We start from the raw sequence: 72,089 nt of genomic DNA on the forward strand, positions 1-72,089 counted from the left end.
TAGTGAGAGCATAGGACAGTGCGCCAGTATATATACGAGTAGAGGAGGTACTAGTGAGAGCATAGGACAGTGCGCCACTATATATGCGAGTAGAGGAGGTACTAGTGAGAGCATAGGACAGTGCACCAGTATATATACGAGTAGAGGAGGTAGTAGTGAGAACATAGGACAGTGCACCAGTATATATACGAGTAGAGGAGGTAGTAGTGAGAACATAGGACAGTGCACCAGTATATATACGAGGAGGGGGGAGCAGGAAGGGGAGGCGGGAGTAGCTTTATTGTAGCAGTTGTAGTAGTAATAGTTTTGGTAGTAGGATTAGTAATAGTTGTAATAATAGTAGTTATAATAACAGTAGTATTGCTAGGGCTAGTAGTGGTGGTAGCAGTAGTAGTAACAGTAGTGGTAGTAGTAGTAACAGTAGTGGTAGTAGTAGTAGCAGTAATAGTAGTAGTAGCAGTAATAGTAGTAGTAGCAGTAATAGTAGTAGTAGCAGTAATAGTAGTAGTAGCAGTAATAGTAGTAGTAGCAGTAATAGTAGTAGTAGCAGTAACAGTAGTAGTGTAAAACTGAATCCATGTCATAGCTGAAAAATGCGTTTTCTGATCGACTTCAAATTTCACAGCTGGTGTGGTATCCTGAACGTAAATTTTGCTGTTTTTTCACGAAGTCGTAATAAAAAGACTGCACGCAAACCAGGGTACAGGTGGGGTTTGAACTTCTGGCGAATGAGTCATAAAACACTAGGCCATTTGCGTAAGCCACTGGGCCACGCTGACCTGAAGTTTCTAACCTCACTCGTCACTTGTTCAAACTCCACCCGATCCGTGGTTAATTTTGTTGTTGGGTGATGTAAATTCTAATTTGTCAATTTTATTCGTTAATTAGATATATTCATGGTCTGAATAATACTTCTTCTGGTCAGTTTCAATATATTAATGATCTTTCCATATATAAGTATTATGCCCAGGAAGTCTAGTCTGAGTAGCCGAAAATTGGGAAAGTGCCGAAATTATTGAAAAACTTGGGATCATTGAAATTAAATCATTTACTGGAAAATGCATTTTCTGGTCGGCTTCAAACTTTCACCGTTAATAGGCTTTATTAACGGAAGACCTGGGCGTGTTCTTCGAACTGTGCAAATTTCCATTTGCAAATTACATTTGGTTGGTTGCCTTGTAATGTTAGAGCTGAAACAATCCCCGGAGGTAGCGCAGATGAAAGGTCACACACACATGAGCTACTAAGTCTCTGCGAAAAACACACCTTAAGCCAGCAGATAGTGGAGCCAACAAGACTAGAAAACACACTTGACCTTATCTTCACAAATAATGAGGACCTGATAAGAGACATAAGAATATCAAAAACAACTAATTCCGATCACAATCTAATCGAAGTCCAGACGTACATGCATAGGGGTCCTGAACAGCAGAATGCATGTACCTGTGAAGGTGTCTTCACAAAATACAATTTCAACAACAAGAACATCAACTGGGACCAGGTAAACCATGTCCTAAACGAAACATGTTGGGAAGATGTCCTAAATGACATGGATCCAAACCAGTGCCTTGAAAGGATCAACTTCCTGGTAGCCGAAGCATGTTCTAGGCATATTCCCCTAAGAAAGAAGAAGAGCAGGAGTAAACTGGAGAGAAAAAGACGCTCCCTCTACAGAAGACGACGAAGAGTCACTGAGCTCCTCAGGAGTGCTAGAATATCTGATACACGAAAGGAGGCGCTGACCAGGGAAGTGGAAACTATCGAACTTAAGCTAAATGACTCTTACAGGAACCAGGAGAGGCAGGAGGAGCTTAAAGCTATTAGTGAAATTGAAAGAAATTCAAAATATTTCTTTTCATATGCCAAAAACAAGGCAAATACCACATCTAGTATCGGGCCCTTACTCAGACAGGATGGGACTTACACAGACGACAACAAGGAAATGAGTGAAATATTGAAATCCCAGTACGACTCTGTGTTTAGTGAACCACTAATCGGTCTGAGGATCGACGACCCAAATGATTTCTTCATGAATGAGCCTCAAAACTCCATAAATGTATGCCAGATTACCGACATTACCCTAACTCCGATAGATTTCGAAAAAGCCATTGACAACATGCCTATGCACTCAGCCCCGGGCCCAGACTCGTGGAACTCTGTTTTCATTAAGAACTGCAAGAAACCCCTCTCGCGTGCTCTAAGTACACTATGGAGGAGGAGCTTGGACATGGGTGAAATTCCACAGTCACTTAAAACAACGGATATAGCCCCACTCCATAAAGGTGGCAGCAAAGCATTAGCTAAGAACTATAGACCAATAGCTCTGACATCCCACATCATAAAAATCTTTGAAAGAGTGCTAAGAAGCAGGATTGCAAATCACCTGGATTCCCAAAATCTGCACAATCCAGGGCAACATGGGTTCAGGGCAGGTCGCTCCTGCCTCTCACAACTACTGGATCACTATGACATGGCCTTGGATGCACTGGAAGAAAATCAGAATGCAGATGTAATATACACAGACTTTGCAAAAGCATTTGACAAATGCGATCATGGCGTAATAGCCCATAAAATACGTGCTAAAGGAATAACTGGGAAAGTGGGGAGATGGATCTTCAACTTCCTAACAAATCGAACACAAAGAGTAGTGGTCAACAGAGTTAAATCGGAGGCTGCCATAGTGAAGAGCTCTGTTCCACAAGGCACAGTACTCGCCCCCATCTTATTCCTTATCCTCATATCAGACATAAACAGAGATATACACCACAGCACCGTATCATCCTTTGCGGATGATACTAGGATCTGCATGAGGCTGTCATCTGCTGAGGACGCGGTTAACCTCCAAGAAGATATAAACAAAGTTTTCCAGTGGGCAACGGTAAACAATATGATGTTCAATGAGGACAAATTCCAACTACTCCGTTATGGAAAACTGGAGGAGATAATAACTAGAACAGAGTATACTACTGACTCCGGCCATACAATAGAGCGGAAAAATAATGTCTGAGGATCTCACTTTCAAGGACCACAACAGTGCCACGATCGCACGTGCAAAGAAAATGATAGGATGGATAATGAGAACTTTCAAAACGAGAGCTGCCAAGCCCATGATGATCCTTTACAAATCACTTGTTCTCTCTAGGCTGGAATACTGCTGTACATTAACATCTCCATACAAAGCAGGTGAAATCGCAGATCTAGAGAGTGTACAGAGATCCTTTACTGCACGTATAAGTTCTGTCAAGCACCTTAACTACTGGGAACGCTTGGAAGCACTTGACTTGTACTCGTTGGAACGCAGGAGGGAGAGATATATCATAATCTACACTTGGAAAATCCTGAAAGGAATGGTCCCAAATCTGCATACAGAAATCACTCCCTACGAAAGTAAAAGACTGGGCAGGCGATGCAAAATGCCGCCAATAAAAAGTAGGGGCGCCATTGGTACACTAAGAGAAAACACCATAAGTGTCCGGGGCCCAAAACTGTTCAACAGCCTCCCATCAAGCATTAGGGGAATTGCCAATAAACCCCTGGCTGCCTTCAAGAGAGAGCTGGACAGATACCTAAAGTCAGTGCCGGATCAGCCGGGCTGTGGCTCGTACGTCGGACTGCGTGCGGCCAGCAGTAACAGCCTAGTTGATCAGGCCCTGATCCATCGGGAGGCCTGGTCATGGACCGGGCCGCGGGGGCGTTGATCCCCGGAATAACCTCCAGGTAACCTCCAGGTAACAAGTAGAGAAGCTCCTTGTGTTGAGTTACAGTACCAGCTCCTTGATCTACCTTAAATAAAACAATATTTGTATTAGTTTTGTACTCAGGGTGTTACATGTACTTCATAGTCCACTAGCAGTAGAGAAAGAAGCTTTAACCAGCCTGAAGGCCTGGTCATGGACCGGGCAGTAGGGGCGTTGATCCCCGGAATGTCCTCCAGGTAGACTCCAGGTAGCGAAGTAAGTTGCAGTTAGCAGTAGTTCCTGTACCTGTGACATGTAGGTTATACTACTAGTAGCTGCAGTTATGTTGTTAATTGCAGCATAATTGCTGCAATTAATTGCTTTTAGCTATAGTTTATTTTACTGTTAGTTGAAGTTTATATTGCTGACAGCTGTAGTTACGATGCTGTCAGCTCTAGCTTTTGACGCGTTCAGCTGTTAGCAATACTTTATGATGCTATTAGCTGCAGTTTAAACTGCTGTTAGCTGTTGATTTGGTTACTGTTAGCAGTAATTTTTATCGTTGTTAGATGCAGATTATGAAAATCTTATAACAGCGTTTTTACTGAAAGTTGAACCATGGCAAAACTTGTAGGGAAAGTTGTCAGTACCTGTCTCCTGGGGAAACTCAACCCGGGTGTTGTCAGTTGCCAGTACCTGTCTCCTGGGGGGACTCAAACCCGGGTGTTGTCAGTTGCCAGTACCTGTCTCCTGGGGGGACTCAACCCGGGTGTTGTCAGTTGCCAGTACCTGTCTCCTGGGGGGACTCAACCCGGGTGTTGTCAGTTGCCAGTACCTGTCTCCTGGGGGGACTCAACCCGGGTGTTGTCAGTTGCCAGTACCTGTCTCCTGGGGGGGACTCAACACGGGTGTTGTGAGTTGCCAGTACCTGTCTCCTGGGGGGGACTCAACCCGGGTGTTGTCAGTTGCCAGTACTTGTCTCCTGGGGGGACTCAACCCGGGTGTTGTCAGTTGCCAGTACCTGTCTCCTGGGTAGACTCAACCCGGGTGTTGTCAGTTTCCATTTCCTCTCTCCTGGCGGGGGACTCAACCCAGGTGTTTTCAGTTGCCATTACCTGTCTCCTGGAGGGAGACTCAACCTGGGTGTTGTCAGTTACCAGTACCTGCCTCCTGGCAGTGGGACTCATCACAGGTGTTGTCAGTTGCCAGTACATGTCTCCTGGCAGGGGACTCAACCCAGTTGTTGTTAGTTTCCAGTACCTGTCTCCTGGGGGGGACTCAACCCGGGTGTTGTCAGTTGCCAGTACTTGTCTCCTGGGGGGACTCAACCCGGGTGTTGTCAGTTGCCAGTACCTGTCTCCTGGGTAGACTCAACCCGGGTGTTGTCAGTTGCCAGTACCTGTCTCATGGCGGGGGACTCAACCCGAGTGTTGTCAGTTGCCAGTACCTTTCTCCTGGCTGGGGATTCAACCCAAGTGTTGTCAGTTGCCAGTACCTGTCTCCTGGCAGGGGACTCAACCCTGGTGTTCTCAGTTGACAGTACCTGTCTCCTGGCGTGAGACTCATCCCGGGTGTTGTCAGTTGCCAGTACATGTCTCCTGGCAGGGGACTCATCCCGGGTGCTGTCAGTTGCCAGTACCCCTCTCCTGTCGGGGAACTCAACCCAAGTGTTGTCAGTTGCCAGTACCTGTATCCTTGCAGGGGACTCAGCCCTGGTGTTGTCAGTTGCCAGTACCTGTCTCCTGGCAGGGGACTCAACCCTGGTGTTGTCAGTTGCCAGTACCTGTCTCCGGGCGGGGGACTCAACCCGGGTGTTGTCAGTTGCCAGTACCTGTCTCCTGGCAGGGGACTCAACCCTGGTGTTGTCAGTTAGCCGTACCTGTCTCCTGGCGGTGGACTCGTCCCGGGTGTTGTCAGTTGCCAGTACCTGTCTCCTGGCGGGGGACTCAACCCGGGTGTTGTCAGTTGCCAGTTGTGGAAAATACTGTGTATATTTTCCAGAAATTCAGTATTTATATGTATATAGATGGCTTTACTGTATTTAATAACATTTATGTCTTAGAAAATGGGAAACTGAGCTTGGGGAGAAGAGACTCGCCATCTTGGTTTTGAATTTTGTACAAACGTTGGTGTAGTGGGAAGAATTTTTCGTGCTCTAGAGGTTAAAATTGTGTTGACACCTCACAAATAGGAGGCGAAATTGATGGATGTGCATTCCTGCATAACTTGAGATATCAGACGACTGGACAAGACAGCTCCAGGAACCTCAGATAAGCTCTCTAGATTTGTGTGTAATCATTCGCTGCCTGACCACGGTGGAGTGCGGTTGTGCTCTGCACCCCTCTGCTGTTTTCAGGCGAGCTACCTCAGTTCATCAACAACCATTGAGTAGTGAGGACGTGCGCTGCTCATTTTGGGATATCAAAATGGCGGAACATACAGTACGGAGAGTAAATACTATCTGCATAGAGCTGGTTCGTGGTACGTTAAGTGGAGATACGATGAACGTCCTTCTCCCTAACATCATCAGGGATACATATGGTATTCCCAATGAGGAATTGTATGGCGTCGCTCTTAATGGTTTAACAAGAATCTTTGTGAAATTTCTACGAGCCGGCTTCTACACAAGAATTGTCGAGCATTACCAGGAACAACGCGTGAGTGTGAATTCAGCGATGGATGTTGTGTTACATGACGTCTCTAAGTACTTCACATGGGTGAAGGTACGGAATGTACCCTTCGAGGCCACGGCTTATGGCATACAGGAGTTTTTACGCAGTTATGGGACAGTGCATTCTGCAACCATGGGGGTGTGGAGGGATGGTCCGTATGAAGGAATGCCGGAAGGTTCTTACACCCTTGAAATGTCTTTAACAAGGCCTATACCATCCTATGTTACGATGACCGGTTGTAGAACACAGGTCTATGTGTACTATGCTGGGCAACGGAAAACATGTCGTCTGTGTAGCTCTTATGAGCACATGGCAGCCCAGTGTCCTAGGAGACGGGCTTCTCGAATTCTGGAAACTCCAATTGTAATTCAACAGTCGTGTGATTTTGTGCCTTGCTCTGATGCCTCGGGTGGCCGGAGGCCTGACCTCTGGAGCGAGGAGGTCGACCGGGAGGTGGCGGCGGCGGAGACGTGTGTCACTCTCCCAGGGGCGTCGGGGGAGTCGAAGGGGACATCTGAGGAGTCTTTCGTTCAGGAAGCTTCAACCCAGGATGGTTTATTGGCAGATGTGATCAAGGATTTTTTGGATGGGGAGGAGCCCTGTGCAAAAGGTGTCCTCAGTTTATGTGAAGCTGGAGCGCTGGAGGGACAACAAATTGTGGAGGAAGACTTGAGTAAGAAAGGGCTGGAGCGTGTGGTGGCCGTGGAGGTACACCAGGAGGATTCGTCTGAGGGTGATAAGTGTGTAAGTGGGAGTTCTAGGAAACGAACTGCGGCATCAGAGATAGACGAGGTCATTACCCCGGGGCAGAGGCCGGGGAAGAAGTCATGGGCAGTGGTTGTGGAGCCGATGCCACATAGTGGTAGAGGTGCGCCTGAGTTGCAAAGTGGGAAAGGGAGGGGGGAGGTGACTGCACAGGAAAACTCGAGTGGCAAGGGAACACGTAATGTTAAAAGTGCAGTGAGTAAATCCCAGAGGCATTGGGGAAAGATGTGTCACGCTTAATGTTAATGGCCTTAAGACTGAGGTCAAGAAAGTTTGGTTGGAGTGGTTTTTAAGGCGGTTTCATGTCGACATATGCTTTTTGCAAGAGCATAATCACAGGGCTGGTTGTGAGTTGAGGGTGAAAGGATATCAGATGTATGTTACCAGTGGTTTGCAATTGAAAGGTGGGGTAGCAGTGGCGGTAAAGGAGACCAGCCCCTTGCATGTCATCGGTTGGGAAGAGGGAGGGGGTGGGAGGGTCGTGAGGGTGGATGGTGTCTGGGGTGAGAGTCGAGCTAGTTTTGTTGGAGTTTACATGCCAGCAACTAGCAATACCAGGGTAAAAGTAGATTTTGTCAGAGAGGTATTGCTGTATCACTTGAGAGGTTTGCCTGCTATAACAGTAATAGGTGGTGATTGGAATTGTGTGATTAGGAGTGGTGATGTCGAACCGAGAGGGGCGGGTTGTGTGCTGAGTGTGCTGAGGGATGTATTGCGAGATATTGGGGTACTGGGTACTGGAAATTAAATGTAAGGCTTCTTAAGGAGGAGGGGGAGGGGCCTTTTTACAGTGATTGGTGGTTGCCTTTTTGGGAGGCTAGGGACAGGGAGATAGATCTGTTAGATTGGTGGGAAATGCAGGCAAAACCTGGAATAGCGAATTTTTTTAAGGTTAGGGGACGAGAAGAGGCGAAGTGGCGTTTTGGGTTGCAAAATTATCTGGAGGGACAGTTGCAAGATTGTTACGTTGGGGGAGGTGGTAGGAGGGATGACATGGACAGTCTGCGGAGTAGAATCCCTGAATTACACAATGATAGGTTTGATGCAATTAGGGTTAGGGCGGGGTTAGAGGATGTATTGTGGGGTGATAAGCCGTCTGGATTTGTTTTACGTAAATTTAGGGACCGACAGAGTGTAACCACCATTCTACAATTGGAGACAAGCCCTGGGGTGGGAGGGTATCCAGAGGGTCGGGTCCTATCCAATACGGAAAGTATGAGTCTCTATGCAGATAGTTGGTTTAGGGAGAAATGGAGTTGGAGGGAGGGGGGTTCCTGGGAGGGTATTTTTGAAGGGGGGTTCCATAGCATTTTAAGTGAGCAGGATAGAGTGGGGTTGGAGGTTGGTATAAGTGAGGTTGAGGTGGAAGAGGCAATTTTCGGGATGAGTACCGGGAAAACACCAGGGATAGACGGTATACCAAATGATTTTTATAGAGCACATTGGGGGTGTATTAGGCAGTGCTTTGTTAGGCTATTGGATCATATGTTAACTAGTGGGAAGTTGGGCACATCGCAAAGTACGGGTGTCATAATTTTGGTGCCAAAGAAGAGGGGGGGAAGAGAGTTGAGTGCTTACCGAGCAATATCTTTGATGTGCGCAGATTACAAGGTTTTTGCGAAAATTTTGGGTAATAGACTGAAGAAGGTCATGGGGTCGGTGATACATGGGGAGGGGTGGTTGGGTTAGAAACATTTAGAGCTATAGGGGTTCATCAGGGTTTGGGGCAGGGGGATCGGGAAATGTTGGAGGGAGGCATTGCGGGGGCAGAGGTGGGGGAGGTGGTGAATGGGTTGAGTCAGGGGAAGGCACCGGGAATAGATGGGTTATCTAATGATTTTTACAGAGCACATTGGGAGGATCTGAGGGAGTGCCTAGTGGCGGTTCTGAATTATATGTTGAAACGTGGTAGGATGGCGCAAACACAGAAAACTGGGGTTGTTGTTTTGGTGCCAAAGAAGGGGGGGGAGGAGAAGGGTTTGGGAGATTATCGTCCTTTGGCGTTAATGTGTATGGATTACAAAATTTTTGCGAAGGTATTGGGTAACAGGTTAAAGAAGGTAATTGGGAATAGCGTACATGAGGGGCAGTATGGGATACCGGGACGGACTATGAAGAATGGGCACAGTGGGATAAGGGATTTTATAGAGAACTGCCAGGGAGGGGGCGTCCTTGGCTTGGATTGGGCTCAGGCCTATGACTGCATGAAGAGGGACTTTTTGTGGGGCTGTTTGGATAAATTGGGTTTTGGAGGGGGGGTAGTGAGGTGGGTGCGCACTCTATATGAGGGGGCTGTCATGAGGGTGCAGGTTAATGGAAAGCTGGGGGGGACGGTGATGATGGAACAGGGATTAAGGCAGGGTTGCCCGCTGTCGCAGTTGCTCTTTGCATGTGTGCAACATCCTTTCTTTGAGGCTGTGGAGGAGGAATTGCGGGGGGTAGAGGGGGAAGCATGGAGGGAATAGTAGGTTATGTGGATGACACAACTGTGTTAGTTACGAGTGGGGAGGCTTTAAGAAGGGTGGGAGAGGTGATAAGGAGTTTTGGGAATGTTTCAGGAATGGTAGTTAATTTAGCAAAGTCTAGGTTATTGGAGGTAGGAACATGGGTTGGGGGGAGATTGGGGAAGGAGATGGGATGGACGGTTTGTGACAGAATTAGGGTGTGTGGGATATGGTATATGAAGCAGTTGCAGGAATGTAGGAGGATTAACTCAGAAACAGTCACGAGTAGGGTTATAGGCAAGTTAAAAGGTTTGAGGGTTAGTGAAGTGGCGTTACAGCAGAGGGCGTTGGTAATTAACTCGGTGGTGTATAGTAAGGTCTGGGGTGTGGCGGAGGTGTTCCCTTTGAGGGTGCAGGATATACAGGAAATACAGAGGAGGGTGTTGAGGTTTGTGTGGGGGTTTGGGAGGGCCTGGTTGTCCAAGGATGTGGTCATGACGGAGGTGAAACGGGGGGGACTAGGTTTGTTGGCCTTAGGGCCTAGGGTAATGGCATTATATATTAAGCAGAGGTATCTAAGGGTGGGGGGGGGAGAGGGGTGTTAGGGTGGATAGGGTGATGAGGGATGCTAGAAACTGGTGGTGTGGCAGGGATTTGAGAAACTGTGAAGATGTAATAAGATTCATGTTGACAGTGGGGCAGGTTAAAAGTTTGAAGGTAAACACAGTGGTGGGTGTGGTGTGGGGAAGGGGTGTATTGCAGGGGGTCGCAGTATACCCCATGTATAACTGGAGGGTCATATGGGGGGAGTTCAGTAAGCTTAGGATACCAGCAAGGGTCAGGGAGATCGTATACCGTTTTCTCATGGGTGTGGTGGCATCTAAGCACATGTTGCATAAAATGGGGTTGGTTAGAGAGGCAACATGTTTATTCTGTGGGGAGGAGGAAACTGCCTATCATGTGGTATATTTTTGTTCATCTTTGGGCGTGGTGAGAGTCTGGATGGCGGGGGTTATTAGGTTGTTGGGGGAGGAGTTGGTCTTTTCTTAGATCTTTGTCGATGGATGTTAGTGGGGTAGCAAGTGAAGTGGGGAGGGCTTTGATGTATGTTATGGCAGATTATTTGCATGTTTCTTGGGGAATGAGGCAGATTAAAGGGCAGTTGAGGATAAAAGCGTTAGCAGCAAGGTTTTTTAGGACAAGGTGTAGGAATAGATTAATATATGGGGGGAGCTGGGAATCAAGTTTTTCGGTAGGTTATCGTAATCTCACTGTAGCACAACTTCTCAGGGAACAGGGGGGGGGCAAGGGACGGGTCTCCTTTAATGTGAGGGGGGGGGTGTAAGGTTGTGCTAGTAGTGTGGAAGGTGATGAGAGTGAGCTAGTGAGAGCATACATTCGCGAACTGGTTATGTTCCTGGAGGGTTATTTTATATTTGCGTTCAGTACCATGGTCTCATTCAGTAACACCTGGAACGTCATACATTTACATATTTTGGTTGGGGTATATTATTACACTCACTGTCAAGGATAGGTGGCTTACGCAGCTGTTATGGTGTTTTATGTCATGCAGGACTGAACATGTACAAAAATGATACTGCCAGTGAATTCTAGTAATCCTCTTTATTGATATGAGATGTGTTAAAAAATTAAAATAAAACAAGGAAACACTGTAGGTCAAGAGTACGTTAGTATGGGATGATGCTTGTATTTTTGTAGTTTTAAACACGTAGCTGCAAGTACTTTCCTTATAGCCCTTGTGGCTTAGCGCTTCTTTTTGATTATAATAATAATAAAAAAGTACTTTCCTTTAAATCTGTACTCCTATATAGAAGAAGGATTGTAATACTTTTGCACACATTCATGTAGTGAATATTACTATGTCAAGGATGTTTAATTTGTGTTTCAGATAGGGAGATTATGATCTTATGTCCAGTCATTATCTTAAGCTAGGATTTAGTTAGTTGTAGGTGAGTACCTGTATAGTCTTCATTGAGGGGGTTTCTTGCCCCGTCCTTGTGTGGGGAGAACCAATTTGACATGTTTCAATGTGATAATTCTAGTCTTGGATTATATTAAATATTTACATAACCTAGTTGTAAAGATGAGGTAGCATGTAATGTATTCTCTTATATTTTACATGTAAACTCCATGTTATACAATGTTGTTAGGACAGTTTGAATTTCAAGGTTGATGCATTATTATTATTGATATTAAATATTGTGGTTGTATATTCTTCCGCTTACACAGGTGTGTGTGTATAGCAATGTAATGTTCATATCTGTTGTCGTATGTACTTTTATATTTTTGTGTTTTGTTTTGTTCATGCATCACCAACTTCTGGTAAATTCCCATTAAGGTTTAATGAGGTAGGGGTATAACCCTAATTGTTAGGTTACTTAAATCACGGTGAAACATTTGGATAATCTTATTCCTGTCCTAGTCTTGGATTCTTGTAAAATATTTACAAATCCTAGTATTTTACCGATAATGTATCATGTGGTGTATTTTCTTGCATTTTAAAGCTTGAACTTCACGTTATGCAATGTTGTTATGAAAGCTTGAATTTCATGGTTGTTACATTAATATTGATATTATATATTGTTAGTGTATATTCTTCTACTTATAAAGTTGTATGGGTGTATAGGCATGTAATGTTTATATCTGTTTTAGTCTGTAATTTTATATTTTTGTTTGTTGTTCATTCACCACCAACTATTGGTAAATACTCATTAAGTTTTTGATGAGGTCAGTGTATGACCCTAAATTTTAGGTATGTATCTTAGAACGGTGAATGTAAATATTTTAAGGGAGGGGGAGAGTGTCAGCTGTGTGGCTACACTGGCAATAGTAATTATTGTAAAAGGAGGAGTTTGTAGGATATGTTGTGGGTTGTGTATCTGATTGTAATATGGTCATTATCTATAGTGTTTATTTTCTGTACTGGGATTGTGTAATAGAGGTTACTGAAAATTTCCAGTATAGGTTTTTAATTTTATTATACTCTTATACATCCTTGTATTTGTTCTGTGTTTTTAAATAAAAATATTAAAAAAAAAAAATTTCGTTATATCAATATGTTAAAATGTTTTTTTTTGTTTATTGTGTGTGTACTGACATTGTCTGTCACGGTTTTTGATTTGCTAATTGTCGGCTTGTATCATGTGTATGTTGTTTTTAAATAAAATAAAAAAAAATACTAATGAGTGTGCAACGAATTGGATTATATGAGAATGTCTTTGTATATAAAGTTTCATATATAATGTAAATAAGTGTGACATTCTTAGGATAATATTGCCTTTTGTGTTATAAGATACTGGCTGTATGTTCAGGTGTGGGCTGGTTTTAGTTACATGTATGTTGCGTGTGCTGGTTGGGGATTTTGGAGGGGGAAACAAGCATTTACAGTTGAAGGTGTTTTTCTTAAGTATAAGTTTAGTGTTGGGATAAGGAATGTGGAGTTTTGTTTTTATTATTTAATGGATCACGTTTCTTTGTTTATGTAACCTAAGTATAGCATACATGTATGATGTGTATTGTGTTTTTTAAATAAAATATAAAAAAAATTCTGGCCAGCATTATTTTCATAGATTTAGTTAGAGTGAGGTTTTCTAATTATGATACACATTAATCTCCAGTCAAATTGGTAAGTGATATTAAGATATATTTTCCTTCTGTTATGTAATTGTGTATATATATATAACCATTTATTTTTAATATACAGTCCACAAATTTATATATTTACCAGTATTCCTGGTGTATGAATATTTCATTTAATTAAAAGGTCCAGAGCAACTTGTGGTTATGACAGTGGTAGGTATTGAAGGCGGACATTTTTTGCGACCTAGGTGTCCCAAATTCCTACTTGTCTATGTAACATTGATAAATAATAATTATCTTTGTTATCATTTACTGTTATGTACATAATTAGTTTCATTCAGATAAATGCAATTTTCCACATTTAATTTGCCCGTTGGTCCTTCTTGAACCGGAGGTAATTAGTGAAGTCATTAATTAGTTAATTACTTAATAATTATATGTGAAATGACAGAAGGAGGTGGATGTTAAGTTCACAAATTTACTTAATGTGTAGTGGATTATAATTATTACAATATTAATTTTGATAAGTCAAGTGTGGCTAAAGATTATATTAATGTGTATAAGTGTATGTGTAATTCATAAGCCAAGTGTAGCTAATTATATTAATGTGTATATTAATTTTGCAAGGCCAAAGTGGCTAGGATTTATATTAATGTATTTGTATAATATTAATTTGATAAGATAATTCTGGCCAAGATTTATATCAGTGTATGTGTAATTGATAAGAAAAGTGTGGCTAAAGATTATAATGTGTATAATATTAATTTTGCTATGCCAAATTCTGGCAAGGATTTAATTTGTATAATATTAATTTTGATAAGCCAAGTTTGGCTAAAGGTTTGTATTAATGCACATTTAAAATTATATTATATTTTTTTATATGTAATTGCTAAGCTCAAGTAGCTGGGATTTATTCAGAGGTAAGTTGTATCAGTGTTGTAAGTTGTAATCAGTGTTATTAATTAAGTTGAATTTAATACATTGCATCATGGCTGAAAATGAGGAAATTAATGAAGAAGAGAAACATATGGAATAAAGAGCAAAGAAAGCATCACTGCAAGCTAGAAAAGGGCATGTAACAAAAACATAAAATAAATGTTTGGAATTAATGAATCAAGAAACTGTGAATACTGATGATTTAAAATTGTATTTAGATGCTTTAGGTAATAGATATGATTCATGCAAATTATATTACAATAAATATGAAGGAGATTTGTTAGTAAACTGTGTAGATGAGACTGAAGTAGATCTTATGATTAATCAGTATTATGAATTAGAGGAAAAGATTCTTTCTTGTAAAAGTCAGGCCTTGAATAAATTAAAATGTGTAAACCAGGCAGTTGGTCAGTCTGCTCCAACAAATAATATGTCTTTGCCAAAACTCCCAGAATTGTGTTTGCCTGTATTTAATCCTGGTGAAAATTGGGAGGAATTTTGGTCAATTTTTAAAGCAGGTGTGCATGACAGGAGTGACCTAGCCTGTGTAACTAAATTATTTTACCTCAAAGGACAGGTAAGAGGAGATGCTCACATACTGATACAAGCCTTTCCCAATGTAGATGACTCTTACAAGGAAGCAGTTGACTTGTTGAAGGTCACTTATGGTAATATAGAACAAAGTAGGTTGGATCTAGTGAATATCATTGTTAATTTAAAATCTCTAGATCACACTTACAAAGGTTTACAGCAGTTTAGAGTTAAACTGGAGAGCACTCTCAAAACTTTAAGTAATAAATAAAATCTGAAGGAATCAGACTGGTTATTGAGTGCCATGGTACAGAATAAATTAAGCTGTAAAACACTTGAATGATTCTCAAACAAATATCACAAGGGTTATTTTGGACTGCAGGAAATAAGACTAGGTCTACAAGAATTAATTGTGCAGTTGCAGACCAGCCAACAAACTCATTTTAAAGATGCAACACATTATAACTCTGAGGTATCTGTCAAGTTTCACAAAGGGAAAAATTATCCCAATGGTAATAATCAAAATTCATTTCCTAAAAATAGTTGCATAGGTGCATATCAAGTAGCAAGAATCAGAAATAATGATTCTCCACAAGGTAAGGAGAATAAGTACCCTCCTAAGAGTAGCCCAGTTAATAAGAAACCAGTCAGAGAAAAGAGTGATTGTCTCTTCTGCAAGGGTACTCATTTTTCTAAGAATTGCAATGCATACAATTCATGGAATGATAAAGTTGAAAGATTGGAGGAACTTGACAGATGTATCAGGTGTTTAGGTAATCACAATGTAAAGGATTGTCATGCCAAATTAAACAACTGTTATCAATGTCACAAAGGAAGACACCATATAGTCATGTGTAAGGGTCTATATGATAATGTTGATAATAATGATAATGTTGACAATCCTGACACAACAGTAGCTAATGTAAAAATTGCTGCTAATGTTAATAATGATGGTTTTACTGAAGTAGCCTTACCTGTGTTACAGGTAAAAATTGATGATAAAAAGCATAAATAAAAAAATGTAACTGCATTATTAGACCAAGGATCCCAGCGTACTTTCATAAAACGTAAATGTCTTGATGGTATGAAAGTACAGATCGGAGATCCTACAACTCTAAATTATCTGGTTTTCTCTCAGATAAAAGGGCTCAATTGTATGACACTGTTTATGTAACTGTCAGGTTGGGCAATGAGAAAAAACGTGTTAATGCAGTAACTGTAGATAGACTTCCAGAGAAATTATCTACAGTAGGGCTTAGTAAAGCTACAGAAAGACTTTCACATGATGTAAATTTAGCACCTTCTGGGGTAAGTGATGATTCTGTAGGCCCAATAAATATTTTGATAGGTAGTGACTATTATGCCTCCTTTGTAAAGGGTATGGTGAAGAAATGTGGTGTCACCCTTTTGAAGACTGCAGGAGGCCATGTAATGTATGGTAGGATTCCTCGTAATAATAATTCATGACTAGAGGAAACTATAAATACCATAACTGTGTGTCTTACTCATGAAATCGTACCCCAGTATAATTCTTCCATAGAGGATGGTGTTGAGCCAGTGCATAAATTGTGGGAATTAGACAGCATTGGAATAAATGTAAATGAAGAAAGTCCAGATGATTCTTTTACTCAGGAGTAATACCTGAGAGATGTAAAATTTGAATCTGGACAATACTGGGTACGACTTCCGTGGAGACTGAACCATCCAGAATTTCCCACTAATTACAGAATGGCATATGGACAATTAAAGGCTCAGCTCCGCGAACTGAGTAAGACACCAGAATTGTTAACTGCCTATAATGATATAATTGCTGAACAATTAATTAATAAATTTATAGAAGACGTACCTCCTGAGCAAGCCAAAATTTATGGTCACTATTTGCCTCATCACGGAGTGAAGAAGGATTCTAAGACCACTCCTCTGAGGATTCTGTTTAATTGTAGTGCCAGGAGTAACAAAAATGTACCTAGTTTAAATGACTGTTTGATGACAGGTCCGTCGTTGACGGAAAAATTAGGAGATATCTTATTGAATTTCAGGGTGAAGCATTATGCCTTTACGGCTGACATAAGTAAAGCTTTCCTAAGAGTGGGTTTACAAGAGGCTGACCGGGATTGTACCCGCTTCTTATGGCCTGAGAATCCTAGTGACCAACTTAGCCCTCTGAAAACCTTTCGCTTTAGGAGCGTATTATTTGGTGCTACATCCAGTCCATTCCTACTTCAAGCAACGATAATGCACACCTTAAACGTATGGAAAGTCCATTGAGTAAAGTAATGAGCAAACAATTTTATGTGGACAATTTCCTGGAAGAGGAACTGTTAATGACTTATGGAGAGGCTAATTAAATAATGCAAAGTGCAAATATGCCTCTGAGGGAATGGAATAGTAATTCGTCCAAATTAAAGGACAAAATAAGTAAAGATTACCCGGAGATGAAGTGCCAAAATGTAGTAATGTATTGGGTTTAACTTGGGATACTGAGAGAGATTTGTTAATGTTAAAACCTAATAATTACAGTATGCCCAACAAATTAACTAAGAGAGTTTTGCTTGCTGAAGTTTTCAAATGTTTTGATCCACTAGGTTTAGTGTCACCCCTTTCTATAAGAGGGAAATTATTAATTCAGGAAGCATGGAAACTTAAATGTGCTTGGGATGAAATTCTACCTGAGGAATTCATTAACAGGTGGGATGAATTAACTGGTGATTATGAGAAAGTTCCAATGTTGGAGTTCCCACGCCAGGTGGCCAATCCAAATGGGAAAAATGTACTCCACATTTTTTGTGATGCTTCAAAATTGGCATATGGAGCAGTTGCTTACCTTCAATGTAATAGTGTTATTTCTCTTGTTATGTCTAAGACTAAAGTGTCTCCAATTAAATCACATACCTTACCTCAGTTGGAATTAACAGCCATTTATGTAGGTGTCAAATTAGCTAATTATATAAAAAATAAGTTACAGGAGATAAATATTAGCGACACTGTAATTTGGTCTGATAATGAGGTATCCTTACAATGGATTCGTAATGGAAACAGTAAAATTGTGTACGTACAAAACAGAGTCGCTGAAATTAATCAGATGCAAGAGAAGTATAATAGCTTGGGTCAGCATATGTTAACATTTAATCATATACCTGGTGAGGAGAATCCAGCTGATTTCTTGTCTCGAGGTTTACCTTATACTAAATTTGTAAATGCTGTATCATGGTTTAAAGGACCGAGCTGGTTGGTAAATAAAGCTAATTGGCCTGTACAAAAGGCGTATATTGCTCCTGTTGAAATTACTGTGACCACCGCTCCAATAGTTTGTCCTTCCTTAGCCATTAATATAAATAGGTATTCTTCTTTTCCCAAACTAATCAATGTAACTAAGTTGGTGTTTAAATTTTTAAACAAGATGAATATATCATATAAGTTTTCACATCCTCTTGAATATTGGATAAAGAGGGTACAGGAAGAAATCTATGGAAATGAGATTAAATTGATGATGGAAAGAAAAATTGTGAAAGGTTCTATAATAGAGAAATTGAGGCTGTATTTAGAGAACAATGTAATTAGGTGCAGAGGTAGGTTACAAAATGCTGAATTGGGTGATTATGCTAAACACTATCTTACTGCCCAAAACTCATCATCTAACAAATTTAATTGTGCTAAATGCCCATAAAAATGTAATGCATGGTGGGGTACAAGATACCTTAAATTGTATTAGGGAAACTTTCTGGATTCCACAAGGATGGCAAAGTGTAAAAAGGGTGATTAAATCTTGTGTAATATGTCGCCGTGTGGATGCCAGATCCTATATGTACCCAGGTCCTCCACCATTGCTAAAGGAGCTTTTACAATTAGTGAAACCATTTGATGTAACAGGTGTAGACTATAGTGGTCCAATAATTTTAACAGGTACTTCAGATGGTGTTCCACTGAAAGTGTATGTTTGTTTGTTCACCTGTACTGCTACTAGGGCAGTTCATTTAGAAGTGGCACAGGACTTGTCTGCAGAACAGTTTATACAGCTGTTTCGAAAATTTGCAGCTAGGAGATCCTGTCCGAGGTTGATGATTTCGGATAATGCCACAAATTTTGTAGCAGGTGCTCAACACTTGATAGAATTAAATAATAGTAACGATGTTCAGTCTCTGTTAACCCAGAGAGGGTGTACCTGGAAATTTATTACTCCTAGAGCCCTTTGGCAGGGGAGGCTGTACGAAAGACTGATAGGCACAGTGAAGAGGTGTCTCCGTAAAGTACTACACCGGAAGAGAATTAATTTGGAAGAATTCCGTGCAGTATTAGTGGAGGCGGAAAATCGTATAAATAATAGGCCTCTCTCGTACATGAGTGATACACCTGATGCAGATGTATTAACACCTTCTCACCTAATATGTGGAAGGAAATTGGAAGCTGCCCCTGTCTATAGAGATAATCTGGAAGAAAGTGATGAAGATTACAATGATGCGGCAGTGTTGTGTAATAAATTTAAAATGTTAAATAAAGTAATTGGTCTAATGAGTGGCATAAGGAATATCTTCTTACACTACGTGAACACTTTTATGGTGCGACAGAGGCAGTAAATCGACAGGCCATTCAACCAGGTGACATTGTGTTAATTGACACTGAACAACATCGAACATTGTGGCCTCTGGGCAAAGTATTGACATTGTACCCAGATGCACAAGGTGTTGTCAGGAATGTCAAAGTGTTGTGTCGTGGCCAGGAAAGTTTACGCACAATTAATAAATTGATTCCCTTGGAATTAGGTGCTCAATCAAATGTAAATGAAAATCTGAGGGAAAGTGACATGAGTGATATGGAAGATAACGCTGACAAAATGATGCCGGAAGATGAAATCGTAGTAAGACCTACTAGGAGAACAGCCACTCAAGCCAGAACTGGCTGGAATAATCTCCTAAAGGAAGGAGTAATTTGAGTCGTTTAGCAACGAACTCCGGCCGGCTGCAGTGTGGAAAATACTGTATATATTTTCCAGAAATTCAGTATTTATATGTTTATAGATTGCCATACTGTATTTAATAACATTTATGTCATAGAAAATGGGAAACTGAGCTTGGGGAGAAGAGACTCGCCATCTTGGTTTTCAATTTTGTACAAACGTTGGTGTAGTGGGAAGAATTTTTCGTGCTCTAGAGGTTAAAATTGTGTTGACACCTCACAAATAGGAGGCGAAATTGGTGGATGTGCATTCCTGCATAACTTGAGATATCAGACGACTGGACAAGACAGCTCCAGGAACCTCAGATATGCTCTCTAGATTTGTGTGTAATTCTGGCCAGCATTATTTTCATAGATTTAGATAGAGTGAGGTTTTCTGGGTATGATACACATTAATCTACAGTCAAATTGGTGAGTGATATTAAGATATATTTTCCTTCTGTTATGTAATTGTGTATATATATAACCATTTATTATTTTTAATATAGAGTCCACAAATTTATATATTTACCAGTATTCCTGGTGTATGTATATTTCATTTAATTAAAAGGTCGAGAGCAACTTGTGGTTATGACAGTGGTAGGTATTGAAGGCGGACATTTTTTGCGACCTAGGTGTTCCAAATTCCTACTTGTCTATGTAACATTGATAAATAATTATCTTTGTTATCATTTACTGTTATGTACATAATTAGTTACATTCAGATAAATGCAATTTTCCACACCAGTACCTGTCTCCTGGCGGGGGGGACAACCCGGGTGTTGTCAGCTGCCAGTACCTGTCTCCTAGCGGGGGATTCAACCCGGGTGTTGTCAGTTGCCAGTACCTGTTTCCTGGTGGGGGACTCAACCCGGGTGTTGTCAGTTGCCAGTACCTGTCACCTGGCAGGGGACTCAACCCGGGTGTTGTCAGTTTCCAGTACCTGTCTCCTGGCGGGGGATTCAACACGGGTGTCGTCAGTTGCCAGTGCCTGTCTCCTGGCGGGGGATTCAACCCGGGTGTTGACAGTTGCCAGTACCTGACTCCTGGTAAGGGACTCAACCCGGGTGTTGTCAGTTGCCAGTACCTGTCTCGTGGCGAGTGACAAAACCCAGGTGTTGTCAGTTGCCAGTACCTATCTCCTGGCAGGGGAATCGACCCGGGTGTTGACAGTTGCCAGTACCTGTCTCCTGGCGGGGGACTCAACCCGGGTGTTGTCAGTTGCCAGTACCTGTCTAGTGGCGGGGGACTCGACCCGAGTGTTGTCAGTTGCCAGTACCTGTCTCATGGCGGAGGATTCAATCCGGGTGTTGTCATTTGTAAGGCAGACAAGCAACCACTCTGGTACAATTCACCTCCCTTCACTCCAGAGACCTACCTTCACTCCAGACATCTACCTTCACTCCAGACACCTCCATTCACTCCAGACATCTACCTACGTTCCAGACACCTACATTCATTCCAGACACCTACCTTCATTCCAGACACCTACCTTCACGCCAGACATCTACCTTCACTCCAGACATCTACCTTCACTCCAGACACCTCTCTTCATTCCAGACACCTCCCTTCTCTCTAGACACCTACCTTCACTCGACACCTACCTTCACTCCAGACACCTACTTTAACTCCAGACACCTCCCTTGACTCCAGACACTTACCATCAATCGACCCACCTACCTTCATTAGAGACACCTACCTTCACTCCAGACACCTACCTTCATTCCAGACACCTACCTTCATGCCAGACATCTACCTTAACTCCAGACATCTACATTCACTCCAGACATCTACCTTCACTCCAGACACCTCCCTTCATTCCAGACACCTACCTTCATTCAGACACCTACCTTCACTCCAGACATCTACTTTAACTTCAGGGGGCTCTGGTGGCCTGGTGGTTAACGCTCTCGCTTCACACGGTGAGGGCCTGGGTTCGATTCCCAGCCAGAGTAGAAACATTGGACGTGTTTCTTTCCACCTGTTGTCTAAGTTCCCCATCAGTAAAATGGGTACTTGGGTGTTATTCGAATGGTGTGGGTCGCATCCTGGGACATTGACCAAAGGAGGCCTGGTCACAGACCGGGCCGCGGGGGCGTTGACCCCCGGAACTCTCTCCAGGTAAACCTCCCTTCATTCCAGACACCTCCCTTCACTCCAGACACTTACCATCACTCCAGCCACCTACCTTCATTACAGACACCTACCTTTACGACAGACATCTACCTTCACTCCAGACATCTACCTTTACTCCAGACACCACCCTTCACTCCAGACACCTACCTTCATTCAGACACCTACCTTCACTCCAGACATCTACTTTAACTCCAGACACCTCTCTTCATTCCAGACACCTCCTTTCACTCTAGACACCTACCTACACTCGACACCTACCTTCACTCCAAATATATACCTTAACTCCAGACATGTACCTTCACTCCAGACATCTACCTTCATTTCAGACAATTACCCTCACCCCAGACACCTACCTTCATTACAGACACCTACCTTCACTCCAGACACCTCCCTTCACTCCAGACACCTACCTTCACTCCAGACACCTCCCTTCACTCCAGACACCTACCTTCACTCCAGACACCTCCCTTCACTCCAGACACCTACCTTCACTCCAGACACCTCCCTTCACTCCAGACACCTCCCTTCACTCCAGACACCACCCTTCACTCCAGACACCTCCCTTCACTCCTGACACCAATCTTCACTCAAGATTCCTACCTTCACTCCAGACACCTTCCTTCACTCCAGATACCTACCTTCACTCAAGACACCTCCCTTCACTCCAGACACTTCCCTTCACTACAGACACCTCCCTTCACTATAGGCTCCTCCCTTCACTACAGGCTCCTTCCTTCACTCCAGACACCCCCCTTCATTCCAGACACCTACCTCCACTCTAGACACCTACCTCCACTCTAGACACCTCCCTTCACTCCAGACACCTCCCTTCGCTCCAGATACATACCTTCACTCAAGATACCTACCTTCACTCCAGACAAGTACCTTCATTCCAGACAACTCCCTTCACTCCAGATACCTACCTTCACTCAAGACACCTCCCTTCACTCCAGACACCTACCTTCACTCCAGACACCTACCTTCACTCCAGACACCTACCTTCACTCCAGACACCTACCTTCACTCCAGACACCTCCCTTCACTCCAGATACCTACCTTCACTCAAGACACCTCCCTTCACTCCAGAAAACTCCCTTCACTTCCGACATCTCCCTTCACTACAAGCTCCTCCCTTCACCCCAGACACCTCCCTTCATTCCAGACACCTACCTCCACTCTAGACACCTACCTTCACTCCAGACACCTCCCTTCACTCCAGACACCTACCTTCACTCCTGACTCCTCACTTCACTCCAAACACTTCCCTTCACTCCAGACACCTCCCTTCATTCCAGACACCTTCCTTCACTCCAGACACCTACCTTCACTCCAGACATCTACCTTCACTCCAGACACCTACCTCTACTTCAGACACCTACCTCCACTCCAGACACCTACCTCCACTTCAGACACCTCCCTTCACTCCAGACGCCTACTTTCACTCCGGACACCTACCTTCACTCCAGACATCTGCCTTCACTCCAGACACCTTCCTTCACTCCAGACACCTACGTTCACTCCAGACACCTACCTTCATTCAGACACCTACCTTCACTCCAGACATCTACTTCAACTCCAGACACCTCCCTTCATTCCAGACACCTCCCTTCACTCCAGACACTTACCATCACTCCAGGCACCTGCCTTCATTACAGACACCTACCTTCAGGCCAGACATCTACCTTCACTCCAGACATCTACCTTCTCTCCAGACACCTCCCTTCACTCTAGACACCTCCCTTCACTCTAGACACCTACCTTCACTCGACACCTACCTTCACTCGACACCTACCTTCACTCGACACCTACCTTCATTACAGACACCTACCTTCACTCCAGACATCGACCTTCACTCCTGACATCTGCCTTAACTTCAGACATTTACCTTCACCCCAGACACCTACCTTCATTACAGACACCTACCTTCACTCCAGACACCTACTTTCACTCCAGACACCTCCCTTCACTCCAGACACCTCCCTTCACTCCAGATACCTACCTTCACTCAAGATACCTACCTTCACTCCAGACACCTACCTTAACTCCAGACACCTACCTTCACTCCAGACACGTACCTTCACTCCAGATACCTACCTTCACTCCAGTCACCTACCTCCACTCCAGAAACCTACATTCACTTCAGACAACTACCTTCACTCCAGATACCTACCTTCACTCCAGATACCTTCCTTCACTCCAGACTCGTACCTTCACTCCAGATACCTACCTTCACTCCAGACACCTTCCTTCACTCCAGATACCTCCCTTCACTCCAAACACCTCCCCTCACTCCAGACTCCTCCCTTCACTCCAGACACCTTCCTTCACTCCAGACACCTACCTTCACTCCAGACACATCCCTTCACTCCAGACACCTACCTTCACTCCAGACACCTACCTTCACTCCAGACACCTACCTTCACTCCAGACACCTACCTCTACTCCAGACACCTACCTCCACTCCAGACACCTACCTCCACTTCAGACACCTCTCTTCACTCCAGACACCTACTTTCACTCCGGACACCTGCCATGACTCCAAACATCTGCCTTCACTCCAGACACCTTCCTTCACTCTAGACACCTACGTTCACTCCAGACACCTACCTTCATTACAGACACCTCCCTTCACCCCAGACACTTACCATCACTCCAGCCACCTACCTTCATTACAGACACCTACCTTCAGGCCAGACATCTACCTTCACTCCAGACATCTATCTTCTCTCCAGACACCTCTCTTCATTCCAGACACCTCCCTTCACTCTAGACACCTACCTTCACTCGAGACCTACCTTCACTCCAGACACCTACCTTCACTCCAGGCACCTACCTTCACTCCAGACATCTACCTACACTCCAGACATCGACCTTCACTCCAGACATCTACCTTCACTTCAGACAATTACCTTCACCCCAGACACCTACCTTCACTCCGGACACCTACCTTCTCTCCAGACACCTCCCTTCACTCCAGACACCTCCCTTCGCTCCAGATACCTACCTTCACTCCAGACACCTACCTTCATTCCAGACAATTCCCTTCACTCCAGATACCTACCTTCACTCCAGACACCTACCTTCACTCCAGACACCTACTTTCACTCCAGACACCTCCCTTCGCTCCAGATACCTACCTTCACTCAAGTTACCTACCTTCACTCCAGACACCTACCTTCATTCCAGACAACTCCCTTCACTCCAGATACCTACTTTCACTCAAGACACCTCCCTTCACTCCAGACACCTACCTTCACTCCAGACACTTTCCTTCACTCCAGACACCTACTTTCACTCCAGACACCTACCTTCACTCCAGACACCTACCTTCACTCCAGACACCTACCTTCACTCCAGACACCTACCTTCACTCCAGACACCTACCTTCACTCCAAACACCTATCTTCACTCAAGATACCTACCTTCACTCCTGGCACCTACCTTCACTCCAGACACTCCCTTCACTCCAGATACCTACCTTCACTCCAGACACCTCCCTTCACTCCAGACAACTCCCTTCACTCCAGACACCTCCCTTCATGTTGATAAATTAGGCACATGTGCAACTCTTGGGTATCTTTATTGAGGAAACGTTTCGCCACTCAGTGGCTTCATCAGTCCATATGTAGGAGAAACTTGAAGAACAGGAGGAGAATGAGGTAATCAGTCCCTCAACCTTGAGTCGATGTGTTCAGTCCATCAATGATTAGAATACGGCATATGAGCGGAGAAGCAGCTTATAAACCGTATGGCTGGAGAGGTGCAGCAGTCATAGGTGGTGTCACATTTGTTCAATGTGGAAGTAGGTCGTGCCCAAGAATTAGGCACCTACCTCTACTCCAGACACCTACCTCCACTCCAGACACCTACCTCCACTTCAGACACCTCCCTTCACTCTAGACGCCTACTTTCACTCCGGACACCTACGTTCACTCCAGACACCTACCTTCATTCAGACACCTAACTTCACTCCAGACACCTACCTTCACTCCAGACACCTACCTTCACTCCAGACACCTACCTTCACTCCAGACACTTACCTTCACTCCAGACACCTACCTTCACTCCAGACACCTACCTTCACTCCAGACACCTACCTTCACTCCAGACACCTACCTTCACTCCAGACACCTACCTTCATTCAGACACCTACCTTCACTCCAGACACCTACCTTCACTCCAGACACCTACCTTCACTCCAGACACCTACCTTCACTCCAGACACCTACCTTCACTCCAGACATCTCTCTCTTCGTCTTGTGACCTCTCCAATTACTTTTAAGCCAAGTTCATTCTTCCCAGCGTTAATTATCCTCCTCCTCCCCCTGTCCATCACTCCCTCTCCTCGCCCACCACCATCACTCCCTCTCCTCCCCCACCACAATCACTCCCTCTCCTCCCCCACCACAATCACTCCCTCTCCTCCCCCACCACCATCACTCCCTCTCCTCCCCCACCACCATCACTAAGTGTCCTCCCCACCACAATCACTTCCTCCTCCCCATCACCACCATCACTTCCTCCTCCCCATCACCACCATCACTTCCTCCCCATCACCACCATCACTTCCTCCTCCCCATCACCACCATCACTTCCTCCTCCCCATCACCACCATCACTTCCTCCTCCCCATCACCACCATCACTTCCTCCTCCCCATCACCACCATCACTTCCTCCTCCCCATCACCACCATCACTTCCTCCACCCCATCACCACCATCACTTCCTCCACCATCCCTCCCTCTCCTCCCCCCCCACCAGCCTCCCTCTCCTCACCCTCCACCATCACCACCTCTCCTACCCCCCACCACCACCATCACTTTCCTCACCCGCCACCAACACTCCCTCTCCTCCCCCACCACCATCATCACTCTCCTCACCCTCCACCATCACCACCTCTCCTACCCCCCACCACCACCATCACTTTCCTCACCCGCCACCAACACTCCCTCTCCTCCCCCACGACCACCATCACTCTCCTCACCCTCCACCATCACCACCTCTCCTACCCCGCACCACCACCATCACTCTCCTCACCCGCCATCATCACTCACTCTCCTCACCCAGTGCTAACACTCACTCTCCTCCTCACCACCACTATCACTCACTCTCGTCACCCACCACCACCATCATTCCCTCTCCTCACGCTCCACCATCATTCACTCTCCCCCCACCACTGTCAGTCCCTGTCCTCCCCACCATCATTCATTCTCCTCACTCACCACCATCACTCACTCTCCCCCCACCACTGTCACTCCCTCTCCTCCCCACCACCATCATTCATTCTCCTCACTCACCACCATCACTTACTCTCCTCACCCTCCACCATCACTCACTCTCCCCCCACCACTATCACTCCATCTCCTCTCCACCATGATTCATTCTCACCACCATCACTCACTCTCCTCACCCTCCACCATCATTCACTCTCCCCCCACCACTGTCAGTCCCTGTCCTCCCCACCATCATTCATTCTCCTCACTCACCACCATCACTCACTCTCCTCCCCTACTATTTTCACTCACTCCCCTCCCCCACCATCACTCACTCTCTTCACCTTACACCATCACTTGCTCTCCTCACCCTCCATCATTCATTCTCCTCACCCTCCACCACAATTCACTATCTTCACCCTCCACCATCATTCTCCTCAATCACCACTATCACGCACTCTCCTCACTCACTATCACTCACTCTCCTCACCCACCACTATCACTCTCCTCACCCTCCACCATCACTCACTCTCCTCATCCTCCACCATCACTCACTCTCCTCACCCTCCACCATCACTCACTCTCCTCACCCTCCACCATCACTCTCTTCACCCTCCACCATCACTCTCCTCAATCACCACTATCACGCATTCTCCTCACTCACTATCACTCACTCTCTTTACCCGCCACTATCACTCTCCTCACCCTCCACCATCACTCACTCTCTTCACCCTCCACCATCACTCACTCTCTTCACCCTCCACCATCACTCACTTTCTTCACCCACCATCACTCCCTCTCCTCAGCCGCCACCATCACTCCCTCTCCTCAGCCGCCACCATCACTCCCTCTCCTCAGCCGCCACCATCACTCCCTCTCCTCAGCCGCCACCATCACTCCCTCTCCTCAGCCGCCACCATCACTCCCTCTCCTCAGCCGCCACCATCACTCCCTCTCCTCAGCCGCCACCATCACTCCCTCTCCTCAGCCGCCACCATCACTCCCTCTCCTCCCCCACCACCATCATCACTCTATTCACCCACCACCATCACCACCTCTCCTACCCCCCACCACCACCATCACTTTCCTCACCCGCCACCAACACTCCCTCTCCTCCCCCACGACCACCATCACTCTCCTCACCCTCCACCATCACCACCTCTCCTACCCCCCACCACCACCATCACTTTCCTCACCCGCCACCAACACTCCCTCTCCTCCCCCACGACCACCATCACTCTCCTCACCCTCCACCATCACCACCTCTCCTACCCCGCACCACCACCATCACTCTCCTCACCCGCCATCATCACTCACTCTCCTCACCCAGTGCTAACACTCACTCTCCTCCTCACCACCACTATCACTCACTCTCGTCACCCACCACCACCATCATTCGCTCTCCTCACGCTCCACCATCATTCACTCTCCTCCCCCACCACTGTCACTCCCTCTCCTCCCCAACCACCATCACTCACTCTCCTCACCCTCCATCATCATTCACTCTCCCCCCACCACTGTCACTCCCTCTCCTCCCCACCACCATCATTCATTCTCCTCACTCACCACCATCACTTACTCTCCTCACCCTCCACCATCACTCACTCTCCCCCCACCACTATCACTCCATCTCCTCTCCACCATGATTCATTCTCACCACCATCACTCACTCTCCTCACCCTCCACCATCATTAACTCTCCCCTCCCCACTATCAGTCCCTCTCCTCCCCACCATCATTCATTCTCCTCACCACCATCACTCACTCTCCTCCCTACTATTATCACTCACTCCCCTCCCCCACCATCACTCACTCTCTTCACCTTACACCATCACTCACTCTCCTCACCCTCCATCATTCATTCTCCTCACCCTCCACCACAATTCACTATCTTCACCCTCCACCATCACTCTCCTCAATCACCACTATCACGCATTCTCCTCACTCACTATCACTCACTCTCTTTACCCGCCACTATCACTCTCCTCACCCTCCACCATCACTCACTCTCCTCACCCACCACCATCACTCACTCTCCTCACCCACCACCATCACTCACTCTCTTCACCCTCCACCATCACTCTCTTCACCCTTCACCATCACTCTCCTCAATCACCACTATCACGCATTCTCCTCACTCACTATCACTCACTCTCTTTACCCGCCACTATCACTCTCCTCACCCTCCACCATCACTCACTCTCTTCACCCTCCACCATCACTCACTCTCTTCACCCTCCACCATCACTCACTTTCTTCACCCACCATCACTCCCTCTCCTCAGCCGCCACCATCACTCCCTCTCCTCAGCCGCCACCATCACTCCCTCTCCTCAGCCGCCACCATCACTCCCTCTCCTCAGCCGCCACCATCACTCCCTCTCCTCAGCCGCCACCATCACTCCCTCTCCTCAGCCGCCACCATCACTCCCTCTCCTCAGCCGCCACCATCACTCCCTCTCCTCAGCCTCCACCATCACTCTCCTCACTCACTACCATCACTCCCTCTCCTCACTCACTACCATCACTCCCTCTCCTCACTCACTACCATCACTCCCTCTCCTCAGCCGCCACCATCACTCTCCTCACCCGCCACCATCACTCTCCTCACTCACTACCATCACTCCCTCTCCTCACTCACTACCATCACTCCCTCTCCTCACTCACTACCATCACTACCTCTCCTCACCCTCCACCATCACTCTCCTCACCCGCCACCATCACTCTCCTCACTCACTACCATCACTACCTCTCCTCACCCTCCACCATCACTCTCCTCACCAGCCACCATCACTCTCCTCACTCACTATCATCACTCCCTCTCCTCACCCTCCACCATCACTCTCACTCACTACCATCACTCCCTCTCCTCACTCACTACCATCACTACCTCTCCTCACCCTCCACCATCACTCTCCTCACCCGCCACCATCACTCTCCTCACTCACTACCATCACTCCCTCTCCTCACCCGCCACCATCACTCTCACTCACTACCATCACTCCCTCTCCTCACTCACTACCATCACTCCCTCTCCTCACTCACTACCATCACTCTCCTCACTCACTACCATCACTCCCTCTCCTCACCCGCCACCATCACTCTCCTCACTCACTACCATCACTCCCTCTCCTCACCCGCCACCATCACTCTCCTCACTCACTACCATCACTCCCTCTCCTCACTCACTACCATCACTCCCTCTCCTCACCAGCCACCATCACTCTCCTCACTCACTACCATCACTCCCTCTCCTCACTCACTACCATCACTCCCTCTCCTCACCCGCCACCATCACTCTCCTCACTCACTACCATCACTCCCTCTCCTCACTCACTACCATCACTCCCTCTCCTCACTCACTACCATCACTCCCTCTCCTCACCAGCCACCATCACTCTCGCCACCCGCCACCATCACTCTCCTCACTCACTATCATCACTCCCTCTCCTCACCAGCCACCATCACTCTCCTCACTCACTACCATCACTCCCTCTCCTCACCAGCCACCATCACTCTCCTCACTCACTACCATCACTCCCTCTCCTCGCTCACTACCATCACTCCCTCTCCTCACTACCATCACTCCCTCTCCTCACCAGCCACCATCACTCTCCTCACTCACTACCATCACTCACTCTCCTCACTCACTACCATCACTCCCTCTCCTCACCAGCCACCATCACTCTCGCCACCAGCCACCATCACTCTCCTCACTCACTATCATCACTCCCTCTCCTCACCAGCCACCATCACTCTCGCCACCAGCCACCATCACTCTCCTCACTCACTATCATCACTCCCTCTCCTCACCAGCCACCATCACTCTCGCCACCAGCCACCATCACTCTCCTCACTCACTACCATCACTCCCTCTCCTCACTCACTACCATCACTCCCTCTCCTCACTCACTACCATCATTCCCTCTCCTCACCCGCCACCATCACTCTCCTCACCCGCCACCATCACTCTCCTCACCCGCCACCATCACTCTCCTCACTCACTACCATCACTCCCTCTCCTCACCAGCCACCATCACTCTCGCCACCAGCCACCATCACTCTCCTCACTCACTATCATCACTCCCTCTCCTCACCAGCCACCATCACTCTCGCCACCAGCCACCATCACTCTCCTCACTCACTACCATCACTCCCTCTCCTCACCCGCCATCAGTCTCCTCACTCACTATCATCACTCCCTCTCCTCACCCGCCATCAGTCTCCTCACTCACTACCATCACTCCCTCTCCTCACCCGCCACCATCACTCTCCTCACCCGCCACTAACACTCCTCCTCACTCACCCACCATCACTCTCCTCACCCGCCACCATCACTCTCCTCACTCACCCACCATCACTCTCCTCACCCGCCACCATCACTCTCCTTTATCCGTCGCTAAAATAAGGTTCACTCTATTTCACGCTGGCAGCCATAATATTGGAACGACCACAGAAGATCTTCAGGTGAAGTTGAATGTTTGGTCTGGTGTGGTCCTGTGAAGACCAGAGTCACCATCATGGGTCTGGTGTGTTCCTGTGAAGACCAGAGTCACCATCATGGGTCTGGTGTGTTCCTGTGAAGACCAGAGTCACCATCATGGGTCTGGTGTGTTCCTGTGAAGACCAGAGTCACCATCATGGGTCTGGTGTGTTCTTGTGAAGACCAGAGTCACCATCATGGGTCTTGTGTGTTTCTGTGAAGACCAGAGTCACCATCATGGGTCTGGTGTGGTCCTGTGAAGACCAGAGTCACCATCATGGGTCTGGTGTGTTCCTGTGAAGACCAGAGTCACCATCATGGGTCTGGTGTGTTCCTGTGAAGGTCAGAGTCACCATCATGGGTCTGGTGTGTTCCTGTAAAGACCAGAGTCACCATCATGGGTCTGGTGTGTTTCTGTAAAGACCAGAGTCACCATCATGGGTCTGGTGTGGTCCTGTGAAGACCAGAGTCACCATCATGGGTCTGGTGTGGTCCTGTGAAGACCAGAGTCACCATCATGGGTCTGGTGTGGTCCTGTGAAGACCAGAGTCACCATCATGGGTCTGGTGTGGTCCTGTGAAGACCAGAGTCACCATCATGGGTCTGGTGTGGTCCTGTGAAGACCAGAGTCACCATCATGGGTCTGGTGTGGTCCTGTGAAGACCAGAGTCACCATCATGGGTCTGGTGTGGTCCTGTGAAGACCAGAGTCACCATCATGGGTCTGGTGTGTTCCTGTGAACACCAGAGTCACCATCATGGGTCTGGTGTGGTCCTGTGAAGACCAGAGTCAGTATCATGGGTCTGGTGTGTTCCTGTGAAGACCAGAGTCACCATCATGGGTCTGGTGTGGTCCTGTGAAGACCAGAGTCACCATCTTGGGTCTGGTGTGGTCCTGTGAAGACCAGAGTCACCATCATGGGTCTGGTGTGGTCCTGTGAAGACCAGAGTCACCATCATGGGTCTGGTGTGGTCCTGTGAAGACCAGAGTCACCATCTTGGGTCTGGTGTGGTCCTGTGAAGACCAGAGTCACCATCATGGGTCTGGTGTGTTCCTGTGAAGACCAGAGTCACCATCATGGGTCTGGTGTGTTCCTGTGAAGGCCAGAGTCACCATCATGGGTCTGGTGTGGTCCTGTGAAGACCAGAGTCACCATCATGGGTCTGGAGTGTTCCTGTGAAGACCAGAGTCATCATCATGGGTCTGGTGTGGTCCTGTGACGACCAGAGTCACCATCATGGGTCTGGTGTGGTCCTGTGAAGACCAGAGTCACCATCATGGGTCTGGTGTGGTCCTGTGAAGACCAGAGTCACCATCATGGGTCTGGTGTGGTCCTGTGAAGACCAGAGTCACCATCATGGGTCTGGTGTGGTCCTGTGAAGACCAGAGTCACCATCATGGGTCTGGTGTGGTCCTGTGAAGACCAGAGTCACCATCATGGTTCTGGAGTGTTCCTGTGAAGACCAGAGTCACCATCATGGGTCTGGTGTGGTCCTGTGAAGACCAGAGTCACCATCATGGGTCTGGAGTGTTCCTGTGAAGACCAGAGTCATCATCATGGGTCTGGTGTGGTCCTGTGACGACCAGAGTCACCATCATGGGTCTGGTGTGGTCCTGTGAAGACCAGAGTCACCATCATGGGTCTGGTGTGGTCCTGTGAAGACCAGAGTCACCATCATGGGTCTGGTGTGGTCCTGTGAAGACCAGAGTCACCATCATGGGTCTGGTGTGGTCCTGTGAAGACCAGAGTCACCATCATGGGTCTGGTGTGGTCCTGTGAAGACCAGAGTCACCATCATGGTTCTGGAGTGTTCCTGTGAAGACCAGAGTCACCATCATGGGTCTGGTGTGGTCCTGTGAAGACCAGAGTCACCATCATGGGTCTGGAGTGTTCCTGTGAAGACCAGAGTCATCATCATGGGTCTGGTGTGGTCCTGTGACGACCAGAGTCACCATCATGGGTCTGGTGTGGTCCTGTGAAGACCAGAGTCACCATCATGGGTCTGGTGTGGTCCTGTGAAGACCAGAGTCACCATCATGGGTCTGGTGTGGTCCTGTGAAGACCAGAGTCACCATCATGGGTCTGGTGTGGTCCTGTGAAGACCAGAGTCACCATCATGGGTCTGGTGTGGTCCTGTGAAGACCAGAGTCACCATCATGGGTCTGGAGTGTTCCTGTGAAGACCAGAGTCATTATCATGGGTCTGGTGTGGTCCTGTGAAGACCAGAGTCACCATCATGGGTCTGGAGTGTTCCTGTGAAGACCAGAGTCATTATCATGGGTCTGGTGTGGTCCTGTGAAGACCTGAGTCACCATCATAGTTCTGCATAATAAAAGGACACAGGTGCATCTAATGTAACATTTTTATTGTGGCAACGTTTCGCTCTCCAAAAGCCTTGTCAAGCCGTTACAAACAGTACATGGACACGGAGGGTATATATAGGCTCAGAGTGAGGGTCAACACTAGTAGTAGTAGTAGTGATTTAAGTTGTAGTAGTAATAGTGATATAAGTTGTACTAGTAGTAGAAATACAATATGGTTTAACTTGTCACATAAGTTACACTTGTGTCCTTATACTTTACATATTGTCGGTAAATCTACCAACATTATTACAGTCACGGTTCTAGTGCTGTCTTGCGAAGACCAAAGCCACCATTATCTGTCTGGTGTGATTCCGTGAAAAACAGAGTCACCATTATGGAGGGACAAGCTTCACTGCTCACTGGCTGGTGCACCGTAGGATTGTGCATTGCTGACTGGTGTACTGCTGGATGGTGCACTGCTGGATGGTGCACTGCTGGATGGTGCACTGTTGACTGGTGTACTGCTGGATGGTGCACTGCTGACTGGTATACTGATGGATGGTGCACTGCTGACTGGTGCACAGCAGGATGGTGCTCTGCTGGATGGTGCACTGCTGAATGGTGCACTGCTGGATAGTGCACTGCTGACTAGTGTACTGCTGGATGGTGCACTGCTGACTGGTGCACAGCAGGATGGTGCTGTGCTGGATGGTGCACTACTGGATGGTGCACTGCTGGATTATGCTCTGCTGGATGGTGGTGCACAACTGGATAGTGCACTCCTGGTTAGTGCACTGCTGGATGGTGCACTGCTGGATGGTGCACTGCTGGATGGTGCACTGCTGGATAGTGCACTGCTGGATAGTCCACTGCTGGTTAGTGCACTGCTGGTTAGTGCACTGCTAGATAGTACACTGCTGGATGGTGCAATGCTGGATGGTGCACTGCTGGATTGTGCACTGCTGGTTAGTACACTACTGGATAGTGCACTGCTGGCTGGATAGTGCACTGCTGGATGGTGCACTGATGGATGATGCACAGCTGGATGGCGCTCTGCTGGATGGTGCTCTGATGGATGGTGGTGCACTGCTGGATAGTGCACTGCTGGATAGTGCACTGCTGGAAAGTCCACTGCTGGTTAGTGCACTGCTGGATAGTGCACTGCTGGATAGTGCTCTGCTGGATGGTGCACTGCTGGATGGTGCACTGCTGAATGGTGCACTGCTGGATGGTGCACTGCTGACTGGTGTACTGCTGGATGGTGCACTGCTGACTGGTGCACAGCAGGATGGTGCTCTGCTGGATGGTGCACTACTGGATGGTGCACTGCTGGATGGTGGTGCACAACTGGATAGTGCACTCCTGGTTAGCGCACTGCTGGATGGTGCACTGCTGGATGGTGCACTGCTGGATAGTGCACTGCTGGATAGTCCACTGCTGGTTAGTGCACTGCTGGTTAGTGCACTGCTAGATAGTACACTGCTGCATGGTGCAATGCTGGATGGTGCACTGCTGGATTGTGCACTGCTGGATAGTACACTACTGGATAGTGCACTGCTGGCTGGATAGTGCACTGCTGGATGGTGCACTGATGAATGATGCACAGCTGGATGGTGCTCTGCTGGATGGTGCTCTGATGGATGGTGGTGCACTGCTGGATAGTGGACTGCTGGGTAGTGCACTGCTGGATAGTCCACTGCTGGTTAGTGCACTGCTGGATAGTGCACTGCTGGATAGTGCACTGCTGGATAGTGCACTGCTGGATGGTGCACTGCTGGATTGTGCTCTGCTGGATGGTGCTCTGCTGGATGGTGGTGCACTGCTGGATAGTGCACTGCTGGTTAGTGCACTGCTGGATGGTGCACTGCTGGATGGTGCACTGCTGGATGGTGTACTGCTCAATTGTGCACTGCTGGATAGTCCACTGCTGGTTAGTGCACTGCTCGATGGTGCACTGCTGGATGGTGCACTGCTGGATAGTACACTACTGGATAGTGCACTGCTGGATAGTACACTACTGGATAGTGCACTGCTGGCTGGATAGTGCACTGCTGGATGGTGCACTGATGAATGATGCACAGCTGGGTGGTGCTCTGCTGGATGGTGATCTGCTGGATGGTGGTGCACTGCTGAATAGTGCACTGCTGGATAGTGCACTGCTGGATAGTGCACTGCTGGATAGTCCACTGCTGGTTAGTGCACTGCTGGATAGTGCACTGCTGGATAGTGCACTGCTGGATGGTGCAATGCTGGATAGTGCACTGCTGGCTGGATAGTGCACTGCTGGATGGTGCTCTGCTGGATGGTGCACTGCTGGATAGTGCACTTCTGGATGGTTCACTGCTGGATAGTGCACTGCTGGATGCTTGTTACGCGCCCCTCCTTCACTCCATTATATACAAAAATAAAAGGCCTGGTTAAAATAAGTTCTGTAATAATATATCGCGAACCACTTTATTACTAGCTAGATAAAGCAGGTTCCACTATATATTATCGGGTACGGTATGAATCATCAACAGTACTCTCAAGCAAGGTTGTACTTAGTAAGATATTATTCGTTAGGCATTATTATTGTATTATATTATATTGTATTATTATTATATTAGGTTAGGTATTACAAATATGTAACCACTACTGGAGGGACCAAATGGTGGTTCCAGAATTGACACCAAGCGTCGCCTTCTGACCCAGCTGAAGTCAGACTATGGAGTAGTAGAGTGAGTGAGTCAACTCCTAGCTCTGACTCGGTACGGGTCCTCAACCCAAAGCTTTTAGCTCGAGCTAGAACTTTAAAACCAAATTCATTACCTTGCAATTGCCATTAGTTCCATAAATTTTGGTATTTCATTTCACTTATGGAAGATAACTATTTTGTCACCCCAGACGTTTCTAAAAGTGATGAATGGAGAGACTAGTGTATTATCAATTGAAATTATTTTATCATACTCTGTTAATAAGAATTTTGAACTTAAGATTTGGTTCCTCGTTGTATAGTATTTCATTTATAATTGTAAATGGTTATCTTCATTCACTAACACGGTACCAATATAACTAGATTGGTAATAAATAAAACTAACTTAAAAACTGGAGAGTTAATTATGCTCCTATTGTTACAGTGAAGATGAAGTGGTAACAAATGGTGCACTGCTGGATGGTGCACTGCTGGATGGTGCACTGCTGGATGGTGCACTGCTGGATGGTGCATTACTAGATGGTGCACTGCTGGATGGTGCACTGCTGGATGGTGCATTACTAGATGGTGCACTGCTGGATGGTGCACTGCTGGATGGTGCACTGCTGGATGGTGCACTGCTGGATGGTGCACTGCTGGATGGTGCACTGCTGGATGGTGCACTGCTGGATGGTGCACTGCTGGATAGTGCACTGCTGGATAGTGCGCTGCTGGATAGTGCACTGCTGGATAGTGCACTGCAGGATGTTGCACTGCTGGATGGTGCACTGCTGGATGGTGCACTGCAGGGTGGTGCAATGCAGGATGGTGCACTGCAGGATGGTGCACTGCTGGATGGTGCACTGCAGGATGGTGCACTGCAGGGTGGTGCACTGCAGGATGGTGCACTGCTGGATGATGCACTGCAGGATGGTGCACTGCTGGATGGTGCACTGCAGGATGGTGCACTGCTGGATGGTGCACTGCTGGATGGTGCACTGCAGGGTGGTGCACTGCAGGATGGTGCACTGCTGGATGGTGCACTGCAGGATGGTGCACTGCAGGATGGTGCACTGCTGGATGGTGCACTGCTGGATAGTGCACTGCTGGATAGTGCACTGCAGGATGGTGCCCTGCAGGGTGGTGCACTGCAGGATGGTGCACTGCTGGATGGTGCACTGCTGGATAGTGCACTGCTGGATAGTGCACTGCTGGATAGTGCCCTGCAGGGTGGTGCACTGCAGGGTGGTGCACTGCAGGGTGGTGCACTGCAGGATGGTGCACTGCTGGATGGTGCACTGCAGGATGGTGCACTGCAGGATGGTGCACTGCAGGATGGTGCACTGCTGGATGGTGCACTGCAGGGTGGTGCACTGCAGGATGGTGCACTGCTGGATGATGCAATGTTCTCTCAGAGGAGTGTTTACGTGTGTGCTGTTGTGTAATATTTGGAGGAAAAGAGAGTTGAGGAGGAGGAGGAGGAGGTGGAGGAGGTGGAGTAGGTGGAGTAGTCGGAGGAGGAGGAAATGGGGATAAAGGAGAATCAGGAAGCGCAGGAGGATGAGGAAGAGGAGGAAAAAAGGAAGAGAAGGGGAAAAAAAGGAAAATAGGTAGAGAACATAGAGGAGGATGAGGAGAAAATGAGAAGTGGAGGATGAGGTATAAGTGTAGGTGGAGAAGGATAAATTAATGGAGATGTTAGAATGATAGTTGAGGTAGGATAAGTTAGGTTAATTCAGGTCTGGTTAGGCTAGGTTAGGCAAGACCTGGTTAGGTTAGGCAAGACCTGGTTAGGTTAGGCAAGACCTGGTTAGGTTAGGCAAGACCTGGTTAGGTTAGGCAAGACCTGGTTAGGTTAGGCAAGGCCTGGTTAGGTTAGGGAAGACCTGGTTAGGTTAGGCAAGACCTGGTTAGGTTAGGCAAGACCTGGTTAGGTTAGGCAAGGCCTGGTTAGGTTAGGCAAGACCTGGTTAGGTTAGGCAAGGCCTGGTTAGGTTAGGGAAGACCTGGTTAGGTTAGGCAAGACCTGGTTAGGTTAGGGAAGACCTGGTTAGGCTAGGTTAGGCAAGACCTGGTTAGGTTAGGCAAGACCTGGTTAGGTTAGGTTATTTTAGGTTAGGCAAGACCTGGTTAGGTTAGGCAAGACCTGGTTAGGTTAGGCAAGACCTGGTTAGGTTAGGGAAGACCTGGTTAGGTTAGATTAGGTTAGCCAAGACCTAGTTAAGTCAGGTTAGGTTACGCAAGACCTGGTTAGGTTAGGTAAGACTAGGTTAGGTTAGGTTAGGATTGGCAAGACATGGTTAGGTTAGGTTAGGATAGGCAAGCCCTGGTTAGGTTAGGATACGCAAGACCTGGTTAGGTTAGGTTAGGCAAGACTAGGTTAGGTTAGGCAAGACCTGGTTAGGTTAGGTTAGGATAGGCAATACCTGGTTATTTTAGGATAGGCAAGACCTGGTTAGGTTAGGTTAGGCAAGACCTGGTTAGGTTAGGTTAGGATTGGCAAGACATGGTTAGGTTAGGTTAGGATAGGCAAGCCCTGGTTAGGTTAGGATACGCAAGACCTGGTTAGGTTAGGTTAGGCAAGACTAGGTTAGGTTAGGCAAGACCTGGTTAGGTTAGGTTAGGCAAGACTAAGTTAGGTTAGGATAGGTAAGACCTGGTTAGGTTAAGTTAGGTTAGGTTAGGCAAGACCTGGTTAGGTTAAGTTAGGTTAGGTTAGGCAAGACCTGGTTTGGTTAAGTTAGGTTAGGTTAGGCAAGACCTGGTTAGGTTAAGTTAGGTTAGGTTAGGCAAGACCTGGTTAAGGGAGATGGAATCTGATAACATTAGTCTTTTATCAGCACCTCCCAAAATACCAAGATTATATACATGAAGTTTTGGTACACGATGTCTTCTGCAACCCTGTTGGTAGCCTCTGGCCCAAATTTTGGTCATTATCTACTCCCACTTGTGGAACTCGCCCAAATGTGACGATACCTTCAACTGCTGCACCTCTCTTCAGCTTATTAGTTCCCCTCCTCTTGACTCTGGAGTTTACCTGGAGAGAGTTCCGGGGGTCAATGCCCCCGCGGCCCGGTCTGTGACCAGGCCTCCTGGTGGATCAGAGCCTGATCAACCAGGCTGTTACTGCTGGCTGCACAAAAACCAACGTACGAGCCACAGCCCGGCTGGTCAGGTACCAACTTCAGGTGCTTGTCCAGTGCCAGCTTGAAGACTGCCAGGGGTCTATTGGTAATCCCCCTTATATATGCTGGGAGGCAGTTGAACAGTCTCGGGCCCCTGACACTTATTGTATAGTCTCTTAACGTGCTAGTGACACCCCTGCTTTTCATTGGGGGGATGTTGCATCGTCTGCCAAGTCTTTTGCTTTCGTTGTGAGTGATTTTCGTGTGCAAGTTCAGTACTAGTCCCTCTAGGATTTTCCAGGTGTATTTAATCATGTATCCCTCCCGCCTGCGTTCCAGGGAATACAGGTTCAGGAACCTCAAGTGCTCCCAGTAATTGAGGTGTTTTATCTCCGTTATGCGCGCCGTGAAGGTTCTCTGTACATTTTCTAGGTCAGCAATTTCACCTGCCTTGAAAGGTGCTGTTAGTGTGCAGCAATATTCCAGCCTAGATAGAACAAGTGACCTGAAGAGTGTCATCATGGGCTTGGCATCCCTAGTTTTGAAGGTTCTCATTATCCATCCTGTCATTTTTCTAGCAGCTGCGATTGATACAATGTTATGGTCCTTGAAGGTTAGATCCTCCGACATGATCACTCCCAGGTCTTTGACGTTGGTGTTTCGCTCTATTTTGTGGCCAGAATTTGTTTTGTACTCTGATGAAGTTTTAATTTCCTCGTGTTTACCATATCTGAGTAATTGAAATTTCTCATCGTTGAACTTCATATTGTTTTCTGCAGCCCACTGAAAGATTTGGTTGATGTCCGCCTGGAGCCTTGCAGTGTCTGCAATGGAAGACACTGTCATGCAGATTCGGGTGTCATCTGCAAAGGAAGACACGGTGCTGTGGCTGACATCCTTGTCTATGTCAGTATGAGGATGAGGAACAAGATGGGAGCGAGTACTGTGCTTTGTGGAACAGAGCTTTTCACCGTAGCTGCCTCGGACTTTACTCTGCTGACTACTACTCTTTGTGTTCTGTTTGTGAGGAAATTATAGATCCATCTACCAACTTTTCCTGTTATTCCTTTAGCACGCATTTTGTGCGCTATTACGCCATGGTCACACTTGTTGAAAGCTTTTGCAAAGTCTGTATATATTACATCTGTATTCTTTTTGTCTTCTAGTGCATCTAGGACCTCGTCGTAGTGATCCAATAGTTGAGACAGACAGGAGCGACCTGTTCTATACCCATGTTGCCCTGGGTAGTGTAATTGAAGGGTTTCTAGATGGGTGGCGATCTTGCTTCTTAAGACCCTTTCAAAGATTTTTATGATATGGGATGTTAGTGCTATCGGTCTGTAGTTCTTTGCTATTGCTTTACTGCCCCCTTTGTGGAGTGGGGCTATGTCTGTTGTTTTTAGTAACTGTGGGATGACCCCCGTGTCCATGCTCCCTCTCCATAGGATGGTAAAAGCTCGTGTTAGGGGCTTCTTGCAGTTCTTGATGAACACGGAGTTCCATGAGTCTGGCCCTGGGGCAGAGTGCATGGGCATGTCATTTATCGCCTGTTCGAAGTCATTTGGCGTCTGGATAACATCAGACAGGCTTGTGTTAACCAAATTCTGTGGCTCTCTCATAAAAAATTCATTTTGATCTTCGACTCTGTCTGGTTAGCGGCTTGCTAAAAGCTGAGTTATATTGGGACTTGAGTAGCTCACTCATTTCCTTGCTGTCATCTGTGTAGGACCCATCTTGTTTAAGTAGGGGCCCAATACTGGATGTTGTTCTCTACTTTGATTTGGCATAGGAGAAGAAATACTTTGGATTTCTTTCGATTTCATTTATGGCTTTTAGTTCTTCCCGCGATTCCTGACTCCTATAAGATTCCTTTAGCTTAAGTTCGATGTTTGCTATTTCTCTGACCAGTGACTCCCTACGCATTTCAGATATATTGGCCTCTTTTAGCCTCTCTGTTATTCTTTTCCGTCACCTGTAAAGGGAGCGCCTGTCTCTTTCTACTTTATATCTACTCCTCCTTTCTCTTAGAGGAATAAGCCTTGTGCATACATCGAGTGCCACCAAGTTAATCTGTTCTAGGCATAAGTTGGGGTCTGTGTTGCTTAGTCTATCTTCCCAGCTTATATTGTTTAGGACTTGGTTTACTTGGTCCCACTTTATGTTTTTGTTACTGAAGTTGAATTTGGTGAATGCTCCCTCGTGACTAATCTCATTATGTCGGTCTGGGGCTCCGCACATACATGTCTGAACCTCGATTATGTTGTGATCTGAGTATATTGTTTTTGATATGGTGACATTTCGTATCAGATCATCATTGTTAGTGAAGATGAGGTCAAGTGTATTCTCCAGTCTAGTAGGCTCTATTATTTGCTGGTTTAAATTGAATTTTGTGCAGAGATTTAAAAGCTCGTGTGTGTGTGAGTTCTCGTCAGAGCTGCCTCCTGGTGTTATCACTGCAACAACATTATTTGCTATATTCCTCCATTTTAGGTGCCTTAAGTTGAAATTCCCCAGGAGCAAGATCCTGAGGGCAGGAGCTGGCAGATTTTCCAGACAGTTGTCAATTTTTAACAGCTGTTCCTGGAATTGCTGGGACGTTGCATCCGGAGGCTTGTAGACTACCACAATGACTAGGTTTTGGTTCTCGATCTTTACTGCTAAAACTTCCACTACATCATTTGAGGCATTAAGCAGTTCTGTGCAAACAAGTGACTGCAATGTACAGGCGAACCCCCTCCTTTTGCCTGTTCACTCTGTCGCATCTGTATAGGTTGTAACCTGGGATCCACATTTCGTTGTCCAAGTGATCCTTTACGTGGGTCTCTGTGAAAGCAGCGATGCCTGCTTGCCTCTGCAAGCAGTCCACGGATGAAAGGTATTTTGTTGTTCGTTGCTGGCTTTAGACCCTGTATATTTGTAAAGAAGAATGTCATCGGACTGGTGGTCCTTGGGGGGGGATTTTTTTCCGGCATTAGTATCTGTATCTGTTGGTTTGGAATGGAGGCCATCGACTGTGGTTCCACTCTAGGAATGACTGGATTAGTGTAAGATTTCCACCATTTCCTGCCAGTTTTTTTCCTTCCTGGCACTAAAAAACCTCTCCCTCTTGAGTGGCTGTGGCTACCCAGGTTTTCCCATGGCCTGGATGTTTTGTATCTTTTTGTCCCCTTTAGATGGTGTGCCTGGCAATTTAAGTTATAGCACTGTCTTTCCTGTACTGAAGAGGGACACATTTCAGGGTGAAAAAGCTTACAGGAAGGGAGTTTGCATTTTCCTCTTGTCATATGGGCACGGCATTTTCTAAGGTGGTCATAGTTGCACGTCCCGTCTGTTTTTCCAGATTTCCCATGTCTGCAGATACCAAGTGCATAGTATGTGCACAGGCTTGGTTTCCGTTTGCCTTGGGTTTCTGTGACTGTATTCCCTGTTGGTGCATGTTTACCTGTCTTATTCCTATCCTCACTAGCACCAACAATGGAGCTCTCACCAGTTGTTTTTGGTAATATATCCTCATTATTGCTAGTGGAGTCCTCTTGTTTGCTATTTCCTGTGGTATTACTAGTTTGTAATATTGGTTTTATCTTGTCCTTGACTACACTTGTTTCCCCACTACGGCTCCTGTCTCCCATGAGGCATTCCCTCCTGCATTTATATGCATTCCTATTACTGTCTCCCAGGACAGTATCACCATTACTGTTCCCAGACTACCTGGACAAAACCTCCAGCTTCACCATTACTGTCTCCCAGGACAGCACCTCCAGCTTCACCATTACTGTCTCCCAGGACAGCACCTCCAGCTTCACCATTACTGTCTCCCAGGACAGCACCTCCAGCTTCACCATTACTGTCTCCCAGGACAGCACCTCCAGCTTCACCATTACTGTCTACCAGGACAGCACTATCAGCCCCACATTTACTGACTACCGGGGCAGCACCTCCAGCCTTACAGTTTCTGACTACATGGACAGCATCAAGGGTGATACCATCCAGCCCAGACTTTTTTTTCCCCATCTGTTATAGAAAGCTTCCAGGTTGTCTATGAAAGCAGCTTTAATGTTATCCTCTTTTAATACCCTTGTGATTTTAGTCCACAGATTTATCTCATTTGGGCATACCCAAAAACACTTCCCTGATTTAATACTGCTTGTAGCTAGTTCTTGGATATCTGCACAAGGGGCGTGACACCAATTTTCACAAAAACGACAATTTATCCATGCAGTAGCCCGTTTGTTTGATTGGCTGCAGACTACAAACAGCTTCATAATGTGATTTGAATGGTTGATTTACTGTAATTCTACTAGTAACCTCTTGAATACTCTATTAATAACCTTAAAGTGAAGCTCTAGCTATTTGTATTTCTATTTCTAACTGTACTTGTATATTAATACAGCTTACCGGAGTACGTTTGTTTCATATTTATTGTTTGTGTTTGATAAGGGCGCCTAAAACCCCGTCTGTTTACAGTCTGCTTTATTGTCCAACGAATCCGTTTGAAACCGGTCAAGGGTTCGGACCAGTCAAGGGTTCGGAACCAGTAGGATCTGATCAGGGTCACTTATTTAAAACATACTGATCGGTGATTTGGGCTAACACCTGAAGGATCTAATGGAAATTATCTAACCGAGTAATATGTGATTTGATTGATACAAAAGTATAACTTGCGTGTTGAATTATTATTATTATTATTATTATTATTATTATTATTATTATAACCAAAAAGAAGCGCTAAGCCACAAGGGCTATACAGCGCTGCTTGCGTGTTGAAGAGCCGGTGACTGCTGGCAGCTCCTACAATGACGAACGGTCGAGCCTCAACCCTTGTTTATCGATCACTGTATCTAGCTTTTCTAGTTTTTTTTTTCCGTCTCCACCACAACAAATGCTATATTATCACTATAGTTGATTGGTGGAATTTTTGGAGGAAAGACACTTTTTCTGTAGTAATATTTGCTTCTAGTTGTGTATATTGCGACCGCTGGTAACTACAGGTTATATGAAATTCCCAGTATACGTCTGGTATTTCAAGAAAAGAGAAACTAATGAAAGTCACTCCACTCCACTAAGTACCATTACATTATTGGTTAGTTGCTACTACAACACTGTATTCTGCTATTCACTGGTATCACTAGATTATATGCGAGTACACTAGCAGGCCAGGAAGAGTATATGCGAGGTACACTAGCAGGCAAGGAAGATTATATGCGAGGTACTCTAGCAGGCCAGGAAGATTATATGCGAGGTACACTAGCAGGCCAGGAAGATTATGTGCGAGGTACACTAGCAGGCCAGGAAGATTATATGCGAGGTACTCTAGCAGGCCAGGAAGATTATATGCGAGGTACACTAGCAGGCCAGGAAGATTATGTGCGAGGTACACGCAGGCCAGGAAGATTATATGCGAGGTACACTAGCAGGCCAGGAAGATTATATGCGAGGTACACTAGCAGGCCAGGAAGATTATATGCGAGGTACTCTAGCAGGCCAGGAAGATTATATGCGAGGTACACTAGCAGGCCAGGAAGATTATATGCGAGGTACACTAGCAGGCCAGGAAGATTATATGCGAGGTACACTAGCAGGCCAGGAAGATTATATGCGAGGTACACTAGCAGGCCAGGAAGATTATATGCGAGGTACTCTAGCAGGCCAGGAAGATTATATGCGAGGTACACTAGCAGGCCAGGAAGATTATATGCGAGGTACACTAGCAGGCCAGGAAGATTATATGCGAGGTACACTAGCAGGCCAGGAAGATTATATGCGAGGTACACTAGCAGGCCAGGAAGATTATATGCGAGGTGCACTATCAGGCCAAGAAGATTATATGCGAGATACACTAGCAGGCCAGGAAGATTATATGCGAGGTACACTAGCAGGCCAGGAAGATTATATGCGAGGTACACTAGCAGGCCAGGAAGATTATATGCGAGGTACACTAGCAGGCCAGGAAGATTATATGCGAGATACACTAGCAGGCCAGGAAGATTATATGCGAGGTACACTAGCAGGCCAGGAAGATTATATGCGAGGTACACTAGCAGGCCAGGAAGATTATATGCGAGGTACACTAGCAGGCCAGGAAGATTATATGCGAGATACACTAGCAGGCCAGGAAGATTATATGCGAGGTACACTAGCAGGCCAGGAAGATTATATGCGAGGTACACTAGCAGGCCAGGAAGATTATATGCGAGGTACACTAGCAGGCCAGGAAGATTATATGCGAGGTACACTAGCAGGCCAGGAAGATTATATGCGAGGTACACTAGCAGGCCAGGAAGATTATATGCGAGGTACACTAGCAGGCCAGGAAGATTATTAAAACAGCTGACCTGTGTGGTAAGTTTCTGGCGACTTCTGGCACCTGCCTCTATAGGCTTATCACTTCAGTTACAAATTCACCTGTTTTAAATGACACTTTAGCATTTATTATCTATATACTAGGGAGCCACTGTAGTATACACTATAACACTATGTATACACAATATTTTCAGGGAGACTTTCTTTCCTCTGACAAAGAAAAATTCTATTATTATTATTTTGCACATGGCACACTAGGCCTATGATTCCCCTCTGGCAGTAAACTCTGCTAGGTAGTGCACACTAATTCTCCTTTTTGACTCAGTATATAATGTTTTCCGCCCAAGATTGGTTCCAGGCGCTAGAGGGATGTATCGTATAGGATTGATGGCACAAATTAAAGTTCTAGCACGTAAGAGCGACCGTGAAAACACGAGAAAACCCGGAGCACAACGAGGCACGCTGGACAGGCACCTAACTCTGCCTCAGTTTGATCAAGACTAAGTGATTGAACACTTCTTAAGACTGAAGGATTGATTACTTCATCTTCCACTGTCTGTAGTCAGTAATCTCCGTAATGAATTCAAAATAAGGCACTGGCGGGTGAGACATCATCATAATGAAGATAACCAGATGTTGCACGTGTCTTATTTATCAACTTGATGTTATCTCCCAGTAATATAATGAAAAGTGATTGAAATTATCTATATCCATCAATAATTTATTTTTAGGTTATCCACATTACAATGAGAACTTTGTCATCGTCACAGTAGAAACTGTGCAATAAATCAACAGAGCAAACTGTAAAGTTATTAAACGACTGTAGCTGTAGTTCTAAACGGATCCGCTTAATCAGGTTCTTGCGAAGCGTATGCCATGCTATCTTAATAAATTAATGTGATTTGGTCTTAAAAACCTGAGTAGATGGGCCTAAATCAACAGACATATTATCCACGGCTTGATTATAGCGCCTACAATTTGTCAAATTTTGTTTACATCGGTGCATGATTACTACATGCACCATTATATTATTTTCCATAACCAGCAATATTCATGTAGCATCTGAGTACTCGGTAAACCAATCACGAAATTGAGCATAAATTGTTCAGACCGTTCCATTACCTACGTCAAATAAATTAAAACTGATCATTATTCCTGTCTAACAAAAGTCCTGTGACACTTCTCCCCCCTCCTGCCATCAGGGCTTAAACTGTGGCTTGACGAGTGTCATTCTCTCGGCAGTTGGAGTTAAAGCAGAGGTTAGTCTAAGCGTCCCCAGACTTCTCTACATATAACTGTACTCTGACGGTCTGGAGGTGAAGTGAAACAAATCTTGATGGGAATCATAGCAGGTACAATTCTGCAGGGCATCACGAGCGACGGGCATAAGAGCTTTCTGTACAAGAGGCTCGAGCGCTCGGGGCTGACTAATATCAGCTGTAAAATGCGGGTCACACCAGGTGACAAGTAACACGAGGTGCTACACAGTGGTCTGGGCTCAAGACCACACAGGACATACAGAAAACTGCACATACCTGCACTACACATGCAGTACTACATGGCTTACACTAGCAAATTACGCTTTTCTGTGCAAAAATCGACACTAAGCTATACACGAACATGTGAGAACACTGACTGAGGGGAATTAATTAACACATGACATGTATCTTTTCTCAAGCTTCTCGACAACACAACATATTGCTCACTGTGAAAATAACACTGTCAATCAAGCGTGATGTCGTGAGGTGATGTCATGGGGTGACATCGCGAGGTGACGTCAGGCAAATATCGTGACGTCGTGAAGTCGGGCAACATCATGGGCGACATCATAGGAGTGATGCCACGTGGCTTGTAGATCCACGTGGCATTGTCGACACCCTACGTGGCTTGCTCCACATGGCTTCGTGATCTACATGGCATGCTGATCCATGTGGCATGGTGATCCACGCAGCTTTGAGTGGCCTCGGGCACTCAGATGCACAGCTCTGGCAATGAATTCACACAGAAAACAGCAGAAAACACAGCAGAGGGAGTGAGTACAGTGGTGGAGTGTGGTGGTATACAGTAGGGCGAGCGTGGGTGAGGCAAGGTACCCGGACGCTTCCTCTACCACGTACCCACTTGGAGAAACACCCACACTGGATGCTGAAATCACCACAAAATCACCTCTGACTTGCTGAAATAGCCGTGGTGAGCTGAACAACAAGAGCAGAATCATATGCTGAACACGTGACTTGAACAACGTGGGATGCTGTGGCGTAGAGTCACAGGGACGCCACTTACAATTCTCCAAGAAAATCGGTAAATTTTGGCCAAATCCTGCTTGTACCTGTATCTTGATACTATAACGTGCAGACACGACATCAGAATAACTCGTTAAGAGACGGATTCTTCTTGTGTGGGGTGATGAAGTGAAGAGAACTTCATTCCTCTTCCTTCCTCTCTCTGGGCAAACACACTTGCTACAAGGCACCGCTGTCACCAATGTTTACCAGATTATTGGTGATTCTTGGTAGTGAAGAGTAATGATAAGATCTTCGGAGGCTTCTTACTTTATTTGCAATGTCGTGGGGTACACAGGCAGTGTGTTAAGTGCCCTTGGCCCGGGAAGGCCATGCCCGCGAGGGAGAGAGGAGTAGGCCTGTTGTCTGAGTGAAAGCCGCTGAGTGAGTGAGGTAGAGGCAGGGGTGAGCAGGTTGGAATGCCCACCGAGAGGCCTGGCCTCTGGTGGAAACTATGGGGATTAGGCACGTAGGCTCACTGGCTACATCGTGGACCAGTAGCACTCCTACCACCGTGGACTAGTAGCACTCCTACCACCGTAGACCAGTAGCACTCCTACCACCGTAGACCAGTAGCACTCCTACCTTCGAGAACCGGTAGCACTCCTACCACCATGGACCAGTAGCACTCCTACCCTCGTGGAGTAGTAGCACTCCTACCCCAGTGGACCAGTAGCACCCCTACCACTGTGGACCAGTAGCACTCCTACCACCGTGGACCAGTGAAACTCCTACCACCGTAGACCAGTAGCATTCCTGCCTTTGTGCGTCAGTAGTGTTACTGAATCCCTATGCAATATACTTGTGTAATATATTGTTGTTAGTAACAGCTATGTTATACATAGTTTCCCTGTTCAGTTAGGCTCTGTGGCTAACTGTGACGTCACGAGTTACGCTCATGTGAGCAGCTACCCAGAGGCATACTCTCTCAGATTCCGGCTAGGCATAGACTCGACAAGGCAGGCCTAAGCTTCCCCTCACGAGGCTATCAATATAAGTTACCAATCGACCTTGTGTGGATTTCTTCGATCGTCCAGTATCTCCATTACACCCACCCGACACGTGGACCAGTAGCACTCCTACCACCGTGGACCAGTAGCACTCCTACCACCGTGGACCAGTAGCACTCCTACCCTCGTGGACTAGTAGCACTCCTACCACCGTGGACCAGTAGCACTCCTACCACCGTGGACCAGTAGCACTCCTACCACCGTGGACCAGTGGCACTCCTACCCTCGTGGACTAGTAGCACTCCAACCCTCGTGGACCAGTAGCACTCCTACCCTCGTGGACCAGTAGCACTCCTACCCTCGTGGTCCAGTAGCACTCCTACCCTCGTGGACCACTAGCACTCCTACCCTCGTGGACCACTAGCACTCCTACCACCATGAACCAGTAGCACTCCTACCCTCGTGGACCACTAGCACTCCTACCCTCGTGGACCAGTAGCACTCCTACCCTCGTGGACCAGTAGCACTCCTACCCTCGTGGACCAGTAGCACTCCTACCCTCGTGGACCAGTAGCACTCCTACCCTCGTGGACCAGTAGCACTCCTACCCTCGTGGACTAGTAGCATTCCTACCACCGTGGACCAGTAGCACTCCTACCACCGTGGACCAGTAGCACTCCTACCCTCGTGGACTAGTAGCACTCCTACCACCGTGGACCAGTAGCACTCCTACCCTCGTGGACTAGTAGCACTCCTACCCTCGTGGACCAGTAGCACTCCTACCCTCGTGGACTAGTAGCACTCCTAACACTGTGGACCAGTAGCACTCCTACCCTCGTGGACCAGTAGCACTCCTACCCTCGTGGACCACTAGCACTCCTACCCTCGTGGACCAGTAGCACTCCTACCCTCGTGGACCAGTAGCACTCCTACCCTCGTGGACCAGTAGCACTCCTACCCTCGTGGACCAGTAGCACTCCTACCCTCGTGGACCAGTAGCACTCCTACCCTCGTGGACCACTAGCACTCCTACCCTCGTGGACCACTAGCACTCCTACCCTCGTGGACCACTAGCACTCCTACCCTCGTGGACCACTAGCACTCCTACCCTCGTGGACCACTAGCACTCCTACCCTCGTGGACCACTAGCACTCCTACCACCATGAACCAGTAGCACTCCTACCCTCGTGGACCACTAGCACTCCTACCCTCGTGGACCACTAGCACTCCTACCCTCGTGGACCACTAGCACTCCTACCCTCGTGGACCACTAGCACTCCTACCCTCGTGGACCAGTAGCACTCCTACCCTCGTGGACCACTAGCACTCCTAGCACCGTGGACCAGTAGCACTCCTACCCTCGTGGACTAGTAGCACTCCTAACACTGTGGACCAGTAGCACTCCTACCCTCGTGGACTAGTAGCACTCCTACCCTCGTGGACCACTAGCACTCCTACCCTCGTGGACTAGTAGCACTCCTAACACTGTGGACCAGTAGCACTCCTACCCTCGTGGACCAGTAGCACTCCTACCCTCGTGGACCACTAGCACTCCTACCCTCGTGGACCACTAGCATTCCTACCCTCGTGGACCACTAGCACTCCTACAGTGCTTCTTTGTACTCTTCTTCATGTACAATACCAGTTGTACAACTGTTACTAATTCTTTCTCCACTATTGCCACTCGTCTTACCATTACAATACTACTACTACTTCCTCTTAACTACTACTTCTACTACTTCTGCTGCTACTACTACTACTACTACTACTTCTGGTACTACTAGTACAGCTACTACTTCTGGTACTACTACTACAGCTACTACTTCTGGTACTACTACTACAGCTACTACTTCTGGTACTACTACTACAGCTACTACTTCTGGTACTACTACTACAGTTACTACTTCTGGTACTACTACTACAGCTACTACTTCTGGTACTACTACTACTACTACCACTACATTACTGCTAATACTACAACTATTACTACTACTGCTGCTTGTACTACCACTGCCACTAATATTACTACCACCACAATTACTACTAATACAACTGACCTGCCAACAGGACATTAAGAACCAAAATATCAACTTAAGCTTCGTCTCATAAAAGCGACTTTGGGTAAATTTAATTTTTAGAAACATTGTAAATTTGACTACTTTCGGAAAGTAATATTTGCATTTTGGGTGTAGTGAGAGCAGTTTGTGTTGGGGTGTCGATACTGTGATAATGTCACCAGGACACTAACAAAATGATTTAGTTTGACTGTCACAGGTGCCTGAGAAACACCACTGTATCTTCAATATTTTGATCGTCTTTATGTTCGGCTACTGATGCCGGATAAGTTTATTCGTTATGGTAACTTTATGAACAATGATCTTCTCATCATGGTGTCCTTTCATGTTCATCTTGCTTCCTCATGGAAATTCCCATCATGTTCGTCACGGTATTTTTTTTACATAGGATAGTGTGAGAGGGGAAGAGTGTGTGTGTATGTGTGTGTGTGTGTGTGTGTGTGTGTGTGTGTGAATGAGAAAGAGTGTGAGTGGGGAAGAGTGTGAGAGTGTGAGTGAAGGAGTGTAGGTATTCGAGATAGGCGTAGTGAAGGTTTGTGGTCAGTGTTTATAGACGGGTGTCACCGGTTCATGTGTGTATGTGTGTACTCACCTAGTTGAGGTTCCAGGGGTCGAGTCCGAGCTCCTGGCCCCGCCTCTTCACTGGTCGCTACTAGGTCACTCTCCCTAAACCGTGAGCTTTATCATACCTCTGCTTAAAGCTATGAATGGATCCTGCCTCCACTACATCGCTTCCCAAACTATTCCACTTCCTGACTACTCTGTGGCTGAAGAAATACTTCCTAACATCCCTGTGATTCATCTGTGTCTTCAACTTCCAACTGTGTCCCCTTGTTGCTTTGTCCCATCTCTGGAACATTCTGTCTTTGTCCACCTTGTCAATTCCTCTCAGTATTTTGTATGTCGTTATCATGTCTCCCCTAACTCTCCTGTCCTCAAGTGTCGTCAGGTCGATTTCCCTTAACCTCTCCTCGTAGAACATACCCCTTAGCTCTGGGACTAATCTTGTTGCAAACCTTTGTACTTTCTCTAGTTTCTTTACGTGCTTGGCTAGGTGTGGGTTCCATACTGGTGCCGCATACTCCAATATGGGCCTAACGTGCACGGTGTACAGGGTCCTGAACGATTCCTTATTAAGATGCCGGAATGCTGTTCTGAGGTTTGCTAGGCGCCCATATGCTGCAGCAGTTATTTGGTTGATGTGCGCTTCAGGAGATGTGCCTGGTGTTATACTCACCCCAAGATCTTTTTCCTTGAGTGAGGTTTGTAGTCTCTGGCACCCTAGACTGTACTCCGTCTGCGGTCTTCTTTGCCCTTCCCCAAACTTCATGACTTTGCACTTGGTGGGATTGAACTCCAGGAGCCAATTGCTGGACCAGGTCTGCAGCCTGTCCAGATCCCTTTGTAGTTCTGCCTGCTCTTCGATCGAATGAATTCTTCTCATCAACTTCACGTCATCTGCAAACAGGGACACTTCGGAGTCTATTCCTTCCGTCATGTCGTTCACAAAGACCGGAAACAGCACTGGTCCTAGGACTGACCCCTGTGGGACCCCGCTGGTCACAGGCGCCCACTCTGACACCTCGCCACGTACCATGACTCGCTGCTGTCTTCCTGACAAGTATTCCCTGATCCGTTGTAGTGCCTTCCCTGTGTACTCACCTAGTTGTACTCACCTAGTTGAGGTTCCAGGGGTCGAGTCCGAGCTCCTGGCCCCGCCTCTTCACTGATCGCTACTAGGTCACTCTCCCTGAGCCGTGAGCTTTATCATACCTCTGTTTTAAGCTATGTATGGATCCTGCCTTCACTACATCGCTTCCCAAACTATTCCACTTACTGACTACTCTGTGGCTGAAGAAATACTTCCTAACATCCCTGTGATTCATCTGTTTCTTCAACTTCCAACTGTGTCCCCTTGTTACTGTGTCCAATCTCTGGCACATCCTGTCTTTGTCCACCTTGTCAATTCCTCTCAGTATTTTGTATGTCGTTATCATGTCCCCCCTATCTCTCCTGTCCTCCAGTGTCGTCAGTTTGATTTCCCTTAACCTCTCCTCGTAGGACATACCTCTTAGCTCTGGGACTAGTCTTGTTGCAAACCTTTGCACTTTCTCTAGTTTCTTTATGTGCTTGGCTAGGTGTGGGTTCCAAACTGGTGCCGCATACTCCAATATGGGCCTAACGTACACGGTGTACAGGGGCCTGAACGATTCCTTATTAAGATGTCGGAATGCTGTTCTGAGATTTGCTAGGCGCCCATATGCTGCAGCAGTTATTTGGTTGATGTGCGCTTCAGGAGATGTGCCTGGTGTTATACTCACCTCAAGATCTTTTTCCTTGAGTGAGGTTTGTAGTCTCTGGCCCCCTAGTCTGTACTCCGTCTGCGGTCTTCTTTGCCCTTCCCCAATCTTCATGACTTTGCACTTGGTGGGATTGAACTCCAGGAGCCAATTGCTGGACCAGGTCTGCAGCCTGTCCAGATCCCTTTGTAGTTCTGCCTACTCTTCGATCGAGTGAATTCTTCTCATCAACTTCACGTCATCTGCAAACAGGGACACCTCAGAGTCTATTCCTTCCGTCATGTCGTTCACAAATACCAGAAACAGCACTGGTCCTAGGACTGACCCCTGTGGGACCCCGCTGGTCACAGGTGTCCACTCTGACACCTCGCCACGTACCATGACTCGCTGCTGTCTTCCTGACAAGTATTCCCTGATCCATTGTAGTGCCTTCCCTGTTATCCCTGCTCGGTCCTCCAGTTTTTGCACCAGTCTCTTGTGTGGAACTGTGTCAAACGCCTTCTTGCAGTCCAAGAATATGCAATCCACCCACCCCTCTCTCTCTTGTCTTACTGCTGTCACCATGTCATAGAACTCCAGTAGGTTTGTGACCCAGGATTTCCCGTCCCTGAAACCATGTTGGCTGCTGTTGTTGAGATCATTCCTTTCTAGGTGTTCCACCACTCTTCTCCTGATAATCTTCTCCATGATTTTGCATACTATACATGTCAGTGACACTGGTCTGTAGTTTAATGCTTCATGTCTGTCTCCTTTTTTAAAGATTGGGACTACATTTGCTGTCTTCCATGCCTCAGACAATCTCCCTGTTTCGATAGATGTATTGAATATTGTTGTTAGGGGTACACATAGCGCCTCTGCTCCATCTCTCAATACCCATGGGGAGATGTTATCTGGCCCCATTGCCTTTGAGGTATCTAGCTCACTCAGAAGCCTCTTCACTTCTTCCTCGGTTGTGTGCACTGTGTCCAGCACTTGGTGGTGTGCCCCACCTCTCCGTCTTTCTGGAGTCCCTTCTGTCTCCTCTGTGAACACTTCATTGAATCTCTTGTTGAGTTCCTCACATACTTCACGGTCATTTCTTGTTGTCTCTTCTCCTTCCTTCCTTAGCCTGATTACCTGGTCCTTGACTGTTGTTTTCCTCCTGATGTGGCTGTACAACAGTTTCGGGTCAGATTTGGCTTTCGCTGCTATGTCATTTTCATATTGTCTTTGGGCCTCCCTTCTTATCTGTGCATATTCGTTTCTGGCTCTACGACTGCTGTGTGTGTGTGTGTGTGTGTGTGTGTGTGTGTGTGTGTGTGCGTGCAGTCATGTGCACACACAGACTTTTGTGTGTGTGAAGTGTTAGGTACAGCCCAGTAGTGCCTCTGCCCCGTCACCTCGGGTTTTAGCATTCCAAATTTGTATTTACAAGAGAAGCTCTGATTACTAGTAGAATATTACCTTCTGTCTATTTATTGTACTACTTGGTGGGCACTAGTCTGATAATAGACACTTGTCTACTAAATCTGATTTCTGATTTTAAGTACCAATTACTATTCGTTACTGAGCACTTATTAGCCTATTCCTTGTTCACTCTGAGCAAGAGTTGAACTTTCAGGTTACAGCTGGCAGAACCTTAACCACCTGACCCCAACTACCATAAGTAAGTAAGTAAGTAAATTTATTCAGGTATACACAATACAGTTACATAGAATTATCATACATAGCAGCATATGTGTAGAGAACCTGGGATAACCCAAAAAAGTCAGACAGAGTGACTTATTTCCATTAGGTGAGTACTTGCGGCTGGCAGGCTGACGCTCGTTGTGGCGTCAGTCTTGATGTTTTGGTACCACTTCCGTTTCTTCTGTATATTTAATTCCTATTTACTGAGCTTCAGTCACAACACTGGATTTGTACTTTACTCTCTGTTTAGGGTCAAACATTATCATTCACTATCATCTCGCACTATTATGTCAACTTTTACTGACCAGGTGTACACTAATCCTTTATCATGGACAAACTTTTCTCCAGAAACACCAGAAATTCCAAGAATTTTGTATTTTATCATTTATTTTTTTCCTTTTCTTTCCCCTCACTTTATGATATGTTTTATTACTCATTAAATCATCTTTCCTCGACTTGCACTTATCTCTCTGGCTTGGTATCACACGTTATCCTCTTTAAATTTGTAGTTTGGCTGGCATATGGCAACACTAATAATGATGGCAGAATTACCCTTCATGTACCCTCTGTGTCCATATACTGTTTGTATCGGCTTGACAAAGCTCCTGGAGAGCGAAACGTTGCCACAATAAAATGTCACATTAGTTGCACTTGTGTCCTTTTACTTTACATATGGCAATACTGCCTACTACAGCCACAAGTCCAGCTGCCTCCCTCTTCCGGCACTGATTTCACTTTCAAATTGTCTGATATAAATTGCGGCCCCTCAGCTCCCTTTACTGATGTAGGGCAACATGTATTTCACTTCCCGGGTTGATCACTGGTCCTGACACTATCAACAGTCTCTGCAGTAACCTTGGGTAGGCTAGAAATCACTAAAATTCAGTGAAAAATATGATGCAGTTACTCCCGCTGTTACCCTGTGTATGTGTACTCACCTAGCTGTCGGTGCAGAGGTCGATTCACAGCTCCTGGCCCTGCCTCTTCAATGGTCACTACTAGATCACTCTTCCTGCTCCATGAGCTTTATCATACCTTTTCTAAAGCTATGTATGGATCCTGCCTCCACTACACCACTTCCCAAACTATTCCACTTACTGACTACTCTGTGGCTGAAGAAATACTTCCTAACATCCCTGTGATTCATCTGAGTCTTCAACTTCCAACTGTGACCCTTTGTTGCTGTGTCCCATCTCTGGAACATCCTGTCTCTGTCCACCTTGTCGATTCCTCTCAGTATTTTCTATGTCGTTATCATATCCTCCTTATCTCTCCTGTCCTCCAGTGTAGTCAGGTCGATTTCCCTTAACTTCTCCTCGTAGGACATGACCCTTAGCTCTGGGACTAGTCTTGTTGCAAACCTTTGCACTTTCTCTAGTTTACTTACGTGCTTGTCTAGGTGTGGGTTCCAAACTGATGCTGCATACTCCAATATAGGCCTAACGTACACGGTGTACAGGATCCAGAACAATTCTTTACTGAGATATCAGAATCCTCTTCTTAGGTTTGCTAGGCGCCCAAATGCTGCAGAAGTTATTTGGTTGATGTGTCTGAGATGTTACATTCACCCTAAGATCCTTTTCCTTGAGTGAAGTTTGTAGTCGCTGGCCCCTTAAACTATACTCGGTGGTCTTCTTTGCCCTTCCCCAATCTTTATGACTTTGGACTTAGTGGGGTTGTTGCTGGACCAGGCCTGCAGCCTGTTATTATCCTTCTGTACTTCCGCCTGGTCCTCATCCGATTGAATTCTTCTCATCAACTTCGCAACACTTCCAAACAGGGACACTTCTGAGTCTGTTCCATCCGTCATGTCATTCACAAATACGTTGGATTGCGTGCAGCCAGCAATAACAGCCTGATTGATCAGGCCCTGATCCACCATGAGGCCTGGTCACAGACCGGGCCGCGGGGGCGTTGACCCCCGGAACTCTCTCCAGATAAACAGCACTGGTCCTAGGAGTGACCCTCCTTTGGATCCCCGCTCGTCACAGGCGCCCACTCTGACACCTCGCCACTTACCATGACTCACTGTTGTCTTCCTGACAGGTATTCCCAAATCCATTACCATGCCTTCCCTGTTATCCCTGCCTGGTCCTCCAGCTTTTGCACTGATCTCTTGTGTGGAACTGTGCCAAACGCCTTATTATAATCCAAGAAAACGCAGTTTACCCACCCCTCCATCTCTTGTCTCCCTGCTGTCACCTTGTTATAGAACTCTAGTAGGTTTGCAACACAAGATTTCCTGTCTCTGAATCCGTGCTGGTTGTCGTTTATAAGCTCATTCCTTTCTAGATGGTCCACTGCTATTTCCTGATAATCTTCTCCTTGACTTTGCATGCAATACATTTCAATGCCACTGGTCTGTAGTTTAATGCTGCATATCTGTCTCCTTTTTTAATAATTGGGAATACATTTGCTGTCTCCCATACCTCAGACAGTCGCCCTGTTTCTATATATGTGTTGAAGATTGTTGTTTGTGGTACACTGAGCACCTCTGCTCCCTCTCTCTGACCCCACAGAGGTATGTTATCCGTCCCCATCGCCTTTGAGACATCTAGTTCACTTAGCAGCCTCTTCACCTCCTCCTCGGTTGCATGTATCATGTCCAGCACCTGTTGGTGTATCCTACCTTTCTGTCTTACTGGGGTCCTTTCTGTCTCCAATGTGAATAGTTCTCTGAACCTCATGTTGAGCTCCTCACATACTTCGAGGTCGTTTCTTGTAAACTTCCTACCTTCCTTCTTCAGCCATATAACCTGGTCTATGACTTGTTTTCTTCCTGATGTGACTGTATAACAGCTTCGGGTCAGACTTGGCTTTCATTGCTATGTCATTTTCGTATTGTCTCTGGGCCTCTCTACTTACCTGTGCATATTCATGTCTTGCTCTTCGAATACTTTATTCTCCTGGGTCCTTTGCCTTCTATACTTCTTCCATTCTCTAGAGCACTTTGTGATGAATGGTTTGAAAAACCGACAAGTTGAAGATTGAGACACTTATGCAGCATATGGGAATCTTTATTCAGGAAACGTTTCGCCACACAGTGGCTTCATCAGTCCAATACAAAGAGGAAGGAGTAAGGAGAGGAGGAGTATGAGGTAATCAGTCCCTCAGCCTGGAGTCGATGTGTTCAGTCCATCAATCTTGTAGAATGTACAGCATAGGGCCGTAGACGTGGCTTATATACTGTAGTGAGGTGACTTGAAGCAGACGGAGGCGGGATCATAGTGGTACCATCCACTAGTCGAAGTAGGTCTTTGTCCAAAGGTTGAACAAGCGTTGAAGAATTCTTTGTAAGAAGATCCCATGATGCTGCAGTGTCTGACAGTTGTGATGAATGGTTTGAAAAACCGACAAGTTGAAGATTGAGACACTTATGCAGCATATGGGAATCTTTATTCAGGAAACGTTTCGCCACACAGTGGCTTCATCAGTCCAATACAAAGAGGAAGGAGTAAGGAGAGGAGGAGTATGAGGTAATCAGTCCCTCAGCCTGGAGTCGATGTGTTCAGTCCATCAATCTTATAGAATGTACAGCATAGGGCCGTAGACGTGGCTTATATACTGTAGTGATGTGACTTGAAGCAGACGGAGGCGGGATCATAGTGGTACCATCCACTAGTCGAAGTAGGTCTTTGTCCAAAGGTTGAACAAGCGTTGAAGAATTCTTTGTAAGAAGATCCCATGATGCTGCAGTGTCTGACAGTTGTGATGAATGGTTTGAAAAACCGACAAGTTGAAGATTGAGACACTTATGCAGCATATGGGAATCTTTATTCAGGAAACGTTTCGCCACACAGTGGCTTCATCAGTCATATGCTGCATAAGTGTCTCAATCTTCAACTTGTCGATTTTTCAAACCATTCATCACAACTGTCAGACACTGCAGCATCATGGGATCTTCTTACAAAGAATTCTTCAACGCTTGTTCAACCTTTGGACAAAGACCTACTTCGACTAGTGGATGGTACCACTATGATCCCGCCTCCGTCTGCTTCAAGTCACCTCACTACAGTATATAAGCCACGTCTACGGCCCTATGCTGTACATTCTACAAGATTGATGGACTGAACACATCGACTCCAGGCTGAGGGACTGATTACCTCATACTCCTCCTCTCCTTACTCCTTCCTCTTTGTATTGGACTGATGAAGCCACTGTGTGGCGAAACGTTTCCTGAATAAAGATTCCCATATGCTGCATAAGTGTCTCAATCTTCAACTTGTCGGTTTTTCAAACCATTCATCACAACTGTCAGACACTGCAGCATCATGGGATCTTCTTACAAAGAATTCTTCAACGCTTGTTCAACCTTTGGACAAAGACCTACTTCGACTAGTGGATGGTACCACTATGATCCCGCCTCCGTCTGCTTCAAGTCACCTCACTACAGTATATAGGCCACGTCTACGGCCCTATGCTGTACATTCTACAAGATTGATGGACTGAACACATCGACTCCAGGCTGAGGGACTGATTACCTCATACTCCTCCTCTCCTTACTCCTTCCTCTTTGTATTGGACTGATGAAGCCACTGTGTGGCGAAACGTTTCCTGAATAAAGATTCCCATATGCTGCATAAGTGTCTCAATCTTCAACTTGTCGGTTTTTCAAACCATTCATCACAACTGTCAGACACTGCAGCATCATGGGATCTTCTTACAAAGAATTCTTCAACGCTTGTTCAACCTTTGGACAAAGACCTACTTCGACTAGTGGATGGTACCACTATGATCCCGCCTCCGTCTGCTTCAAGTCACCTCACTACAGTATATAAGCCACGTCTACGGCCCTATGCTGTACATTCTACAAGATTGATGGACTGAACACATAGACTCCAGGCTGAGGGACTGATTACCTCATACTCCTCCTCTCCTTACTCCTTCCTCTTTGTATTGGACTGATGAAGCCACTGTGTGGCGAAACGTTTCCTGAATAAAGATTCCCATATGCTGCATAAGTGTCTCAATCCTCTGTGTACGAAAGGTATATAATACCGACAAGATGAGAGTAAGACACATGTGCAACATCTGGGTATCTTTATTGTAGACGTTTCGCCATCCAGTGGCTTTATCAATACAAATTCCAGGACATAACTTGAAGACAGTAGAACTATGTACAGAAGATGAGGTAATCAGTCCCTCAACCTAGGAGTAGGTGCGAACAGCACCATAGTCGTGGAGATTCTGAAGCAGAAGAAAGAATCCTGCCGCTTATATAGTAACGTCAGGTGAAGCAGACGAGGGCAAATTCACTGGTGGGTGGGACTCCCCACCCACCCACCAGTGAATTTGCCCTCGTCTGCTTCACCTGACGTTACTATATAAGCGGCAGGATTCTTTCTTCTGCTTCAGAATCTCCACGACTATGGTGCTGTTCGCACCTACTCCTAGGTTGAGGGACTGATTACCTCATCTTCTGTACATAGTTCTACTGTCTTCAAGTTATGTCCTGGAATTTGTATTGATAAAGCCACTGGATGGCGAAACGTCTACAATAAAGATACCCAGATGTTGCACATGTGTCTTACTCTCGTCTCAATCCTCTAGAGCACTTGGTTTTTGCCTCTTTACATCCTGGCCGTCTCATTATGTCTGTTGCCCTTAGGTACAAACCTCTCCTCCACTTCTTTGCATTTTGAGGGCAAATTCACTGGTGGGTGGGACTCCCCACCCACCCACCAGTGAATTTGCCCTCAAAATGCAAAGAAGTGGAGGAGAGGTTTGTACCTAAGGGCAACAGACATAATGAGACGGCCAGGATGTAAAGAGGCAAAAACCAAGTGCTCTAGAGGATTGAGACGAGAGTAAGACACATGTGCAACATCTGGGTATCTTTATTGTAGACGTTTCGCCATCCAGTGGCTTTATCAATACAAATTCCAGGACATAACTTGAAGACAGTAGAACTATGTACAGAAGATGAGGTAATCAGTCCCTCAACCTAGGAGTAGGTGCGAACAGCACCATAGTCGTGGAGACTCTGAAGCAGAAGAAAGAATCCTGCCGCTTATATAGTAACGTCAGGTGAAGCAGACGAGGGCAAATTCACTGGTGGGTGGGTGGGGAGTCCCACCCACCAGTGAATTTGCCCTCGTCTGCTTCACCTGACGTTACTATATAAGCGCCAGGATTCTTTCTTCTGCTTCAGAATCTCCACGACTATGGTGCTGTTCGCACCTACTCCTAGGTTGAGGGACTGATTACCTCATCTTCTGTACATAGTTCTACTGTCTTCAAGTTATGTCCTGGAATTTGTATTGATAAAGCCACTGGATGGCGAAACGTCTACAATAAAGATACCCAGATGTTGCACATGTGTCTTACTCTCGTCTCAATCCTCTAGAGCACTTGGTTTTTGCCTCTTTACATCCTGGCCGTCTCATTATGTCTGTTGCCCTTAGGTACAAACCTCTCCTCCACTTCTTTGCATTTTGTTGCGACATATTCCATCATCTCATTTACTTATTTCCCTGCCAGCTCTTTGTCCCACTGATCCTCGTCCAGCACCCTCATGCAGTACCCTCATGCAGCACCCTCATGCAGCACCCTCATGCAGCACCCTCATGCAGCACCCTCATGCAGCACCCTCATTGTAGTTTGGCTTCATTCATCCTGCCCTTCGTGCCTCCCTCTCCACTTGTAACTCTACTATGTATTTGAACCTTAGAACCACATGATCACTAGCCCCGAGGAGCCTTTCACATGTGATGTCCTCAATATCTGAACTACTACTCAAGGTGAATATTAGGTCCAGTCTTGCTGGTTAGTGTCCCCCAATGTGTTGGTACATGAGGTTTTCCAGTACCACCTCCAACATCTTCGCCCTCCACCTTTCTGGGCACACATGTGGTTCCACGTTTTCCCAGTCGATTTCTTTACGACTGAAGTCACCCACAACCAGTAGCTTTGCCCTGTCTACATGGGCCCGTCTGGCCACTTCAGCCAGTGTGTCAACCATCTCTCTGTTACTCTCATCGCATTCTTGTCTTGGCCTCCTGCTTTATGTGGTGGGTCATACATCACTGTAATCACCATTTTGGGACCTCGAGTTTAGAACATAACATAAGAATGTAGGAACACTGCAGAAGGCCTACTGGCCCATACGAGGCAGGTCCTTATCAAAACGACATCTACCTAAAGCTACTCAAGAAACAACTCCCGCACCCCCCAACACCAATCAAACCCAGCCCCTCCCGCTCATATATTTGTCCAGTCTCTTCTTAAAGCTACCCAAGGTCCTAGCCTCTATCACCCCACTGGGAAGACTGTTCCACGCATCTACAACTCTGTTAGAAAACCAGTACTTACCTATGTCCTTTCTAAATCTAAATTTATCCAACTTAAATCCATTATTCCTGGTTCTTACCTGGTTCGATACCCTCAGTATTTTATTAATGTCTCCCTTGTTTATGCCCGCCATCCACTTATACACTTCAATGATATCTCCCCTCATTCTACGCCTCTCCAGAGAGTGGAGATTTAAGGCTTTAAGTCTATCTTCATACGGGAGGTTCCTTACACAGTAAATCATTTTAGTCATTCTTCTCTGTATGTTCTCTAATGAGTCTATGTCCATCCTGTAGTAAGGGGACCAAAACTGAGCAGCATAATCTAAATGAGGCCTCACTAGTGATGTATAGAGCTGTAAAATAACTTTTGGACTTCTGTTACTTATACTTCTTGAGATAAATCCAAGTAATCTGTTGGCCTTGTTGCGCACACTGAGGCACTGCTGTCTTGGCTTTAGATTTCTGCTTACCATGACTCCCAAGTCTTTTTCACATTCTGTATGACCAAGCTCTACTTCACCTAGATTATAGCTTCGAGGGTTATTTTCATTACCAAGGGCAAGTACCTTACACTTATCCACATTAAACTTCATCTGCCATTTCTCAGACCAAGACATTAATTTGTTCAAATCGTCCTGGAGTTCATTGATATCCTCCTCAGAGTGAATTATACGGCCTATCTTTGTATCATCAGCAAACTTACTCATGTCACTAGTAATCCCTTCATCAAGGTCATTAATGTAAATTATGAACAAGAGAGGGCCTAAAACTGATCCTTGTGGAACGCCACTAGTGACTAATCCCCATTCAGATTTCACTCCATTAATGGTAACTCTCTGCTTTCTATTGGTAAGCCATGCCTCAATCCATGCTAGAACTTTACCTCCTATACCATGAGCTGCCACTTTTCTTAAGAGTCTCTTGTGAGGTACTCTGTCGAAGGCTTTACTAAAATCCAAATAAACAATATCATATTCCTTATCACTGTCAACTGCCTCAAATGTTCTATTGAAGAACGTCAGTAAGTTTGTCAGGCAGGAACGACCTCTCGTGAATCCATGCTGAGATTCATTTATCAAGTTATGCTCTTCAAGGTGACTTCTGATAATGTCAGCTATAATTGATTCTAATAACTTGCCCACTATAGATGTCAGGCTTATTGGACGGTAATTTGAAGGAGTGGACTTATCCCCTGATTTGAATATAGGAACCACATTAGCCATCTTCCACATCTCTGGCACAACACTGGTAAGGATGGACGCATTGAATACACTCGTTAATGGCTGACTAAGCTCCATCTTGCATTCCTTAAGTACCCTTGAAAACAACTCATCGGGTCCCGGGGACTTATTTTGTTTCAGTTTGTCTATCTGTTTAATAACCATGTCCCTCGTGACAGTAATATTAGTTAACTTAAATTCATCAGGAACTAAATAATTGTTAATTACTGGGATCTCATTTACATCTTCCTGTGTAAAAACTGACAAAAAATAGTCATTAAATAAGGAACACATTTCCAGTTCATTATCCGTCAGCTGTCCATTCCCAGATTTTAGAGGTCCTACTTTTTCCTTCACCTTCGTCCTATACACTTGAAAGAACCCCATTGGATTAGTCTTTGATTCATTAGCAACTCTAATTTCATAGTCACGTTTAGCCTTTCTAATCGCCTTTTTTACTTCTCTTTTAAGCTGAACATATTGGTCAGTAAGGTTAACCTCTCCTCTTCTGATGCGCCTATAAATTCCCCTTTTCTCCCCTAATAGATGCTTTAGCCTCCTGTTAACCCATTTGGGATCGTTATTAGACCTAATTTCTCTCTGGGGAATGTATATACTCTGGGCACTGTGTACATTATTAAGAAAACAATCATAAAAGCAGATCCCTTCATATTCATAAGTATGATTATCGTCAATAAAATCATTAGCTAGATAACCCCAATCAAGATTAGACAGATGTTCCCTAAGTCCATTATAATCGGCAGAACGAAAATCGGGGATTTTTACTGTATTATCATTATTCTTGCATTCCCAATTAATGTTAAAGGTGATGGATTTGTGATCACTTGCGCCAAGCTCTTCAGTGATCTCCAGATTATTCACGAGTGTTTCCTTATTTGACAAGACTAGGTCTAGCAAATTATTACACCTGGTAGGTTCAGTTACACTCTGTTTCAGAAAACAGTCCTGAACTGTTTCCATGAAGTCACTGGACTCTAGATTACTTGTCAAAGAATTCCAGTCAATTTGGCTAAAGTTAAAGTCCCCTACTATGACTACGTTACTGTGTCCAGAAGCCCTAACAATTTCGTCCCAAAGAAGTCTCCCTCTATCGTGATCCAAGCCTGGAGGTCGGTATATTACACCTAGAATTAGTTTTTCTTGACCCTCCACGAACTCTACCCAAACAGACTCTGTTACTGCTCCATCTATTTTTATACCTTTTTTTATGCAACAATTAATATTTTCTCGAACATACAATGCAACTCCTCCCCCCTTCCCATTACATCTATCCACATTGAATAACTTAAATCCCTGAATATTACACTCAGCAGTCATATCCCGACTCTTTAAATCATACCACGTTTCAGTTAATGCAATGATATCAAAGTTCCCAGCACATGCTACCAAACGTAGTTCATTAATTTTATTTCTTGCACTTCGACTGTTAGCATAAAATACCATCATATGTTTTTTCTTCTGCACATTTTTCCTATTCATCTTTGTATTTACACAATTTCTGAAATTATCATTACCCAGAGTTACTCCATGACAGTTACTATTAAGATTCTTAATATCAGAGCATAAGTCAATATATCCATACTCATTATTAATCATTTCTAAACCCATACCTCTAACTAATCCTAGTTTAGAGTCCTAACAACCCCCTCAACTGAGTTAGCAAGAAAACCCACACCTGCCCTGGATAAGTGAACCCCATCCCTGGCATACATGTCATTTCGGCCATAGAAGTTGTCCCAGTTGTCAATGAATGGTACTGCATTATCCTTACAGTGTTTATCCAGCCAACAATTAATACCAATTGCTCTGGACAACCATTCATTACCAACACCTCTTCTTGGGAAAATGCCACATATAACAGGGCGCCCCCCTTCTTCCTAATCATGTCCATAGCTGTCCTGAACTTTCTAACTAAATCCTCACTTCTACGCTTGCCTACATCATTGCCTCCAGCACTGAGGCAAATAATAGGATTGATCCCATTACCGTTCATGATGTTGTCAAGCCGGCTAACAATGTCCTCCATCCCAGCCCCAGGAAAGCATACCCTTTGTCTCCTACTCCTGTCCTTCAAGCAGAATGCCCTATCCATGTATCTAACCTGGCTATCCCCAACAACAACAATATTCTTACCTTCCTTGTTGTCGTTCGTCGTGACGATCCCAGTAGTAAACTCACATTCGTCGGGTAGCACCGAGAATGCGTTGGAGGTTTCCACGGGAGTTTCCACAGCAGTCTCTTTCTTCTTCATCGTTTCTGGCTTTCCATTCGTCTTCTTGATCGTCAACTTCGTCGTCCCCTGCTGTCCAACCACTGACCACGATCCCTTCTTGACCTGAGGACTCGAAACAGGAGGACTACTACGAATCCTCTTGTTTTCCTCGGTCAATCGCCGTATCTCCATCTTCGCTGCCCTCAATTCTTCCTTAAGTTGCTGGTAAAGTTGCTCGATGGAGGGCATCTTGGTTCAGTCCACGGAGCAAACAAGACACTTCTTCACAGAGTTAAGTACAGGTTTGAAGTGTTCCTATTTTATAGTCCCTTGCTTCTCCTGTCCCCTCTCTCCAACTCCTCAAAATCCCGTTGGTTTTTGATGAGCAGTGCCACTCATCCACCCGCCTTGTTCCCTTTGTCTTTCCTCAGAATCTGATTTTCGATTGGAAAGATGGCGTTCATCATTGCGGAGTGCTTGGTTTCTGTGAGAACTATGATGTCTCTGACGATATCAATGATTCTTTCGTGCCACTCCTCCCACTCATTCCTTATTCCATCAGTGTTAGTGTACCATACCTTCAGTTTCCTCTCTAACACTGTATTCTCGAAAAGGGGGGGGAGGGGTTGTGTGGGGGAGAGCGCTGGCAGGGAGCTATGGGATTCTATTGCATATTGTGGGGTGGGGCTGTGAGTTTGGGGTGTGGTTTGTGATGGGATAATGTGTTTGGCTGCAGGGTTCACAGGGGGGTTCTGTGGGGTTTTGCGCACTGCTCCACTCGACTCTGGTTATTCTCTACTGACTCTAGCCTTGTCTCACTTTCTTGCCTGTGTCCTCTCTCTCAGCTGTTGTCGTTATGTCCTCTTTCTGTTGCATTCTAAGTATTTTGCTGAGTCTTTTAGCTGTGGTTTCTACTGCAGGATCCTGTCTCACACCGCTTTGGTCTTGAAAATCAGTTTGGCAGATTTCTCTCCTCCAGGTACATTCCCTAGTGTGTGTGTGTGTGTGTGTGTGTGTGTGTGTGTGTGTGTGTGTGTGTGTGTGTGTGTGTGTGTGTTTGTGTGTACTCATCTATTTGTACTCACCTAATTGTGGTTGCAGGGGTCGAGACTCAGCTCCTGGCCCCGCCTCTTCGCCGGTTGCTACTGGTACTGGGTCCTCTCTCTCCCTGTGTACTCACCTAGTTGTACTCACCTAGTTGAGGTTGCGGGGGTCGAGTCCGAGCTCCTGGCCCCGCCTCTTCACTGATCGCTACTAGGTCATTCTCCCTGAGCCGTGAGCTTTATCATACCTCTGCTTAAAGCTATGTATGGATCCTGCCTCCACTACATCGCTTCCCAAACTATTCCACTTACTGACTACTCTGTGGCTGAAGAAATACATCCTAACATCCCTGTGATTCATCTGTGTCTTCAGCTTCCAACTGTGTCCCCTTGTTACTGTGTCCAATCTCTGGAACATCCTGTTTTAGTCCACCTTGTCAATTCCTCTCAGTATTTTGTATGTCGTTATCATGTCCCCCCTATCTCTCCTGTCCTCCAGTGTCGTCAGGTTGATTTCCCTTAACCTCTCCTCGTAGGACATACCTCTTAGCTCTGGGACTAGTCTTGTTGCAAACCTTTGCACTTTCTCTAGTTTCTTCACGTGCTTGGCTAGGTGTGGGTTCCAAACTGGTGTCGCATACTCCAATATGGGCCTAACGTACACGGTGTACAGGGTCCTGAATGATTCCTTATTAAGATGTCGGAATGCTGTTCTGAGGTTTGCTAGGCGCCCATATGCTGCAGCAGTTATTTGGTTGATGTGCGCTTCAGGAGATGTGCCTGGTGTTATACTCACCCCAAGATCTTTTTCCTTGAGTGAGGTTTGTAGTCTCTGGCACCCTAGACTGTACTCCGTCTGCGGCCTTCTTTGCCTTTCCCCAATCTTCATGACTTTGTACTTGATGGGATTGAACTCCAGGAGCCAATTGCTGGACCAGGTCTGCAGCCTGTCCAGATCCCTTTGTAGTTCTGCCTGGTCTTCGATCGAGTGAATTCTTCTCATCAACTTCACGTCATCTGCAAACAGGGACACCTCAGAGTCTATTCCTTCCGTCATGTCGTTCACAAATACCAGAAACAGCACTGGTCCTATGACTGACCCCTGCGGGACCCCGCTGGTCACAGGTGTCCACTCTGACACCTCGCCACGTGTGTGTGTGTGTGTGCGTGTGTGTGTGTGTGTGTGTGTGTGTGTGTGTGTGTGTGTGTGTGTGTGTGTGTGTGTGTGTGTGTGTGTGTTTGTAAACTTATGAACATTTGCATTATAAATAAAAACTGAAAAGAAATAAAATCAATTCATATTCAGTAAAGTTTTCAGTGATGGTAACAAGACTCACACAGTCGTGAGTCTACACGGGAACACAACGTTGAAAAATCTACCTATGCAGCTAAATAGCTGGAAATAATATGCATATAAAATAGATATATAGATTTAATACAGATTTATAGATTTAATAAAGATTTATAGATTCAATGTAGCTTCATAGATTCAATAACGAATGTGGAACACTTTACAAATATCGCACAGAATGGAAATAAAACTTGGCCACATTGTAGTACTGGACGGACACTAATGTCTTGCTTATTATACAATATATTGATGAGTTGTGCAATGAGAGCTCATTTAATCTATCAATGTCTGTACTGATTAATAATATAACATTATAAATACATCCATAGCGAACTGCAAAACCTACATGGGTTATGCAGCAGCTGAAGAAGAAGACAGCGTGAAGAGTGAGCAGCGGAAGGTTAGGTAGCTTCAGTCCTGTAGATCAAAGCTTCTACCGCCTCAACAAGTCGAGAATAACTCTGCACAATTGTTGTGACTGAACGTGCAGTCACTGAACCAGCTCTAGCTGATCATTACTCACACAACAGTTGTAGAATTAGGGATGAGAATTACTTTTAAATATTATTATTGTATTGTGTAGTGTTGGCACAGTCCGCCTCTACTCTGCCCTTCATACACTAATTAACCATCACGGGTCAGTTACATCAAACATTTTAGTAAACGCTATTGCCTTTTAACTAGACAATTTACAGCAGAGTTCTGTGATAATACAAATTATTTAAGTACATAACTGGAATTCTCTAACTAATAAGCACAACAAATGCATTTATGGATTACCAGTAATAGTTATTACCATTAATAACTGTGCTGTTCTCTGGCAGTCATGAATAATTACAATTATGATATCAAAATGGTATACAATACCGACAGGTTGGTAGGTACCTACCAATTATGATAGACATTATGATATACTGAAAAATGTTTTAATCTATCATTAATTCCAGGAAACATGTGCTGAAGGATCTGTGTCAGAGTGCAGTGAACCAGCACTTTAATGTCTGTACAACAAGAGGGAGTTTCTTAATGTATTGATGGAATACTGAAGATTACTGTAGACACTAATTCTGATAAGTACACTCGCTCACTTGTACCTCATCTACCTTTTACTCTTGTTGTAGATACAACTAAAAATCTGATATTTTTATGGCCTCTTTAAAAACATGTACATCCTGAAGGCTACCCGTCAGTCTTTTATCTACCAATACGTAGTCCAACAAGCTACTGTCATTACTCCCTTGTAAATTACTGTCATTACTGTCTTGTAAATTACTGTCATTACTGTCTTGTAAATTATTGTCATTACTGTCTTGTAAATTATTGTCATTACTGTCTTGTAAATTATTGTCATTACTCCCTTGTAAATTATTGTCATTACTGTCTTGTAAATTATTGTCATTACTGTCTTGTAAATTATTGTCATTACTCCCTTGTAAATTATTGTCATTACTCCCTTGTAAATTATTGTCATTACTGTCTTGTAAATTATTGTCATTACTGTCTTGTAAATTATTGTCATTACTGTCTTGTAAATTATTGTCATTACTGTCTTGTAAATTATTGTCATTACTGTCTTGTAAATTATTGTCATTACTGTCTTGTAAATTATTGTCATTACTGTCTTGTAAATTATTGTCATTACTGTCTTGTAAATTATTGTCATTACTGTCTTGTAAATTATTGTCATTACTCCCTTGTAAATTATTGTCATTACTGTCTTGTAAATTATTGTCATTACTGTCTTGTAAATTATTGTCATTACTGTCTTGTAAATTATTGTCATTACTGTCTTGTAAATTATTGTCATTACTGTCTTGTAAATTATTGTCATTACTCCCTTGTAAATTATTGTCATTACTGTCTTGTAAATTATTGTCATTACTCCCTTGTAAATTATTGTCATTACTCCCTTGTAAATTATTGTCATTACTCCCTTGTAAATTATTGTCATTACTGTCTTGTAAATTATTGTCATTACTGTCTTGTAAATTATTGTCATTACTCCCTTGTAAATTATTGTCATTACTGTCTTGTAAATTATTGTCATTACTGTCTTGTAAATTATTGTCATTACTGTCTTGTAAATTATTGTCATTACTGTCTTGTAAATTATTGTCATTACTCCCTTGTAAATTATTGTCATTACTGTCTTGTAAATTATTGTCATTACTGTCTTGTAAATTATTGTCATTACTGTCTTGTAAATTATTGTCATTACTCCCTTGTAAATTATTGTCATTACTGTCTTGTAAATTATTGTCATTACTCCCTTGTAAATTATTGTCATTACTCCCTTGTAAATTATTGTCATTACTCCCTTGTAAATTATTGTCATTACTGTCTTGTAAATTATTGTCATTACTGTCTTGTAAATTATTGTCAATACTGTCTTGTAAATTATTGTCATTACTGTCTTGTAAATTATTGTCATTACTGTCTTGTAAATTATTGTCATTACTCCCTTGTAAATTATTGTCATTACTGTCTTGTAAATTATTGTCATTACTCCCTTGTAAATTATTGTCATTACTCCCTTGTAAATTATTGTCATTACTCCCTTGTAAATTATTGTCATTACTCCCTTGTAAATTATTGTCATTACTGTCTTGTAAATTTATCCTTTTTCTTTCTTAAAATATGTATTACCTATTACCAAACCCCTTTCTATACAAAGTTAAAAGGCCCCCATTATTATTTACACCTGGCACCCCAAACGTACCTACCACACCCTCTATAATCGTTTCTCCCGATTAAGCATTTAGGTCCCGTACCACAATTACTCTCTCACTTGTTTCGAAAGTTCTTAAACACTCGCTTACCATCTTTAAAAATCTCTCCCCTCTACACTCCTCTCTTCTCCAGGTACATACACACTTATTATGACCCACTTTTCGTATCCCTCCCTTATTTTATTCCACATAATCCTTGAATTTATGCATTTCTATTCCCTCTTCTCCTTTCATAACTGATCCGTCAACATTACTGATAACCCATCCTTAGCTCTAACTCTCTCAGATACTCCTGACTTCATCCCATTTATTTCACCCCACTGAAACTTCCCTACCCCCTTCAGCTATATTTCACTTAGAGCTAGGACATCCAACTTCTTCTCTTTCATTACACTGGCAATCATTTCTTTCTTATCTGCATTAAATCCACGCACAATCAAACATCCCACCTTTATAAAGTTTTTCCTCTTGTTTTAGTAATGTAAACAGAAGGCATTACTAGCCCGTTGCTCCCGGCATATTAGTCGCCTCTTACGACACACACGGCTTACGGAGAAAAGATTCTTTCTTTACTTCTCCATGGATGTGGAAAAGAATTAGATCTTTAACGGAAATTACAAATTGTGCTGCTCCTTTCGCGTATATTGGTATACAGGGGCCAGGAACTACACAACGGACGTACAGAAGCTCATCTTGTTTTTCATACTCTCTCTTCAGGTTGAATATTCCTAATTTATTTGTGACACCTGCTTAAATTATTGGATCCCTTTGTTGTTACGTCTATCTTTCTAAGTTTTGTAAGTTTAGAAGATGATTCATCACATAATTACATCAAGGTTCCCTCAGCAGAGATGGCGAGCGCTGCTGACCTTGATTTAGAAAGACGCATAATGTCATTTTCGCCACAAATTTGTTCCATCTGTTAATGAATCGAACTGCCATTCTGTTTCCATTTACTTTAACATTCACGTACATACATTAAGTGCATGCTGCAGTTCTTGTATTATATGCAACTCCAACAACTATATAAACAAGTCACAAGGGCACCGTTTAGTAATACTTGAAGCATACCTGGAGAAGGTTTTAGGGGTCAGCGCCCCCGCTATTGTCGGAAGATTTTTGCATACGCAGCACGCTCCTTCAATCCAATACAGACTGAT

The sequence above is a fragment of the Cherax quadricarinatus genome, chromosome 25 (genome assembly GCF_038502225.1).
Source record: "Cherax quadricarinatus isolate ZL_2023a chromosome 25, ASM3850222v1, whole genome shotgun sequence".
NCBI classification, from domain to species: domain Eukaryota; kingdom Metazoa; phylum Arthropoda; class Malacostraca; order Decapoda; family Parastacidae; genus Cherax; species Cherax quadricarinatus.